Source organism: Cervus elaphus, chromosome 11, assembly GCF_910594005.1.
Source record: "Cervus elaphus chromosome 11, mCerEla1.1, whole genome shotgun sequence".
NCBI lineage: Eukaryota > Metazoa > Chordata > Mammalia > Artiodactyla > Cervidae > Cervus > Cervus elaphus.
Window position 1 is genome coordinate 89,458,059 of NC_057825.1, and position 72,089 is coordinate 89,530,147.

Consider the following 72,089-nt stretch of genomic DNA (forward strand, 5'->3'; position numbering starts at 1 on the left):
CGATACACATCTTAAACGCTGGGAAGCGTTCAGGCCCTGTATAGAATCAGCATCTCAAAAAGCTATAAACAGGCAAGTCAGCTCAGATTTTTAGAAACCTGATTGTAAGAAGGAGGCAAAGAAAGGCACTCAAAACCCATCAGCTAGGGTCCGAACTCCTGATCTTTCTACCATATAAAATAAAGCCTCTCAGGGCCTCAATGGGAGGTTCAAGGGAGGTAAACAGTAACAAACTAACCTCCACAAGAGCAGGAATGATGCCTGCTTATTACCCTCAGCAGCCCTGGTACCTAGAACAACGCCAGGTACCTAGCAGGCTCTCAGACTTGTTCAGTAGTTGCAAGGTAAATACAGAATCCCTTTAACTGTTTTCTAGAGAGGAGTAAGTTTTGCCCAGGAACAGGAGAAATAACACCTATCCCTCAAGCTCAAGGATTTCCTGTTACCACCTCTGTTCAAAGGTACTCACATTATTGCCAATATTACTACCATGTATTAAGTGCTGATCATATGCCAGGCTGTCTTTGAAATTAAATGTGGTCAAATTTTCACAACAGCCCCAGAAAGAAGGTGTTAATACCTTGACAGATAAACAGGTTCAGGCCAGAGGCACTAAGTGATGGAGATGGGATTCACTCAGGTCTGACTTGCAAAGACAATACTTTGTTAACTTTTTAGAGTGGAAAATTGTGCAACTAAAACTGATTTATATTGAGACAAAATCACACACACACACACACACACCCCTCCTCTAATATAATAACCCCACTGAAGGAAAAACAGTACCACTGCCAGCAAATGCATTTTATTCTCATTTTAATGAGATTTTCAACAGCTGCCACTTTGTATAGCAAATTTTTTAAAAAGTAACTTTTTTCCATTTTTGATATTTTTATGAAAATTATTTTCTTCAATTTTAAAGCTCTGCCCCTCCCACAAAGAAGTATTAACAATTACCATGTAATGTATACATAGGGAAAAAAGGAACAGAAACAGCTTTTAAACACCTGAGAAATAGGGAAAAGGTCCAAAGTCCAAGCCTGGGCCTGCTGGAGGTGCTGAGCTGCCCTGGCCTTGTCAGCACTTCACCATCCACACCAGCAGATGCACAGGTCATGCACAGACCGCTGGGATGTACCACAAAGTTCATTCCCTTTCTCCTCTTGACCGCTTCTGCTGGCTGTCCTCTTCTTAAATCGATCCAACAAAGGCAGCACGATCTTAACACATGTTCAGCTTTGTAATGGAAATAACATCAAATTCAGAGATTCCTCTGTCTAGCTGAGGAGATAAAAATATCCAACACAGTATTGATGGTTTCATTTCTTTCCACTCAAACACATGCTCATTAACTTGTTAATTATCAGATGCTTCAGAAGCCTGACAATAGACGGCATGAAATTTTCATACAAAAAATAAGTTGCAAAATTATAAAAATTTCTGCAGTAGTTCAGGCTCCTCATGGAGCTTCTGATGACAGAGCTGGTTCTGATAAGCAGTTCCTTTGACAGGCACAGCAGCTCCCCCATGAATCCTATGTTCTCAGGGTTCCATTTAGACCCCAAGAGGTTGAAATCCAAGTTTAGTAAGACTCCCTGCTGACAAAATGTGGTATATCCATCACTGGAATATTATTTAGCAATAAAGAACAAACTAGTAACATAAAATACATGTCATGGATTAACCTCAAAAATACACTAAATGAAGTAAGCCAGATACAAGAGACCAGATTGTATGATTCCACTGAGATTATGTCCAGAAAAGGCAAATTTATAGTAGTAGATTAGTGGTTGCCTAGCTAGGCAAGTACCATGGGTGCCATGTAAACAGACATGAAGGATCTTACTGAGGGGGATGAAAAGGCTCTGAAACAGAATTGCATGTCTGTGCCACTCAGGAAAGTTACTAAAATCACTGACTTGTACACTTGAAATGGGCGAACTTTATGATAATATGCCTCAATAAAGGTGTTAGGAAAAAAAGTCCCTGTCTTGGAAACCACCCATCAAGCATTAAACATTTCCAAAGGCCCACAATCAACAAGAGAGATTCTTAATTAGTGTTGAGTTACAGAGTGAAAACATTTTCCACAGCCTAGAATGTTCCCTTACTATTTACAATATTAAAAGGGAGCCAGTAAGAAGGTAGGGCTGGGAAAGAAAGCTCAGCAGACCTCACAAATGAGACTCCTGATAACAAAACATAAAGAGCGTCTTTCTTGAAAGATGGTGCATCTGTTCCTTTGTAGATTTCTCTTCTGTCCCCTGGGGGTAGGGTGATAAAGCTGTGACACCCTGTAGAGATCAGTGTAGTTAGCTGTCTCACTATGACACCCCCTGTCCCCCGGCAAAATCTGGGCTGTGGATCGCTATGGAGGACTGGGCAGTGAGACCAGGTAGAGCTAGTGTGGTAAAGATCCTGACTGCCAATGCAGGAGACTTAAGAGGCCTGGGTCCGATCCTAGGCTGGGAAGATCCCCTGGAGGAGGACATGGCAACCCACTCCAGTATTCTTGCCTGGTAAATCATGGACAGAGGAGCCTGGTGAGCTATAGTCCATAGGGACTGCAAAGAGTCGGACACGACTGAGGCGACTTAGCATGTACACACGAATAGTGTGAACTCAGGACGCAGTGAGCCATGTACAGAGGCCGCGTAGGAAACCTGAATATGTCCCTGGGTCAGCCTCCTATTCCCCTGTCCTTTGTCACTAGTGGCAGCTTCAAGATGGGAGAAATAGAAGATTAAAAACAGGGGAAAAAAAACCTTACTAAATTGTGACTAATCAAGCCTGTGGATGAAATGTGCAAGGCAGCAGAGCAGTGACCGCAGAGAGTAGTACACTGTCTACCACAGGGGGACGAGGAACCAACATCTGTGTGGGCAGTGAGAGGGGAAACGATCCACATGGTTCACATGGGTGACTGTGGGCAAAGGCAGGAGGAAACCAACATTGCTGATGCTCAACAGATCTCAGCCAGTCCTCCTGCTCTCTCCACCCACTTCCCAATGAATGAGCTCCGCATCTACCCCAGAAGAGAGTGGCCAGGGATATACAGTCTTTCCCAATTGCTCTCCAAATCTTGGTCAAAACTGTCAGGTCTCTGGCTGAGCTCATACATCAACATAATCCAAATCAAACAACACTATTAAAGGTAATGCCAGGACCCCTAGCGAAGAACACTTGCGCCCTCCCATCTCGGCAGTGTGGCGTCCTGGGCTCCTGTGTTTATATACTGGCTCTGCAGATGCCAGGACCCCTAGCAAAGAACACTTGCCCCCTCCCACCTCGGTAGTGTGGCGTCCTGGGCTCCCGTGTTTACATGCCGGCTCTGCAGCAGCGCTAATGCAGAAGTTTCCTTTGGTTATTTCTTCACACAACTTTCCTCCCTGACATACATGGATTTACACTCTGAGGTCAAAGTGTTTGACTGACCTTACTTCCCAGCATCTCCAAACACAAGACAGAACTTTGCCATTATAGTAATACACAATTTGAAAAATGCTGATTACCTCTAAAAACACTTTAAAGTCATAATTAGCATTGTAACTTTAATAAAAGAGACCCCAGCTGTTTTGACTTTGGAAACTAAAAGGGCTGCAAAGGTCCAGCCTTTTCTTTACAATTTTTTGGGGTTTGACCTTATGTGATACCCTAAAGTCAACTGCCGCAGTCAGAAACTGGCCCAAAGACCCAAAGCTGCAGGTGCTCAGACCTAGACTGTATCCATCAAATTCTCAGTTGCAGTTCAAAGGGCTGGAGAAACTAAAAGGCATTTCTTTTTTCTCCTTGAAGAGCAAGAGATAAAATACTTTTCATTTTGGAGGTGAAGAGTCCAATAACCACAAAATCAATCACTAATAAAATAACACTGGGACCAGTCAGAATTACCAATTGTTAAAAATACATGTTCTGTTTCTATACTTAAACTTCCAGTTGCCAATAAAAACAAAACAAAAACTAAAAGAGTAGTGACTTAAATTCAACATCATAATCATCACTTAAAATAATACCAGCCTTATCCTGAAAAGGTAAAGGTATCTAGTCTGGCTTGCATCCATAACCTCCCCTAAGAGGCAAAGTCTGAGTCCAGCCTTTCTTCACTGAAGACCCAGTAAGACCCACATGCATTTCCTGCTAAGGAGCTGGCAAACTGACTACAGCTGGACCTGTGGTCTGGGTGACAATCATGCTCCCACCTCACAACATAAACAGATGGAGAAAAGTTAGAATGCAAGAGGAACCATTAGAAGCACAAACATACACATTAAAAAGGAGGTCACATGCTAGCCGCTTCCTGATCCTGGGGTCAGCAAACTGCGTCTCAATAGGACTGGAAAGGCCAGTCCTCAGGTTCCACTGCTTATCTGGCAGGAAGCTTTCTTAGTCCTGACCAAATATGCCTTCTGAAACCACACCGACATCCAAGACGAAACCCCACAGCAGGAGGGGAAGCAAGCCACTGGGACCACACCTAACAGTTAGCCTATCCTGCTGTCAGAAGGGCACGCCTGCGTCAGGGTGAGGGAACGGCTCGATGCAGATCCCTGAAGGACTTCCCAGACCAGGGGCCACATAAGAAAATCCGTGGTCCTCTTTGTGATGGAGACACCATGGTCTAGAAAATGGCTCCTTCTGCAATCCCAACACACTTTCACCAGCCTTTAGAATTCTGAGCTTGGACAAGTTAATGCAGACTGAAGGAGGAACAGCAGTCCTGGAAGAAAGAGACCTCTGTTTCTACACTTCCAAGGTCCTCGCCTTATCAGAGGCAACAATTCCAGCTGAAAGCTGAAGCTGGAATTAAGACATTTCTTTATTTGTAGCCCTCCCTGATCACAAGTTAAAAGAGTTCCATTCTCTCAAGGTAGAGGCTTTGCAAATTCAGGAGCCCATCTGGCAATACGGGCTCATTATTTCAATCTGACATTAACCTGCGGCTGTTAGAAAAGTCAGCAAGGGACCTCATAAGAAAAAGGAGAAATTCTTAAGTTTTCCAGACCCTAGCCCTTTCCTTCCAACCTCTGTCCCATAAACACATACTGAATTTACAGACTTTATTCAAGTTCCATGATCTTTTCCTGACAGGCTTGTCATATAAGACAGTGGCGGTCATACAGAGGGGCCACTGTTCTCCTCAGGCCCCTGCCAGTCCTCGCCCATCCTGGGAGAACGGCCAGGACCAGAACGCTCTTTTTCAGACCTGACTCTGCCACCAACCTCTCCAGCACACAAAGGCATCTCCTGGTGCCCAGCTTAGTTCCTTATGAGTATCAACAACAACAACCAAAACATCTGTGACCTGTGGGCAGGAAAAGAATATACCCAGAAAGTTCAACCTAGAAAATGCAAAAAGCTGGGTGTGTGGCAACAGCAAAATTTTATAACTGCTGAAACTGTCCCGGTGCATCACACAGTCACAGGGTCAAGCGGGACTCACTCTCCTAGGCTTTTCTGGAGTCCTTTTGCATAATTCTGTAAGGTGGGGAGACGCATCAAACTGAACAGAGCTTCTTGCTAGCGTTCTGAAAAATACATGGGCTTATAAAAGTACACAAACCTTTCTAAGGAAAGTAAGATACAGGTGGACCAAGTCTTCACAGGGCCAGGAAAGAACTGTCAAAATAAATTTAAGACGATAACTATCAGGATTCAAGGATGATCTCTCCAGACTGAAGCTGATGGCCAGCACTGCATGCCTCTCACACACCTTTGGTAACAGTCTCTTCTTAAAAACAGAATAGGGTTTGGGGCAGAAAGGAGACAGGGGATTAGACACCATGAGAGTCGAGGTGGCAAATCCACCCTAGAGCTCTTTTACCTTGTAAATAATGAGTCTGATGGTAGCTGTAAACAGAGGCTTAAGAGTAGGTCAACAGTAAATCAATGACTCAAGTGACACCACCATCCCAGTCCTCTCCTTCTATACTTTCATTAACCATCAAAAGGTGGTTGATGAAAGCTGGTTTATCAACCATCTAAAGTACTGGTAAACCAGTACTTTTAAGCCTGTGTTTTCTTGAACGGGGTTCAGGCAAGGAGACATGGGTTCAGCAGGCCAGTGGTAATCCCAGCACATTGCAGGAAACCCCCAGGGGTCGGGGAGCTGTGTACTCTGGTTTACAACACCTGCTTCTTCCAACTGTCCCTCTTCCCATCCAGCTCAACAGACTGAATATGTAGTGCTCCAGGTGTTCACTGCCCTTGGTAAGTAGACAGCAGGGTGGGTAGGGCATCTTTAAACACCCAGATTTTCTTGGTCAGCTTATTCTTTTAAACACACAGCAGAACACTCCTGATGAGGGCATGGGGAAAGATTGCAATTTCCCTAAATCGAAAAGCTAATAAAAACAATAGGAAATTGCTTCAAATGAAAGTCAGTAGAACAAAAGAGAAATACTCAGAGGCTTGTAGAGAAAGACCGAGCGCATCAGTTTCTCTGCTCACAGTGCCAAGTTAAACCGCTGTTCCCTTCCCCGCTGTGCACCCCCTGCCCATCCCCCCCTCAGCTCCGCCTTCCTGTGCAGCGCTGTCCCCAGAGGCGGGACACACGAGTCCTCAGAGCTTCCCGTCAGCTCAGTACTTCACTCCTGGTATAAATTCCTTGGCATCCGGGTTCAGGTTACTTTTGCTCTGAAATAAGAACCAAGAGATAATAAATCCCAAGGCAAGCTGCACTTTAGCACTTTACAATTTATTTTCTCCTTGCTTCTGTTATTACCAGTACCTTCCTCTCAGCCCAAAGGAGAGAAACACACAGAATTCCTTGCAACTTAGGCTGTTATTACTGGACTGTTCTCAGTGGCTCCTGATGGACTCAGCCCCCTGATAACCTCATTTTCTCCTCCCTGCTTTAGACTCCTGTTCCCTTCATGATGCTTTCATTAGAGGCTTGTTAACTTGGACTCAAAAAATAATTTTTCAGTTCACAAGTACCTTAACTCAATGAAAATCAAAGTACTCCATCAAACTAGACTGGTTACCACAATCCCTATATTATTTTTGTCTATCCTCTCTTTGGTTAGCTACTCTCTTGAATCACAGGATCTTGATCTAAAACCTCAGCAAACTGCCAGGCAAAATCATTCAGACATGAATTGTGCAAGAACAATGTCACTTATGGAATTCTGACATTAAGTAAACATGGAAGGCAGGGAATTCATTTATCTGGTCTTCTAATTATAAGTGGAAAACAGTCTGTTAAAGTATATTCCTTCCAAAATGAACCAGCAGTTTTTATAAGAGAATCATTCAAAACTATAAATACAGATTTAAGGGACAGTAAAAGAAAAGGACAACAGCAAATGATAATTTGAAACCAAACCTCTTCCATGTTCAAATTTTTATCCTTAATCCCAATTCTGTTTTGAAAATCCTGCTGGAGAAAACGAAAGTTTGTGATGCCGTAGCAATCACACTTCCACAGTGCTTTCAGAGGTGCAATGCATCTTCAGTGCACCCCCTTGTTAATGCCCAGTGATGAGGGAAGAAACAGTGACTCAGAGGGCGCCAAAGCTTGCCCGAGGTTGTTGGGCCAAAAAGAGAGACTGTGACTCCAAATCCTATATTCTTTTCACTATGTCACATGTGGAACTACGTATGCTCTTACCAAAATATCTTCAGAATCATGACCATCACTGACCGACAGTCCATTCAACTGTTGTTGCAACTGTCCCATGGCCTGAGGCAGGTCTCGAGATGGAATAAACCAGTCTTGGTCTTCCTCGTCCAACATCTCCTGAAAGCAGCGGTCCAGGAATTCTTGCTCCTGCAGCTCCTCCTCCACCTGGCAAGCAAAGGGGAAGAGCTCAGACTTAACTGGCCCAGTGGGACTCACACTTTCTAGCTTTTTTTCTACCTCTTTCTTTCAGAGGTTATTACTTTGCAACTAAGAATGATCTTGTATGAGATCTACTAAGAATTATGATGCTTCTAATGAAAGGCTAGAAAAAAATATAACTTTTAGTATTTTCAATCAAATTCCATAAAAAATAAGACTGAGGAAATAATCAAAATAGCAGAAATTCCAGGTCTTCACAGATCTAATACGTGACACAGATATTTTTCACTCATATAGCACTTAACAGAAAATCATTTTAAAGCTTGACATTTTTTTTCAATCTTATTGAGAGGCAGTTCTTAAATTTCCCATTTTACAAGTATGAAAAGGGTCCAGGAACTATGTAACTAGACTACTACCTGGACAATGGAGATTAAACCAAAACCAACTCCCAGCTTCTGGTCCACATTTATAGTAATAAGGCCCCTTTGGGAGAAAAATACTTTCAGAACCTTAGAAAGATATAAAGAACACTTTCTGGCATACCAGTAGAAAATTCTTTCAAAACAAGAAGAAATAATACGAATGTTTAAACAACTTGCATATTTCTGAAAAAGAGTGTCTTAAATCTAAAGCAATATATAGTAAGGATATTTTATACTTCTTTGCAGACCTGTTAACTCTTGGTAAAGAGTATGCTTCACTCTGGAGACTAGTGTGATTTTAACAGGCCTCCCGCTTCATGTTTGGCCATCCCCTTCCTGCAGGCTGCCTGGTGACTGATTCACATTTTCATATGCCACCACCAGAGGGCTGGTCAAGCAAAAATAATCACCCAAACTAGCTAATATAGTTGAATTCAAAGGAAAAGTCACCTGTAGCAAGACTTCCAGGTATCCTACAGTTGCCAAATGCCCGGGAGTGGCAGAGCAACATGATATGATGGAGGGCATCAAGTTGTTGCAGAGTCACCTGTCTACCTGAAGTGCTTACCTGGGGCTGTTAAAACCACAGAGATATAAGACAACTGATTACTGCCGGATCTTTGTGGAAGCAGTCTAGCCTTCCCCCACCAAATACACTCTCTACCTCAGACTTGCATTCTGCCAGTCCCTGAGTTCCTACTTGGGGCATGCCAGGCTGGTCTGTCTGCACACAGCTACTGTTTCCCAGAAGCCTACACCAGAACACCATGGCATTAGATCCTCTTTTAATTAGCATGATAGAAAAATTTCAATATCATCCTCCAAGGTATCTTCAGTTTGGTCTCTTAGCAACTGAAGTTGCTTTTTGGTCAGCCCTGACCAGGCTTCTACGTATTTTCAAGTTATTCTAAAGCCAATGAACACATTTCTCTTTTGACAGACTGATGGTAAAATATAGCTGCTGAACTACATGTATCATTAGCCTTTCACTTCTTTACCTGTCTGTTGAAATCCTCTTCATTCTCCATCCACATGTACTCTGCAAATGGGTTTTCCTTCTCATCATGTCCATTTAACACCTGGTCCTCTTTGGATTTTATACTGGGTGATGTATTCGCCACACTGGATCCATTCATTATGACAGAACCTATACAGGAGCAAAAGAAAGGATAAAATGATACAAGGATCAAGGAAATGAAAAGATTCTTCCAGATGCTTCTGATGTTCTAAATCAAAGTTGTCAACTACAGATAAACAGAAAATGCTAGTCTGTAACTAGTTACCTATACCGATGTACAATTCTTTAAGAGTTAAAAGAAAAAACATCTCAGCTTAGTTAGCCTTTCTAGGCAAGTGGGATGGGTGCTGGGTGGGAGGGGACCTTTTCAAGATAAATTTCTGTAAGTTCTAGAACCTAACCAAGATCATAGCTTCCCTAACATTTAAATAGGTAGAAAAAATACATTCTTAATAAACATTGTAAACAGCTGCCCCTTATTCTGATTTTTTTCTTTTGTTTTCTTTAAAATTTTTTTTTTTTTTTTTGCTTGTGCTGGGTCTTAGCTGTGGCATGCAGGATCTTTAGTTTCAGCATGTGAACTCTTAGTTGCAGTATGTGAGATCTAGTTCCTTGACCAGGGATTGAACTCGGGCCCCCTCCACTGGAAGCACAGAATCTTCGCCACTGGACTACCAGGGAAGTCCCTATTCTGATTCTTATTAAGCTCTGTTTTTCTTTAAAACCTATTTCAAAAAATAATACATGTTTATGGAGTTGGTGATGGATGGGGAGGCCTGGCGTGCTGTGATTCATGGGGTCGCAAAGAGTCGGACATGACTGAGCGACTGAACTGATCACACTGGAAAGCAAAAAGGAAAAAAGTAAGGTCATCAGCTGTCTAACTATACAGAGCTAAAAATGATTCACAATGTAGTGGATATAAGCTTGCTGACTTCCCCTATGTACATACAGACACATATACACACACCCATTCCCCAAGCACCCATTCTTATAGTAACAGCATGATGCTCCATCATTTGCTCTTTCTCACTTCCATATTAATAGAGACATTCTGTCAGTTGGTGTGTTTCCAATGTTTCTGTATTATAAAGGTGGGATGAACTTCTTGTGTTCATTTCCTCTAATGATTTTCTTAAGATGATTCCTAAAAATAGACTGCCATATAGGAAAGAATGCTTGTTTTTTTTAAGGCTCGTGATTTACTGCCAAGCTACCGTAAGAGTTTAAATTCCCACTGGTATTATGTAAGTGCCTGTTTCTCTGCACTCATGAGTATTCTTTTGGCTTCCAAATTCATTTTGGTACGCTTGCTATCATCTGGAATGTATTTATTTTCAGTTCTTTATTTAAAATTTAACCAGTCTTCAAAAACAGTTGTAGGACTTTCCTGGTGGTCCAGTGGTTAAGAATCTGCCAGCCACTGCCGGGGACACAGGCATGACCGCTGGTTCAGGAAGATCCCGCAGGCTATGGACCAACTAAGCCCTCGCACCACAACTCCTCAGCCCAAGCGCCTAGAGCGCGTGCTCTGCAACAAGATACGCTACTGCAACGAGAGGCCCTTGTGCCGCAACGAAGAGTAGCCCCCAATCGCTGCAACCAGTGAGAGCCTGGCACAGCAAGGAAGACCCAGCACAGCCAAGAATAAATAAATAAAAACTTAAAAAAGCAAAACAAAACACTGTAGTCTTTACTCTCTATAGTACCTCCCCTAAGCACTTGTAGGTGATGAGCATGGTGTTAATACTACTTAACTATTCTGTTTCATATGTATAATTTTTCTAGATTCTCAACTCCTGAAACACAAGATGAAAGTTTTTATATTTTGTAACCTTCCTCAATATCAGGAACTCCATAAATACCCATAGATCATCGTGCTTAGGCAATTTTCCCTTTCTAGCCTGTCTCCTTTCAATCTCAGCTCAGTCCTCTACCCAGCGCTCCCGGCGGCATCTTTAAGTTTTAATACATTATTTTCTCACTTATTTCTGCCTTGGTAACATTCACGAAAAAGTTCCTCTCTGCTTCTGGGTACAGTAAAAGTTACTGCAGTTTTTTCAATTTTCAAACCTGTTATAAACATTAGAAAATATAATCTTAAAAGACAAAGTACAATAGTGAAGAGTATTAAGAATAAGGGCTTCTCTGGTGGCTCAGTGTTAAAGAATCCGCCTGCCAACGCAGGGGACACTTCCATCCCTGGTCTGGGAAGATCCAACATGCTGTGGAGTAACTAAGCCCGTACGCCTCAACTATTGAGCCTGTGGTCCAGAGCCTGGGAACCACAACTACTGAGCTCACACACAACTACTTAAGCCCATGTGCCCTAGAGCCCATGTGCCACAACAAGAGAAGAAGGAATAAGAAGCCCGAGCACCACAACCAGATAGTAGCCCCTGCTCACCCCAACTAGAGAAAAGGCCAGTGCGAAGCAACGAAGACCCAGCAAATAAAACTGTATTAAAAAAGATGGAGAAATAATTCATCGATAGTTCAAAGAGAATTTAAGACAGAACCCATGTAATTCACTGTTGGTTTAATTAGGGCACCTAGTATGAAATATATCAGTTTAATATATTTTAGAGACAAAAGAAGTCAATGATTATTTCAAATACTGCTCCAGAATAATAATCCCATAAGGCTATAAAAGGGGAGAAACCAGTTTTTATTTTTACCACTTCCATTTTCAGCATAACAATGACAGAACCAAGTATGTTCTGAATGTCAGGGTAACTGAGTAAATAGGTATTCCTAATCAGAGACTCTTCACAGGTCTTGAACCCTGATGGACAGATTACACAGTACTTTCCAAAGATTCATTTGGCAGTTGCTCACTATTCTCATAGCTCAGTTGGTAAAGAATCCGCCTGTAATGCAGGAGACCCCAGTTTGATCCCTGCGTCAGGAAGATCCCCTGGAGAAGGGACAGGCTACCCACTCCAGTATTCTTGGGCTTCCCTGGTGGCTCAGCTGGTAAAGAATCCACCTGCAATGCGGGAGACTGGGTTCAATCCCTGGATTGGGAAGATCCTCTGCAGAAGAGAAAGGCTACCCACTCCAGTATGCTGGCCTGGAGAATTCCATGGACTCATAAACAGTCGGACACGACTGAGTGACCTTCACTTCACTGTCAACACAGTGATTTCTCCCCACATTATGGAAGTCACCCACAGAGAATCAGAGCTCCATTTTCTAAAACATCTGCCTTTGCCACCAAAATAAATCCTGAGTGCCCATTACCATCATGAGAAAAGGAAAGCAGAGTTAAGAAAGAACAGAATAATCCTAATTTAAGAGGAAGGCAGAGAACAGAGAACACATTGCAGGATATACCTGGTCATGAGAAAGGGAATGGAAAATTACCACAAATTCAACATGGGGATATTACCTAATTTAACACAAACACTTTAGAAAAGTCAAAAACACTGTGACCGGGACTGTCACTACTAGGAAAGCTGTTCCCTCCACAGCAGGTTATATAGTGTTGATTTGTATTTTATACCATTCCACCTTTTCCAAACAGTTGGGAAGTTCGGTTTCTCTAAACAGTAGCAATCCAAGAGCGTAATTTGTATAGGGCTTAACAATTTATAAAGAAATTTCATATCTATGCTCTAACTAAAAGTACATATTCTGTCCAACCTCACTTAAAAAAAAACACCCAGACAGTGCTAGAGACCACAGAAGGCCCTGGTTCAGCGGTCAGGCACGCTGGGTTGCTGGGTCAGCTCAGTAACAACACTGGCTTGTGGGCCCCTTGTGTGACAGTGACAGCTGGTGCTGAACATGCCTCCTGACGTTAGTAATGGGGTGAGCGTGGGGCGGTTTTGCTGAAGAATGGTAAATCCTAGGTTTCGAACGTCATCTTCCCACCATCAAGTCCTCAGATCAGACAGCCGTTTCAGTCGACCGCTTGCACTTCATGCGATTCTGAGGTGGGGGCACCCAGCTGGGCTGCTCCCAGATTCCTGACCACAGGACTGTGACAGTAAATGTTTATTGTTTTAGCCTGCTAAACTTTGGGGTAAGTCCTTATATAATAATAAATAAATAACACAGGTATTCAGTAAACACAGACATCTAGCTCTGCCACATAAACCACCAGTTGCCACTCGTCTATTAAGAAGACAAACGTGCAGTCTGAAGTAGGTCATCGTTTGAGGAGTTCTTCAAGAACTAGACCTCAGTAGCACATAAAGGAGTTGATGTCTGGTCTGTATCTAAACTGCATTAAGAAATCTAAGAACTATTTGAAACTCATTCCCTGCCTCCATCTCACTTTCCCTCTTAAATATGTGGCAAACATGCTGAAAATGGAAAATAATGATTGACATTTGGCTGAAGATGGTAGAGCATGTAGTCAAAACAGGAATGCTAAGCTCCTGCCAAGCATATGATTTAGCACTTTACCTTGGTCAAGAGTTTGTGTTTAAGATATTTGGCTTGAAATAGAGGTCTTGGTTCCCAACCACAAAGAACTTCAAGACTTTTAATATACCTAGGATATTTCCAGAATACTTACTTCATCAGTTCAACACTTTGAAAAGCCACAACTTTCAGATCCAACAATTTCTCCAATCCAAAAATTGGCTATTTTTTTTTGAACCTAGATGAGATTTTTTTTTCAGAAGCTAAAACTAGATTATGCCCAGGATAACAACTTGACTGTCAAGAATACTTGGAACTATTGACTCAATTATTGGGAAAAAGTCTACTAAGTAATTTATATTAAAACTAGTCTCTACTATTATATTTCCTACAGTTTTGTTAAGTTCATTTCGTCTGGTTGTTGTTGTTCCGTCGTTAGGTCCTGTCCGACTCTTTGCGACCCCATAGACTGCAGCATGCCTGTCTCCTCTGTCCTCCACTATCTCCTGGAGTTTGTTCAAATTCATGTCCACTGAATCAGTGATGCTATCTAACCACATCACCCTCTGCTGCCCCCTTCTCCTCCTCCTTCAATCTTTCCCAGCATCAGGGTCTTTTCCAATGAGTCAGCTCTTTACATCAGGTGGCCAAAGTATTGGAGCTTCAGCTTCAGCATCAATCCTTCCAATGATTATTCAGGGTTGATTTCTTTTAGGATTCACTGTTTGATCCCCTTGCAGTCCAAGGGACTCTAAAAAGCCTTCTCCAGTACCACAATTGAGTCTGGCGAATACCATTTAAAAAATTAAACACTGTGGGTTAACAGTTTTACATTTTATTTTACTTCAAACACATTGCCACTAGATTCAGGCTTTGGTCTTTCCCAATTACACCTTAATAACTCAGGTAATTAGATGCACTCGCTCACTAGTTTCTGTGTGTCTACCCTCAGCCCTGTGCTTGGCAGCTATTTTCACAAGGTACACAGTTGTTTCCCTCATGGTATTCACATTCTCTCAGGAGAGAGATAAGCAAATAGTTAAGAGTGATTAGTATTAAATTAAAAGGAGAGGCAGTAGGGACTACTAGAAGACAGGAAGGCCCAATCTAGTTCAGGAGTGGGGTGTGGCTAGGGAGGGCTTCCCTGAACAAGCAACATTTAGACTGATTCCTGAAAAATTTGTTAGCTAGCAGGAGGGATGAGAGGGAAAACCATGTGCAAAGACTCAGAGGCACAGGAAGGGAACTTTCAAAAACTATAAGAAGGTACATACACATATAGTTGAAGAGTCAAAGGAGAACCAGTTGGAGAATGGCCAAGGAAGAGAGATGAGGCTGTGGAAGCAGATGGACCTGATCATCTAGGACATCAGAGGCTACATGGAGAATTTTGGATATCATCCTAAAAGCAATGAAAGCCACTGAAAGCGGTTCTCAGCAGCACAGTGACATGACTCAATTCATATTTTGAAGTCACTCAGGCTGCCATATGGAAAATGGATTGGAGAGACAGAGAGAGGATAATGGGAGACCAGTAAGGCAGCTAAAGCACTAATCCGGACGAAAAACAAAAGGTAGCTGCTTAAACTAGGACAATGGCAGTAAGAAGAGAGTAGATAGATTCCAAAACTATTTTAGGTGTTTCTGGGGAGGAACTGGATGTGGGGAGACAAGGTGAGGCAGATATCAAGGATAACTTTGGCACAAGCACCTGGGTGAGCGGTAATGTCACTCACTGAGCTAAGCAACTCTACGGGAAGGGCAGATTTTTCTAGGGTGGGGATGGGGATTCGAGGCATAAAGGGTTATGAGTTCTATTTTGGACACATTAAATGTGTAATGCCTCTGAAACATTCAAATGGTGACATAAATAGGTTGTTTGTATGCATCAGTAGGAGAGGTATGACTAAATATAGAAATTTGGAATAGACGTCTACATACATGGTAACAGAAGTCATGGGCCTAGAATATTGCCTAGGGAGAAAGGGCAAAGTCAGATAAGACAAGGAGATAGAAAAGGAGACTGAGAAGGAAACTAGAAGAGTGTGCCATCACAGAAATCAAGGGAAGACAGAACCCTTCCCTTATAGTGAGCTGAAAGGTAGCCCCCCCAAAAATATGCTCAGATTCTAATCCCGAGAATCTGTGAAGACTACATTATTTAGAATAGGGGTCTTTGTAGATGTAACTAAATTAAGAACCTTGAGATAAGTAGATCATCCTGCATTACCCCAGGAGGCCCTAAATCCAATGGTAAGTGTCTTGTAAGAGAGAAGCAGGAGATCTGACACGGAGAAAAGGAGGCAATGTGACTGGGGAGGGAGAGACGGGAGTGATGGGGCCACGAGGCGAGGAATGCCTGCAGGCACCACAAGCTGAACAGGCAAAGAACAGATCCTCCCCTCTTCTCCCCTGCAGTCTCCAGAGAGAGAGAGTCCAACCTGATTTTTTATTTCTTGACTTTTTGACTTCTAGCTTCCAGATGGCAAGAGAAAAAATTCATGTTGTTTTAAGCCTCTAGTTTGTGGTACTCTGCCACGTTAGACACAGGGGACTGATATACCCAGTAAGGCAGGTATGTTGAAGGCTAAAGTAAAAAGTGAAAGTTGCTCAGTGAAAGTGAAAGTCACTCAGTCGTGTCTAACTCTTTGTGACCCTGTGGACTATACACAGTCCATGGAATTGTCCAGGCCAGAATACTGGAGTGGGTAGCCATTCCCTTCTCCAGGCAATCTTCCCAACCCCGGGATCGAACCCAGTTCTCCCGCATTGCAGGGGGATTCTTTACCAGCTGAGCCACCAGGGACGCAAGGTCAAAAGGAAGGCTGAGAAGTGTCTACAGAATTTAGGACCATGGAGATCTCTTATGACCATGATGAAAGCAGGATCCTTAAAGAGAAATGAGGGAGAAAGCAAAATGGATGAGATATGAATTGCAGCTGACAGGAAGTAATCAAAACTCTTTCAAGGGGCCAGGTGCCAAGGAAAGGAAGAGGAATGAACAGGAACTAGAGGGATGAAAGGTCCCTAGAAACTATTTTTAAAGACTGGAGAGTCCAGACCATGTTTAAATGTTCATAGAAAGAGTCTAGTGGAGAGGGAGAGGCTAGAAATAAAGGAGAAAGAAGGAAATCTGATAGTACAGGCTAGGGGAAGGTAGGAAGAGATACTTGTTTATTCTTTTGAATAGCTAATACATTCCGATGATTCAAAATCTAAATGCCTGGGATTCTTAATTAGTAACAGATACTTAATTATAGTAAAACAGAATTACTAATTAAGAACGGATGATGAGCATAAAGTCAGAGCAAGGGAAGCACATTGGGAGAGACATTTAATCCATTACAAAGCCTTACTCCATGAAACATTCTAACTCCATGGCAGATTTTCACTTCCCTGGTGGCAGGAATATAAGTCTCCCTGTCCCAACAGCTGCTGGATAAACCTACCAAACTCTAACTCTAGAACTTGCCTTTTGTTTTCTCTTCTAATTTTTCTAATATGTGTGTGTGTACATATAACATATACACACATTTTAAAGCTACATAAGCACTATAGAAAGTAATTTTATAAATTTTAAATACATACTGTAAACCAAAAACAATGCAGGAGGCTGCAAATAAGAAATGAGTTTATTTGGGATCTTAGGAATTGAATTCAGGAAACACAGATTTCGGTAACCCCAAAAGAGGGGAAACAGAGATTTTATTTTCTTGGGCTCCAAAATCACTGCAGGTGGTGACTGCAGCCATGAAATTAAAAGACGCTTGCTTCTTGGAAGAAAAGCTATGACCAACCTAGATAGCATATTAAAAAGCAGAGACATTACTTTGCCAACAAAGGTCCGTCTACTCAAAGCTATGGTTTTTCCAGTAGTGATGTATGGATGTGAGAGTCGGACTCTAAAGAAAGCTGAGTGCTGAAGAACTGATGCTTTTGAACTGTGGTGTTGGAGAAGACTCTTGAGAGTCTCTTGGACTTCAGGGAGATTAAACCAGTCAATCCTAAAGGAAATAAACCCTGAATGTTCATTGGAAGGACTGATGCTGAAGCTGAAACTGCAATAGTTTGGCCACCTGATGTGAAGAACTGACTCATCTGAAAAGACCTTGATGCTGGGGAAGATTGAAGACAGGAGGAGATGGGGATGACAGAGGATGAGATGGTTGGATGCCATCACCGACCCGATGGACATGAATTTGAGCAAGCTCTGGGGAGTTGGTGATAGACAGGGAAGACTGGCGTGCTGCAGTCCATGGGGTCACAAAGAGGCGGACACGACTAAGCAACTGAACTGAACTGAAAAAGAGTACTCCAAGGGAAACAAAGAGTCATAAAGACAAAAGGACATAAGATTGTTAGAAGTTGCCTGACGAGTGGGGCAGAGAACATATTTGAATACATAATAGTTGAAAACTTGCCTAACCTGTAAAAGGAAACAGACAGCCAGGTCCAGGAAACACAGAGTCCCAAGCAGGATCAATTCAAAAAGGGCCACACCAAGACACACTGTAATTAAAATGGCAAAAATTAAAGATGAAGATAAAATATTAAAAGCAGCAGGGAAAAGCAATGAGTTACATACACGGTAACACCCATAACGCTGTCAGCTGAATTTTCAGCAGAAATTCTAAAGGCCAGAAGGGACTGGTACAATATAATTAAAGAGATAAAAGGGAGAACTCTGTGGGAGAAGGTGAGGGTGGGATGTTGCGAAAGAACAGCATGTATATTATCTATGGTGAAACAGGTCACCAGCCCAGGTGGGATGCATGAGACAAGTGCTCGGGCCTGGTGCACTGGGAAGACCCAGAGGAATCGGGTGGAGAGGGAGGTGGGAGGGGGGATCGGGATGGGGAATACGTGTAAATCTATTGCTGATTCATGTCAATGTATGATAAAACCCACTGAAAAAAATAAATAAATAAATAAAATTAAAAAAAAAAAAATAGAGAGATAAAAGGGAAAAACCCACAACCAAGAATACTCCACCTGGCAAGGCTTTCATTCAGATTTGATGGAGAGATTAAAACTTTTTTCAAATATATTTATTTTTGGTTGCATTGGGTCTTCATCACTGAACGTGGGCCTTCTTTAGTTGTGGCAAGCAGGGGCTACTCTTTGTTGCAGTGCATGGGGTTTCTCATTGTGGTGCATGTGTGCTAAGTCACTTCAGTTGTGTCTGACTCTTTTGGGATGCTATGGACTGTAGCCCTGCCAGGCTCCTCTGTACAAGCGATTCTCCAGGCAAGAATACTGGAGTGTGTTGCCATTTCCTCCTCCAGGGGATCTTCCCAACTCAGGGATTGAACCCGCATCTCTGAAGTCTCTTGCACTGGCCGGTGAGCTTTTTTTTTTTTTTTCCTTAATACCACTAGCACCAGCTGGGAAGCCCTCTCATTGCTGTTGTGGACCACAGGCTCTATGCACACAAGCTTCAGCAGTTGCAGTATAGGGGCTCAGTAAATGTGGCTCACGGGCCCCAGAGCACAGGCTCAACAGTTGTGGCACATGGGCTTAGCTGCTCTGTGGCATGTGGAATCTTCCTGGACCAGAGATCAAACCCATGGTCCCCTGCAATGGTAGGGAGATTCCTATGCAGCATACCACCAAGGAAGTCCTCAAAAGTTTTAAAAGAAGCAAACGCTAAAAGATTTCAGCTCTACCAAACCAGCTTTACAAGAAATGTTCAAGGGACTTCTCTAAGCAAAAAAGAAATGGTCACAACTAGAAGCCTGAAAACTACGAAAGAAAAAAGCTCACTGGTAAAGTCTACATTAAAGGTAGTAAATTTAACTACATACAAAGTTAGTAGGAAGGTTAAAGGATAAAACTAGTAAAATCATCTATATCTTCAATTAAAGGAGTCACAAAACAAAATGGTAAAATATGATGACAAAAATAGTAATCATGAGAAGAAGGGAGTAAAAATGCAGAGTTGTTAATATGCGCTTGAAATTAAGAGATCGGCAACTTAAAATAAATAAACATATTGCTATAAATAAACCTCACTGTAACCATGAACCCAAAATCTATAATAGATACACACAAAAAAAGAGAAAAAATTCAAATGCAACACTAAAACAGTCATTAAATCACAAGTGAAAGTAAAAGTTGCTCAGTTGTCTCCAACTCTTTGTGACCCCATGGACTATATACAGTCCACGGAATTCTCCAGGCCAGAATACTGGAGTGGGTAGCCTTTCCCTTGTCCAGGGAATCTTCCCAACCCAGGGATCAAACCCAGGTCTTCAGCACTGCAGGCGGATTCTTTACCAGCTGAGCCACCAGGGAAGCCCACACAAGAGAAGAGAACAAAAGCAAAATAAAAGAACAAATAGGAAATACAAATACAAAAATAAAATGGCAATAAATACATATCTGCCAATAATTACTTTAAGTGTAAAGAGACTAAAGACTCCAATCAAAAGACAAAGATAAAGTGTCTGCCCGCAATGCCAGAGACCTGGGTTCGATCCGTGGGTCGGGAAGATCCCCTGGAGAAGGAACTGGCAACCCACTCCAGTATTCTTGCCTGGAGAATCCCATGGACGGAGGAGCTTGGTGGGCTACAGTCCACAGGGTCGCAAAGAGTTGGACACGATTAAGTGACTTCACTTCACTTCTTCACTTCATACATAAATATATAGGTTTCCCTGATAGCTCAGTTGGTAAAGAATCCATCTGCAATGCAGGAAACCCAGTTTGGATTCCTGGGTCGGGAAGATCTTCTAGAGTAGGGCTGGCTACCCACTCCAGTATTCTTGGGCTTCCCTTGTGGCTCAGATGGTAAAGAATCTGCCTGCAATGTGGGAGACCCGGGTTATACATGAGGGCTTCCCTGGTGGCTCAGACGGTAATGGGCGTGCCTGCAATGGGCAAGACCCAGGTTTGATCTCTAGGTTGGGAAGATCCCCTGAAGAAAGAAATGGCAACCCACTCTAGTACTCTTGCCTGAAAAATCCCATGGACAGAGGAGCCTAGTAGGCTACAGTCCATGGGGTCGCAAAGAACCAGACATGACTGAGTGACTTCATTTTCACACGTATATATACTGCCTACAAGAGATTCACTTCATACCTATAGCACATACAGACTGAAAGTAAAGGGATGGAACAACGTACTCCATGCAAATGGAAATCAAAAGAAAGCCAGGATAACAATACCTATACTGACAAAATAGAATTTAAAACAAAGACGGTTACAAGAGACAAAGAAGGATATTACATAATGATTAAAGGATTAATCCAAAAGGAAACTGTAACAACTGTAAATGTATATGCACCCAACATAGGAGGATGTACACATATACAAAGCAAATATTAACATAACATAAATACAGACATAAAGGGAGAAATCAACAGTAATGAAATAATTGTAGAAGACTTTACCACCTCACTTACATCCATGAACAGATCACCCAGAGAGTAAATCAATAAGGAAACACTAGCCTTAAATGAGACATTAGATCAGATGGACTTAACAGATATATATAGAACATTCCATCCAAAAGCAGTAGAATACATTCTTTTCAAATACAGAGGCAGCATTCTCCAGGATACATCACAGCTAAGCCTTAGTAAAATTAAGAAAATTGAAATCCTATCAAGCATTTTTTCAACCAGAATGCTATGTGACCAAAAAATTAACTATAAGAAAAGCACTGCAAAAATATAAACATGTAGAGGATAAACAATATGCTACTAAACAACCAATGGATCACTTAAGAAATCAAAGAAGAGATAAAAAAATACCTGGAGACAAATAAAAACAAAAACACATTGATCCAAAATCTGTGGGATGCAGCCTGAGCAGGTAAGTTTACGATGATATAAGCCAATTTCAGAAAATAAAACAAATCTAAAATAAACAACCTAAACTTACACTAAACAAACTAGAAAAAGAAGAACAAAGCCCAAAGTTAGTAGAAGGAAAGACATCATAAAGAATAGAGTAGAAATAAATGAAATAGAGACTGAGAAAAGAGAAAAGGTGAATGAAACTAAGAATTGGTTTTTTGAAAAGACAAATAAATAAAATTGATAAACCATTTGCCAGACACAATAAGAAAAAAAGAGGGCCCAAATAAATGAAATCAGAAATGAAGTTATTAACAACAACATGGAAATATAAAGGATCATAAGAGATTAATATAAGCAACTATATGCAAATAAAATGGTCCAACTAAAAGAAAAGGACAAATTCCTAGAGAGATACAATATCCCAGATTGAACAGGAAGAAATGAAAAATATGAACAGATTAATAAACAGTACCGAAATTAAATCAGTAACTACAACAATGCCCAAGTAACAAAGTGTAGAACCACATGGCTTCATAGGTGAATTCTATCAAACACCTGGAGAAGAGTTAACACCACTCTTTCTCAAACCATTCCAAAAATTTGCAGAGTAAGAAATGCTTCCAAACTCATTCTATCAACCAGCATCACCCTGATACCTAAACTCAACAAAGATACAACAAAATAATAAAATTATATGCCAGTATCATGATAAACATAGAGGCAAAAATCCTCAATAAAATATTAGCAAACTGAATCCAACAATGCTTTAAAGGGATGCTTCCCTGATGACTCAGTGGGATAAGAATCTGCCTGCGATGTGGGAGACACAAGAGATGTGGGTTCAATCCCTGGGTGTGGAAGATCCCCTGGAGAAGAAAATGGCAACCCACTCCAGTATTCTTGCCTGAAAAACCCCATGGACAGAGGAGCATGGTCGGCTACTCTCCAAAGGGTTGCAAAGAGTCAGACACAACTAAGTGACTAAGCATGCATGTAAACACACCAAGATCAAGTGGGACTTATCCCAAGGATACAAGGGTTGTTCCATATCTGCAAATCAATCAATGTGGCACACCACATTAATAAACTGAAGAATAAAAATCACTGGTAAGAATTGTGCTTGACTCTGACACAAACAGGAAAATATTTGGTCCAGTAAGTAGATAGACTATTACTGTTATTTTAGGGTAAGGGTTCCATAAGTATCCTGAGTTTCCAGCAGGTGTTCTGGATGACTTCATCAGGTCAAAAGGTCCGATTCCACTCAGGTTGAGACGTCACTTCACTAATGGGCCTCTCAAGAACAACAATAACAACAAAACAAACTAATGGACTCCAAGCTCCATTTTAAAGAGCTCTCTTACCAAAACAGACTCGACTTTGATTTTCCCTTCACCATGTAGGACGTTATATTTTGCACTAATTTATCTGGCTCCTTGTTTACAAAGTTTTACTAAGTATATAAACCCATCAACTTTTCTCCATCATCTGGTGGAAGATGAAGGTGTAAAGGAGACAAATGAGTGGTTCAACTTTTTTGAGGTGGGGAGGGTAGGGAGGACACGTAACGTATATATACAGAGATTTTAAAACAAATTTTAGGTAAATCTTGAATTAGAATGACCTTGTCCCCTCTATTTCCATTTCATTTGTTCTCAAAGAAGCTGCATGGCCTATAACAGGAAACAAATAAGTAATCACACTGCTAGGCTTTCCTATACTGATCTCAATACACAAATGCTCCATCAGTTGTCTTTCACTGGATGCAAGAAAAGAACTTGCCAAGAGAATGTTAATATGCTTGCTAAGCAATATAATTTGTTGGGCCTGAGCCAAGGCCAGACATTTGTATATATCCATATATGTATTTTTTATTGGTAAATATTCATTTATTTTTGGCTGCATTGAATCTTAGCTGTGGCATGTGGGATCTTAGCTCCCTCACCAGGGATCAAACCTGTGTCCCCAGATTTGAAAGGTAGCTTCTTAACCATTGGCCCACCAGGGAAGTCCCCCAACATTGCATTTTTGTGTGCATGTGATCCTGATATACAGAAAGGCTAAAGGCTAAGACCAATTCCTCTAAGACAGTGGCAAACACTATGTGGAATAGAACAAATCTCAATTTCCCTAATTCTTACACATCAGCAGTTCTCAAATTGGTGTTTTACAAAACATCAACCTTGTGAATGCTCTTTGCAAAAAAATTTTTTAATTAAAAAAAACTCATGGTTTCCAGTGGTTACCACTCCACACTTCCACTGTGGGGGACACAGGTTTAATCCCTGTTTGGGGAACTGTGATCCTGCATGCTGCAAGGTGAAGCCAAAAAACAAATTAATGGCCAAGTATAATACATTCTTTGATCTGAGAAGTCTTAACTACCAAGTATTTCACTAATTAATTAATTGCCTTATTTACTTATCTGATTATTACATTTTAAATCTAACTAACAACTCACAAACCTTTATAAACAATGCCTAGGATGTTCTGTGATATTACAATTATTCTACTGGAAATGTACAGAACAGACAGCAAATATTCTCTATACAGCATTTAAAGCCACTTCCAAAGGCAGAATCAACACTTGATTACAGTCAATATAGCACGTTCTGCTTCCCCAGGTGAAGACCAATAATTGTCTGTCCTCCCAAAATAACATCAAGCAGTGGTTGGGGACTTTGACATCTCCATATACAGTATTAAATGCTACTAAATACAAGGTATTAAGTGCTACTAAATACAAGGTATTAAATGCTACTAACAGGGAAGATATTGCAAACTGAAGTCTTTAACAGATAACATTAACCAAAATATTCCTATAGGCAAATTATTATATATGAAATGTGTAACTTTTCTGAATAACAAAGGCTTCTAAATGTCTTAGACTGATATGATGACAGTTCACCTTGCTTTTAAAATGTATTCAGCTCAGTTCAGTCTCTCAGTCGTGTCCGACTCTGCGACCCCATGAATCATAGCACGCCAGGCCTCCTTGTCCATCACCAACTCCCAGAGTTTACTCAAACCCATGTCCATCAAGTCAGTGATGCCATCTAACCATCTCATCCTCTGTCGTCCCCTTCTCCTCCTGCCCCCAATCCCTCCCAGCATCAGGGTCTTTTCCAATGAGTCAACTCTTTGCATGAGGTGGCCAAAGGATTGGAGTTCCAGCTTCAGCATCAGTCCTTCCAATGAACACCCAGGACTGATCTCCTTTAGGATGGACTGGTTGGATCTTCTTGCAGTCCACGGGACTCTCAAGAGTCTTCTCCGACACCACAGTTCAAAAGCATCAATTTTTCGGCACTCAGCTTTCTTCACTGTCCAACTCTCACATCCATACATGACCACTGGAAAAACCATAGCCTTGACCAGACAGACCTTTGTTGGCAAAGTAATGTCTCTGCTTTTTAATATGCTATCTAGGTTGGTCATAACTCAAATGTATAATAATATTAGAACTGTCACTATAGAAGCCTAAATACAATCTCTGCCTAAGGTCTCCCCCACCTCCATCCCTATTTTACAACTGATTACACATATACTCGATTGATAATTACTTGCTATTTATTTTGGGAATGGTCTGTTTATAACCTTGGAAGTTTCCTGAGGGCAAGAATCAAGTCTTTTACACTTTCTGTATGTGTGTTAGTCACTCAGTTGTGTCTGACTCTTTGTGACTCCATGGGGCCTACCAGGCCCCTCTGTCCATGGGATTCTCTAGGCAAGGATACTGCAGCAGGTTGCCATGATGTTCTCCAGGGGATCTTCCCAACCTAGGGATCGAACCTGGGTCTCCTGCATGGCAGACAGATTCTTTACCCTCTTGAGCCACCAGAGAAGCCCCTTTACACTTTCTAGCATGCTTTTATGTGCCCACCAAGTCTTTAATAAACAATCTGTTGACAAACTACCATTTCTAGAATGCTATATTCTAAATTTCACATCTTAGGAGGGATCTCCATGCTTTCAGGGGCCTGGACATGGGCTGAGTATTCTTCACTGAGTGTTAACAATTATTCCGCATAGCCAGTGAGTGACAGTATCACTCAGGAATCTGTTTTTACAGGTTAACTTACTCCTGAGGGGGGAAAAAACCTCCTAATTCTATTCTTTGAAAATATTTTACATGTTCTTGTTTACTATTTTAGCATTTAAAAACACCAGGTGGCTATAACATTCTCTTCACTAGCTGCAGAGTCTTACCAGAGAGGATTACCTAAACTGGAAGAAATCCATAACATGAATCTCAACAAATGTCACCAAAAAGGACCACATACTCATTTTATTTGATACATTTCTAGAAAAAAAGAATTGTTTTCCACATCATAGCAGGGAAAAAGGAGCTAAGCAGTTGAAATGCACATGTAATCAGGTTAAGAAAACTGTATTCACTAGAAATCTTTTTAGGAAAGGTATCATTTAGGGTGGGAGAAACTCCTTTAAAATTAATTTGCTGTAGAAGGTGAGTCCTTGAGAGGCCAGAGTAAGAAAACTGTTTCATGGGAGAAAGTGAAAGACTTCCCTGGTTAGTGGGAACACAGTGCTGGAGTAAGGTAAAGATGAAAAAAATGAGTGGTACACTTCAGATAGTGAAAGGCCTCATACTGCATAATGTGGACTCTACCCGAAGACATTTAATTTTTTGTAAAACTACTAGGTCCATATAACGCTTAGGAGTTTGTGGGGGTTTTGGTGTGGAAATCATTGCTGAGGCAGGATTTGATGACTAAGAACAAGAATGGAACAGAAGCAGGTCATGAATTGGGAAAGTGCAGCAACCCAGAACCTCTAAGGGAAAGAGAGGGCACCACACGACAATCCAGCTACACAGAGGGAAGCACATAAGCTACCCAGATACCAGCAGGAAAAGATGAGAATAAAACAAAAGCTCTTCTACGTACTTCACTAACATTCTCTCTTAATCTCTACAGCAATCCTGTTGAGATAGATGGTCTGGTTTTTCAGATGAAATCTCCAACATTCAGAGATTTGTTTTCAAGTAAGGTGCAATCTAGTGAGTGCCAGAATTGGGGCTTAAACACGTCTTTCTGTGCCCAAAGCCCACACTCTTAGCCACTACTCTACACTCGCACACTTCTCACTTTAGTTCCAGATGGCTCAGATATAAAACTGATTTTTCTCAAAGATTGCAAATGGGAGTTGGGGGAAGCAGGTTGAAGAAAAATGCCCCTCAACAAAAGGACTAGTCTATGGAAGGAAAATGCAAATGAGGTCACATCACACACCAGTGTGTTAAATCAGAATAAATTATTCCCTACCATAAGCACACTCAGCTCCATTTAATTTGAAGCTTGCCAGCACTCTGAGGTTGAGAAAGCAGACCCCAAATACGTCCATCCTACTCCTATGCACAACTCCAAAATCCACAAAACTCTAAAAGCTAAAAAATTTCCATATGCTTCACGTCAAAACTCAGTTGACAGTAAAACTTGGCCTGAACTGATGTGAAGCTATATATAGCCTTCATTTAATTTACTGACAGTGAATACTCTTGCTTTCCTCAGAAACATTAATGTGTGTGACTACGGGTTCTACGCCAGACCCCCCTGAAGCATTACATAACATACAGAGAAAGCATCTCTAAAATATGAAAAATTCTAAATTCCAAAATTTATCTAACCAAAGATTTAGGACCCTCTATGAAGCTGTATTTCAAAGTATTTAAAAGCGACTTAAAAAAATAAAAAATAAAAAAAATTAAAAAAGCAACTTAAAAAGAATGAGTAGATAAGAGATACTCAATCTTTAGGATTTCACAGACCAATCAATTTTTACAAGTATTTCGAGGACAACATAAGATTATAACTTGTTTTAACTAAATAAGGGTGATAGAAAACATCCTTGAAAAGTGAAAGTGAAAGTCGCTCAGTTGTGTCCGACTCTTTACGACCCCATGGACTATAGAGTCCATGGAATTCTCCAGGCCAGAATACTGGAGTGGGTGGCTTTTCCCTTCTCCAGGGGATCTTCCCAACCCAGGTCTCCCACACTGTAGGTGGATTCTTCACCAGCTGAGCACAGGGAAGCCTAAGAATACTGGAGTGGGTAGCCTATCCCTTCTCCAGCAGATCTTCCCGACCCAGGAATTGAACCAGGGTCTCCTGCATTGCAGGCGGATTCTTTACCAACTGAGCTACGAGGGAAGCCCAGAAAACATCCTTATCAACATAATTGTATAAAAGGATATTTTAAACACCACAAAATATAAAAAGGTCTTAATTTAATGCAAAAACTTCTAATTCTTTGTATTGAATAAAAACACTATGTGGTCCTAACTTTATCTTACCACCTGCCTGACTGCTGAATTGCATCAGTCGTGTGTATCTCTATGCGACCCCATGGACTGTAGCCTGCCAGGCTCCTGTCCATGGGATTCTCCAGGCAAGAATATTCTAGCGGGTTGCCATGCCCTCCTTCAGGGGAGCTTCCCGACTCAGGGATAGGACCCGCTTCTCTATGTCTCCTGCATTGGGAGGTGGGTTCTTTACCACTAGCGCCAGCTGGGAAGCCCTTTATTTTATCACTGCTGGTGAAAATTCACCTAGGACCAGCACTGGTACAGCCTGAGGCATGAGTCCATCTGGCTACAAAAGATTTCTTCAGGAAGTTGTTAAATATGCAGCCCCCAGGCTCCATTCTATCAGACCAAGATTCAGGTCTCTGGGTGGGGCCCACAAACACACTGTACGTTAGAAAGCCAGTGGTTGTGCGACGAGCTTCAGAAGCAGGAGCCTGACCTCTAGGACATAGTTCTCCTCTCCTTTTCCTCCTCCTAATCCTCCTCTGTGGGGGTGGGAGGAAAACAAGCATGTTTCCCAGCAGGGAGTCTGTCCCACCCACTGTCTGCAATACCAGTTATTCCTCCAGCAGTCAATGAGGGACCAGCTGGTCAACTTGACAGCTACCGGCGTCAGCAGTGGAACAACAGAAACGAGGTAGCAGACAAGTGAGAAAAACTTGTTGAAGCAAAACTCCTTCAGGAAAAGGTGTGGCTTCCAGAGTTGATGCCTAAATTCAGAACAAGTATCTTTGTCTTTAGCTAAAATAATAACCATAATTTAAAAATATATATATTTCATATATGTACGTGTGTGTGTGTAGATGTGTGCATATATTTGTGTATTCCTTCATAGCTGTCTTCTGCACCCAGCTTCTATGCCAGGTCTATGATTTTGGCCTTCATTTTTTATCTTCAGAAGGATTATGAGAATTACTAGTATTACCTCAAACAATGTAATGCCTAACCACTTAAAAAAAAAATCCATAAGATGCCTGATGGTTTTTTTTTTTTCTGTTTTTTTTTTTTTTGCCTGATGTTTTATGAAGCAGATGATATTCTCCAACATATAAAATAATTCCAGTGAGTTTTCTTTTTCAAAAATAGTTTTTCTTATTCTCTTAAATGACTGTTTAAAAAAATTTTAAGAATAAATATAGCTAATATCTTTAAAAACACACAAAACTTTCATTTTAATAAGCACTCAAAGCACTTTCCCAGTTAAAACAAACATCAGCCCTTCTAAAGCAAGGCTAAATGTTAAGTGGAGAATACAGAAGAGACGTATAAATAAGCCCCATTCTTACAGGATTAATCACTTAATCCTATTTGACCAGAATCCCCTGGTCTCTAACCTTTGCAAATGAAATAAAATTTCTCACTTGCTATTTGGCTAGGATTTCCAATCATGAAACAAGAATTATGTCATATCCCTATATACTGCTCATTACCTGAACTCAGACACTATGCTTAGCAGCAACAGTTGAGTCTTTCATGATCTGCTCCATAACCTCCTCACTTGTTACACTCCCAGACTAAATTCAGCTTTCTTCTAGAACCAGATTTCTAGAATTTATAGAAATTAGTATACAGCAATGGTTCTGAAAATTTAGTCCCCGGTCCAGCAGCATCAGTATCACCTGGGAACTTGTTAGAAATGCAAACTACCAGGCCCCAGCCTAGACCTGTGGAATCAGAAACTCTGGGTGGGGCCCAGCAATGTGACTCTGAAGCACCACTGGTTTACAGCAAGTAGAAAAATGGGTTTCCTTCTATATGTCCAAAGCCAGGGGTACTGTATACTCTATCTTGACATGGAATAAAGACATCCAATTAAGACATACTTTCCTCACAACTCCCACCCTCAAGTTAACAAGTCAGATAACACAACAAGCTGCAAGCAGAGATTTAGTTTGAAATAGATGCTTAACAGGCATCAGTTCTCATCCAGTCTGATTTCACGCAATACATTTACATCCTCTTACATCCAAGTTCTAAAAAAAGATCTTCAGAATATGTGCCTCATATACTTATAGTGATTCTGTAACAAAACATCAACTAGGTCTGAAGATATCAAACTTACTAAAGAAGAAAAGTGGAATTATTTGCTATTAGAACTCCATTGCATTCAACAGGGAGTTCAAGTTTAGGACTTCTTTCACCTTTATACTTTCCAACTTAATAGAATTAAACCAGAATTCTCCATTCTTCAAAAGCTTCTAGCTAGGTAGAATTTTACTGCATGACCTTGCTTTCAATGGTGACTGAAAAGCCCTGGTATGCACATTTAGTATATGTAGACAGTTACATCTGGTAAACTCTCAGATGGTGAGTGCAACCTCAGCACAAGCCTAGGTAATGGACACTGAGAACGCCACTATCAAAAGCAAACTCTCAAATAATTACACTCTTTTCTGCTCCTGTTTACACTATACTAAAATCTCATACACGCGTGCTAAGTTGCTTCAGTCGTGTCCAATTCTGTGCGATCCTGTGGACTGTAGCCTGCCAGGTTCCTCTGTCCATGGGATTCTCCAGGCAAGACCACAGTGGGTTGCCCTCCTCCAGGGGATCTTTCTGATCCAGAGATAGAACCTGTGTCTTTTAAGTCTCCTGCATAAGCAGGTGTGTTCTTTACCACCAGCGCCACTTGGGAAGCCCTATTAAAACCTCACTTTCCCTGATTTTAATGCATTCTAAAGGATGGGCAAGACCAGTCTACAGTCCACAAAGTATACTTTCAAAAAGCAGGTAATCCCCTTGAACTGGTTCAGAACACAAACAAATGAAGAGAACCTTCTAATGATTACTACACAGGTTCGTGCATGCCAAGTTGCTTCAGTCATGTCTGACTTTGTGTGACCCTATGGACCACAGCCTGCCAGGCTCCTCTGTCCATGGGATTCTCCAGGCAAGAATCCTGGAGAGGGCTTCCATTTCCTTCTCCAGGGGATCTTCCCGATCCAGGGATGGAGCCTGTGTCTCTTATGTTTGCTGCATTGGCAGGCAGGTTCTTTACCACTAGAGCCGTCTGAGAAGCCCACAGTATACAGGTTGCTCAACACATTAAACAGAACAAAAATAACACAAAAGAAAATCACAGACCAATTTCCATGCTATAAGAACAAACCTAAGGATACCAAGGGCTTCCCTAGTAGCTTAGCTGGTAAAGAATCCGCCTGCAATGCAGGAGACCCCAGTTTGATTCCTGGGTTGGGAAGATCTGCTGGAGAAGGGATAGGCTACCCTTTCCATTATTCTTGGGCTTCCCTTGTGGCTTAACTGGTAAAGAATCCGCCTGCAATGCAGGAGACATGGGTTTGATCCCTGGGTTGGGAAGATCCCCTGGAGAAGGGGATGGCTTCCCACTTCAGTATTCTGGCCTGGAGAATTCTATGGACTGTATAGTCCATGGGGTCGCAAAGAGTCGGACATGACTGAGCGACTTTCACTTATGGATACCAAGGACGGAAGGAGAGTGGGATAAAATGACAGACTGGGATGGACATATATACACTACTATATATAAAGTGCACTTCCCAGGTGGTGCTATTGGTACAGAACTCGCCTGCCAATGCAGGAGACTCAAGAGATGCAGGTTTGATCCCTGAATTGGGAAGATCCCCTGGAGGAGGGCATGACAGCCCACTGCAAGCCTGGAGGATCCCATGGACAGAGGAGCCTGGCAGGCTACAGTCCATAGGGTCGCAAATAGCTGGACTCAGCCGAAGCAACTTAGCATGCACGCACATGTATAAAACAGATAACTAAGGATAACCTACTGTAAGCACAGGGAACTCTACTCAATGCTTTGTGTGACCTAAATGGGAAGGAAACCCAAATAAGAGGGGATATATGTATATGTATAGCTGATTCCCCTTATTGTACAGGAGAAACTAAAACAACATTTTAAAGCAATTGTACTCCATTAAAATTAAAAAACAAAAACAAAAACTAACTCCATAAGTATGCCAGAACTATTTTAACTAAGAAATGTCATGGGCTCTAGATTGAACAACCAGGGAACAGTGAGTTAGTATGTGAAAAACTTGTTAATTTTCAAACTAGCAGACTTCACTGAAAATTAATTTTTTTTTTGAAAATTAATTTAAATGTGTTATGAGGTTGGAGCCCTAACAATATTCACATATCTTTTGATGAACTCAGCCTTATTCATGTTATTTGGAAAATTTAATGCTATTTGTGTTCCGTAAGTTAAGAATGTCTTAAATATACTTTTAGAGACAGTATTTTTAAAACATTTTCCACGCTACAAACATATAATTTCAAATAAAACAGGATCAAATAAAGCCAAATTATTTAAAAATAAAACAAAACGAAAAAGTTATGATCAAATAGGGTTCAGCCCAGAAATGCAAGGATGGTCTAAAACTAAGAAATAGGGGAAAAAAAAAAAAAAAAACCTCTACCTCAGCATCTCAACAATTAAAGAAAAATAGCTTTTATAATTCTATTTTTGGAAAGGTTTATATGCATAAAAAGGTCTAAAATCAAAAAATAGAATGTTTTGGGTGGCAAAATTAAAGATATTTTTCCTTTTATTTTGTATTCTGAATTATTACTTTAAAAAGTGTGGTTTTTATAATCAGGGACAAATGTTCTTTTCTTATTCTTATTTTTTCTAATGTATGTATGTGCCGTATAAACTAGAGGGCTTGAATTTCCTGCCTTTTGAGGTAGCTCAGACCACTTTGGGAATGTGCACTAAACAAAACTGCCCTATCTTCCTTTTTTAAAGGTCCTTCTATAGTGACACAGGAAAAAAAAAAACAATTAGGTAAGTTTAAAAATATTAGAAATGTAAATACAATTAAAAATAATACATATGCATATGAAAAAATACAAGTGAATATAAAAAAAAAAGCAGCTATTGAAGCAATGGGGACTGCCATTTGGCAGTTTCAATATTTTTTTAAATATACAAAACTGAGTAAACAAGAAAAATAAAGCTGCGAAATCTTTCCTGGGGCCTCTCTTGCAATCTTTTCCACTATACTAATAACTATGTATTCACCTGATACTAAAGAGATGGGCAGCACCTCAGATCCTTTTTTCTCCTCTCTTTCTCTTCACTCCATTTCATCCATTCTTTCATTTATTCACTCATTTTTTTGAAAAGGTGATACAAACATATGATTCAAAAACTTTTTATTTATACATATATGGGCTTCCCAGGTGGCCCTAGTGATAAAGAACCTGCCCGCCAATGAAGGAGACATGAGAGACATGGGTTTGATCCCTGGGTCGGGAAGGTCCCCTGGAGGAGGGCATGGCAACCCACTGCAGTATTCTTGCCTGGAGAATCCCATGGACAGAGGAGCCTGGTGGGCTACAGTCCACAGGGTTGCACAGAGACACGACTGAAGCAGCTTAGCACGCATGCATATATAAAGGCATATACAGTGAAATCTGATTCCCACTTCTATTTCTTTCATTGGTTTCTTATATATCATTTCAGAATTTCTTTTTGCAAATTATAAGCAATATATATTCTTATTCTACCCTTGTTTTTCTCTTCCTCATTCTTCTTACAGCTATACAATATTCCATGGTTTTGGATGTATCAAGGTTTACTTAACTAGCTCCTGTTGATACACTGGAGTTATCCTTTTCATGCAACTACAAACAATACCAAGCATAACTATGTAAATACATTAAGCTCATTTCTGAATGTGTCTTTCATGACGCTTCTGAAGTGGTGCAGGATATTAAATTACTGCAAGGTGACTCATTTCACCAAGCAGAGAAGTCAGCTCCTATTCTCATTATACATAGCAATATGTAGCAAAAGACTTAACAATTCCTTGGACCAAGCAAATGTACTCTTAGGGGACCTAGAAAAATAAAGTGACCCCAACAAAACACCCAAGATAAACCTGTTACTATTAAATACTGCATATGTCCACACTAATATGCACAGAAAGTATACATCCATCAAAATGTTAACCATTGTCTCAGTATGATAGATCTATGAAATGCTTTGTAGCTTTTCCCTATCAATACTTTTTAATTTTACTATGGACAATAAGTACTATTTTTATAAAATAAAATTAAAAACTAAAAATGTTAATGAAAATTAAACTGGATGCATTTCTTCAGTCTGTCTTTTATTTGTATACCACTTCAGAATTCATGAAGTGTTTACATGCATCATTTAATTCTTATATTACCCCTATGTACTTTCATTTTGTCAAAATGGGAAAGGAAAAAAATGTAAAAAGAGGCTACAGATGGTGAGGCAGTTGTTTCCCAAGGTCATTCAGATAGAAAGTTGGCAGAGACAAATCTCAAACATAGATCTTCTGACTTCAAATTCATATAAAAAACATGATCATTGCTTCCTTAGTTTTAACAACACCTTGGGAGTTAATCATAATCAGAATTTGACAGATGAACTAAAATTATGCAGCAAGGTCATTAATTAATTCTCATATAACCAAATCTTATTGAAAAGAAAACACTGGCAATCATCCCCTGAAATTCCAGAGTCAGAAAAGGGTGTGGATTTTCAGTATGCTCTTAAAATGCCCTACTAGAAAAATATATGTCTAATATGGCCTAAAATGAATGCAAAATAAAAGCAGCATTCTCTCAAGGTGGAAGAGTACCATTCCAAGACGGCCACTGCCTGCCCCCACCACTGACTCTTGCTCTGGTTCTGTACCTTCCCAGGGTGTGTCTGATCACTTTATAGAATTTCAAAGTATTAACAAGCCATACTTTTCAAGGGAGGAGGTGATCATATAATAATCATTTTTAAAATTTGGGACACATTGACCAAGATGATAATAACTTGGCTAGAATGTATTCTTTCTCTCCAAATGTCTCTCCTTCTTATCTATGAGATTATAGAATTATACATTATTTTACATTATTATACATTACATACATACATATTATGTATACATACATACATGTATACATATTATACATTACATTACATAATCATACATTACAGTGGACATGGAGACTACCGATAAATCTTGGTTTGGTAAAAATACATTTTAATTCATCATTCCTCAAATTCTGTTCCAAAAGATGTTTAGGTATGCTGTGGGGGTGGGCTGAATACAATGTAGCCCTTTTGGAGAGCCATGATTCACAAAGGATGTTAATATAATAAAGACTTTAGAGATGCCCTGCATTTCAGAAAACTTTAACCCAGTTTATTTTGACACAAAATTCTACTGCGGCATAACTATTCACATTTTATGCTCACAGACACTGCCTGAACAAATCTATTAACTGAAGGCCCAAAACAGATATAGCAAAAAGGGATAATTCTTAAAGTCTTTCCTACCACTAATTGTCTTCACAAAGTCCCTAATTTTGGTCTAGTGCACTCCTAACTCTTCACCCACCAAGGCACAGCTCAAATACCACCTCACTTGAGAAATCTTCCTCCAGCATTTCATATTATGAAATACTCCTTTCTCCTGGGTCAGACAGCACTTTATTCCCATCTCTATTACCTCACTTACACAATAAATCATTTATCTGTCTCCCTGGTAGCTTGTTAGCCTCTTGAGAGTAAGTTTGATTACATTTTCAGCACCTTGAACAGTGCACACACATAATGACCTTCATGATGAATTCACTACAGTGTAATAGTTCCCAAAAGTCAGTATTTGTATTTCTAAACTGTTGACACCCTGCCAACAACCTGAAGATATTATACTTTCTCCCTAAAATTTGCATCTGTTACTGAGCAGGTATGATCATAAGTTAATTCAGTTGTGACATGCCTTCCGACCAAGCCCACTGATAGTTTTTTGGTTTTTGTTTGCTGTTTTAATCTGCTAGGAGTATATAATAAACTTCATTATCTTTTTATATCTATGTGCCTTTGTACCTGCTAGTCCCTATTTGGAATGCTGCCTCAAGGTTTTATTCATCTAGAAAACCTTCCTACTCATTCTTTTTTTTTTTTTTTTCCTACTCATTCTTTAAGAACCAGCCTAAGCAGTATTTTCTCTGGGAAGCTTTCCCATCCTTCCATCCTCTCAGGAAGAGTTAAGGAATTCCTTAAGTCAGACATTTGTGCATTTATTACCATGCCTCAGGCACAGAACTAAGAGCCCAGGATAGAGGATGAAGATGTTAACCCTCCCTCATGGAGAATAGTCGAGTAAAGAAGACAGCCATATAAACAAATAACCACGCTATAATAATGTCAAATGCAACATCAAAAGGAAGATCTATGCAATATTTGACATGTAACAATCACTTTATTAGGTGCTTTATTAAACACTGTCTATGATCATGGTAGGCAAGTATTTTAATAGGACAGAAGTCCATGAAATTCTAAGGACCACTCTACACTCAGTTGTTTTCTGAAGAAACTGTCATCAAGGGGTTCTTTCTGTATATGCTACAGTCTGTGTCATAGATAATACATGAAACCAATCCTACTTCTTCGGCTACAAACTCCTGGACTAAACTCAGAACTCTAAGGACAATCTACAGGCTGAACATGAGGAAGATCACTTAGGACATGGCTTGGTTCAAAATTTTGCTGTGTCCTCCATTTTGTAAGGTGACAAAAGAATCCAATCAGATACTCTCTCTTAGGAAACACAAATGGTGAGTGAACAAAACAAAAGAAAGCAGGTCTTCAGAGCTTAAATTCTAAACCTATCCTAAAACTGAAAGCACTAGGGCCAACAGACAATATGGTGGCAAAGATGATATTCCATTATAGTTACATTAAACCCTCATCATCAAAAGTAATATGTGTGTCTCTTCCTCTCAACTAACAAGGGCCTAGCACATCAGATCACCACTTCTGAAATCAGGAAACAGGCTCTAAAAGTTCAACAGCCCCTCAGATTGGGAGAAAATAATAGCAAACGAAGCAACAGACAAAGGATTAATCTCAAAAATATACAAGCAACTCCTGCAGCTCAATTCCAGAAAAGTAAATGACCCAATCAAAAAATAGGCCAAAGAACTAAACAGACATTTCTCCAAAGAAGACATACAGATGGCTAACAAACACATGAAAAGATGCTCAACATCACTCATCAGAGAAATGCAAATCAAAACCTCAATGAGGTACCATTACATGCTTAGTCAGGATGGCTGCTATCCAAAAGTCTACAAGCAATAAATGCTGGAGAGGGTGTGGAGATTTTTACACTGTTGGTGGGAATGCAAACTAGTACAGCCGCTATGGAGAACAGTGTGGAGATTTCTTAAAAAACTGGAAATAGAACTGCCATATGACCCAGCAATCCCACTTCTGGGCATACACACTGAGGAAACCAGATCTGAAAGAGACACGTGCACCCCAATGTTCATCGCAGCACTGTTTATAATAGCCAGGACATGGAAGCAACCTAGATGCCCATCAGCAGACGAATGGATAAGGAAGCTGTGGTACATATACACAATGGAATATTACTCAGCCATTAAAAAGAATTCATTTGAATCAGTTCTAATGAGATGGATGAAACTGGAGCCCATTATACAGAGTAAAGTAAGCCAGAAAGATAAAGACCAATATAGTATACTAACGCATATATATGGAATTTAGAAAGATGGTAACGATAACCCTATATGCAAAACAGAAAAAGAGACACAGATGTACAGAACAGAATTTTGGACTCTGTGGGAGAAGGCGAGGGTGGGATGTTTCAAGAGAACAGCATCGAAACATGTATATTATCTAGGGTGAAACAGATCACCAGCCCAGGCTGGATGCATGAGCCAAGTGCTCGGGGCTGGTGCACTGGGAAGACCCAGAGGGATCGGGTGGAGAGGGAGGTGGGAGTGGGGATCGGGACGGGGAATACATGTAAATCCATGGCTGATTCATGTCAATGTATGACAAAAACCACTACAATACTGTAAAGTAATTAGCCTCCAACTAATAAAAATAAATGGGAAAAAATAAAAAAGTTCAACAGCTTGACCAAAGTCACTCAGGTGGTAGGTGGCAAACACAGAAATTAAAGACCAGATCAATCTGATCCTTCTATAATATCCTACCAACTATATGAGTAAACAGCCTCAAAATCAACCAATGACAAGTAGAAAGGCTCAAAAGGCAGAGTATATGCATGGAGTAGAAGAGAAATGTACTGGAAATCAGTATGTTAAGAGGATGTGAAGTGGGAGGGGCCGCACAGGACTTTATCTTGGTCAAACTAATCTCTAATTCCAAACTAGACCTCTCTCCAGACTGTTAGCCGTCTGTCTCTGTTATTCAAACGGAGCATCTACAAGGGAGCACCTTAGTCTCTAGTTTGTACACCACAGTCTAAAACAGAGCTTGGCTTACAGTAAGTGCTCAATAAATATTTGCTGAATAAATGAATAAGAGAATGAATTCTCAAAAATAATTCTACAGTGAGTTGCAGGGACAGTTGCCCTGAAATAGATTCCAGGGCTCATTCGCAAGTACACTGGATCCTCATTATTTGTGGATCCTCTATTTGCGAACTTGCCTACTTGCTAAAATTTACTTGTAACCTCTACATCAACACTGATGGTGCTTTTGCAGTCATTCACAGACATGCATAGAGGGGCAAAAATTCTGCCTCATTCCTGAGTACGTTCCCAGATAAGGTCAAACAAGGCAGTGCTCTGCCTTTTAGTTTCAGCTTTTGTGGGGATAACAAAGGACGCAGGTCAGTAGAGGGCAGTGCAGTGCAGGAAGCTCTGGCTTGAGGGGGGTGGGGTGGGGGGCAGCCAGCAGAGCAGGGTTTCAATCTGAACTCTGGCACTATTAGGGGTTGGCCTCACGCAAGTCACTTAACACTTCTGTACCTCATTTTCTCTTCTGTAAAATAAAGAAATAGAATCTACCAGAATGAGTTGTATTTAGGAAAAGATTCAAATCTATGTGAGATATGAACATACTTTCCCTAGGAGCAATTGTTCAGTATTCACTAATTTAGTGCTCTGTGTGATTTTATATATTCTCATGAATAGTGAGAATCAACGTAATTATTTATAATGAGGTAACAAAAAATACAGATAATAATTATTTGAATGGAGGGGAGGCAGTGTGAGGCTTCAGTAAGATTTTTCAAGTAGGACCTCACCAGGCACAGAAGGTATGGAAAAGTCTTTTAAGAGAGAACAGTACCTACAGAGAAAAGCCCAGATACGTGAAAGAAGCAGGTAGTCTGGGAAAAGGCACTTCAGAAGGTCTACAGCAGTAGGACGTGAGGCGAGAACACCGTGCCACATTGCTTCTCTATGCCCCGTACACATCTTACACTATGGAACCTCTCCCTCCACATCTAATTCTTGGTTTACAGATCTCTCTTCCATCAAAGTATGAGTTCCTTAAAGGCAAGGTCTCTAGAAGAAGTCGTAGTTATGGTTCTAAATTTGCGAAGGAGTAATTACCAAGCACAAATACATCTGAAAAGATGGTACAAAAAGAAATTTGGTTTTCAACTGCACCTTATACCAACTCACAATTGTGTAATAACCAATTCATAGGTTTATAATTTGTCTAGGACTTTTATTTGATGATTGCTAATAATTCTGTCATAATTTTGTTGCTGTGTTCTAGACATCTAGGCATTTATTAGAGCAGTTTTAAGATTTTCCTCTTTTCAGTGTGATTTTCCATATTAACAGGGCTCAAACATATGGTCCACTAGACCATGCTGCCTCTTCAGATTAGACTCCTTTTAATTCTATTAGACTTCTCTACATACAAAATACAGTTTTACCATAGTAAAATACAAGGCAGTATTGATATGTGTCACAAATAAGATAAGGAAAACAACAAGAATTTTTCACAAAGGCTTGTAAAATTCTGGCTAAAACACAGCAGACGTTGTCGTTAAACTCACTGTTTACATTTCCCCACTAAGAACTAGGAAGAATAACTTGAATTTATGTAAAGTCGTGAAACTAAGCACAGTTTGAATCTACAAGGCTTTGGACACCTGTATTTTCTTTCTTCCTCCCTTCCCCCATGCATAGAGGATAAAAAACCCATCTGGCTCATCCCCATACTTCAATTTCCTCCATCCCCTCAAACAAAATCCTCACTGTCCAACATCTAAATTAATATTTTCAAAACCCTAAAGTCTCAATCAAAACTGAGTATGATAGGTTACTTTTTCCTCACAAAAACTCTTGGCATATTTTATTTAGGCACAACATAGTTTGTACCATCTAGAAACATATGGCTAGAACCACCACTAATGAAACCCAAACTGATATATTATGAAAGTGAATCCAAATTCTCTGTGAAAGGGGAATACAAAATGCTGTTTTTAAAGAGATTAATGCTATATAATACAAATTACAGTGCTATACAGCCAAAATATGTCCTATATTTTATGACTAAGTAGGGTAGTCAAGCCATTACTTACACTGCAAACTCTCCCACACCCCAGTTAAGCTGTTTCAAGTATAACCCAGTTCTATTTGAATAAAAATAGTAATAATACATTTAAAACTTTCTTGCTGCCAGTAAACCCTTCTCATTTGCGTTTTCAAAAATGATCACCAAACAACTATAATGGGACAAATTTCATAAAGGATATAATGATCAAGTGCCATTTTCAGGAGGGCAAGAAGCGGCTACCATTAACAAACTGATTAAAAGTCCCCAACCTTCAAAAGCTCCCCGTACTGTATATTCTGCGTCTCTTGGGTTCACCTTCCAGCTGCCTGGTAGGGGCAAGTGGAAAATGTTAGTTTCTATGAGAGATGAGGACGAAATTTAGGGGATGGGAGGGAGCAAAGGGCCGACTCGCTGAAGGGAAGGATGAAGAGAAGTGACCAAGGTCCCTAACTCACAAGAGGTATCAACAATGAAGGCTAGAATAACGCGGGAAGCAGAGAGTGTTTAAGAAACGCAAATAAGGCGGCGGGGGCGGTGGTTGGGGTGGGGGTCCCGCGAATGGGGGAGGGGCGAAGTGCGCAACTCCTCCACCCTCCCGCCTCCGGGAGAAGGACCGCAGGAGGCAGCCCTGGTCATTTTGCCAGCAGTGTGGCACCCACTCGGGCAGTAAAAGGACACGCAAGCCTGAGACTTCAGTCCGAGTATTAGAAGGGGGCTGGGGGGTGGGGCAGGGGTCAGGAAAGTTGAGGGCGGGGTTAGAATACCGCGCGGGTGCGGGGAGAAAGGGACCACTGACCGCCCCGCGCCCCCGAGGGGCAGGGGCTGACCCCAGCGGTCGCCCCTTCTCGTCGAGGGCCGCGACGTGGGACCTGCCGGCTTACCCTCCCCACAGGAGCTCGGGCAGACAGGCGCCGCCCCTCACAGCCCCGAGGGCAGCGCAGAGGGAGGCGCAGGGCCCCCCAGAGCCGGGAGAGCGGCGCTTCCCGTGGGTTCTCTCTCCGGCAGCCCGGCGCGCGAGCCCACCTGCGTTCACTAGAAGCCCCTCCTCCGGACCGTCCTCCGCTACTCTTCGGAGAACCTCAGCCGTCGCCGCAGAGGTAGCCGTCGCCAGAACAGTCTCGGTCCCTAGTACCAAAGCGCGAGCCACAGAACCGGGGGAGCGCCTCTACCACTCGTCAGGTTACCTCTTACTGCACACTGGCTTCTCACCCCGCCCCCGAACCCAAGCCATTGGTTGCTGGGCACCGCCCCATTTGTCTATTGGACCAAAGAGGATGCCGCTCAGTCACCTAGAAGGGCACGTGCGCTGGTTATTGGCCTAAATGAGAAGCAGTTCCCGCCCACTCCCTCAGAGATATCAGCTTCTGATTGGTACTAATGCCTGTCTTTTCGCTCCCTTCGTTCTTTCCCTCCGGGTGGAGCGTCTCCTTGCGAGAGGCACCAGCTCTGATAGGCTGAAAGGACGCTATGCTTTTCCCGGATAAGGCACTGGGCCAAGGATCCGTCCGGCCCCACGTCGGGGAGGAGCCCAAGGCCCAGCTTCTCTGGGTTTGTTTACACAGGCTCCTGCTTCTGTTTCCTTCCATTGGCTGAAACAGCAGCAGCCGCTCCCACCGGGTTGCGCCACTCAGTCTAGCGTGGTGCGGGAGGGGCGGGACGGGGCATGGAGGCGGGCTTCCCTGGGATTTCCCCAGCTGTCAATTACCAAGGGAGGTGCTTTGAGCAAGACTGGCTGGAACCTGATGCAGCCCTCTGTTGAAAAAATTTGGGAACTTGGGCTTTTTGGAGGGACTGGAGGGAAGGAGAGGGGCTCTTCTATATGTCCAGAGACAAATCTAGCTTCTTGAATATTTAAAAAATAAATAAAACCTTACTATCCCCTTGGATTTATGATGTCCAACCTTTGCTTGCCAAGACTTTGAACTTTATCCTTTCAGGGAGTGGGATTTCTTTATGGAAGTTTTTATACATCTTTGTTCCTCCCTACCTCTCATGTTAACTGTATACATAACATAAAATAGAGGCTAAGTAAGTGATTGATGATGATCCAAGCTCCAATCCAAGCTCTGATTGTATGATATGGACAAGACACTGAAGCTGCACCCGGGGTGCTTATTCTGTAGCTGAGGAAACTGACAATAAACAAGTAACCAATAAATAATAAAACAGCTCAGTCAGAATCAGTTCAGTTCAGTCGCTCAGTCGTGTCCGACTCTTTGCAACCCCATGAACCGCAGGATGCCACGGCTCCCTGTCCATCACCAACTCCTGGAGTCCACCCAAACCCATGTCCATTGAGTCAGTGATGCCATCCAACTATCTCATCCTCTGTCATCACCTTCTCCTCCCGCCCTCAATCTTTCCCAGGATCAGGATCTTTTCTAAGGAGTTAGCTCTTCACATCAGGTGGCCAAAGTATTGGAGTTTCAGCTTCAACATCAGTCCTTCCAATGAACACCCAGGACTGATCTCCTTTAGGATGGACTGGTTGGATCTCCTTGCAGTTCAAGGGGCTCTCAAGAGTGTTCTCCAACACCACAGTTCAAAAGCATCAATTCTTCAGCTCAGCTTTCTTTACAGTCCAACTCATCCATACATGACTACTGGAAAAGTCATAGCCTTGATTAGATGGACCTTTGTTGGCAAAGTAATGTCTCTGCTTTTTAATATGCTGTCTAGGTTGGTCATAACTTTCCTTCCAAGGAGTAAGTGTCTTTTAATTTCATGGCTGAAATCACCATCTGCAGTGATTTTGGAGCCCAAAGAAATAAAGTCAGCCACTGGTTCCACTGTTTCCCCATCTATTTGCCATGAAGTGATGGGACCGGGTGCCATGATCTTAGTTTTCTGAATGTTGAGCTTTAAGCCCACTTTTTCACTTTCCTCTTTCACTTTCATCAAGAGGCTCTTTAGTTATTCTTCACTTTCTGCCATAAGGGTGGTGTAATCTGCATACCTGAGGTTATTGATATTTCTCCCGGAAATCTTGATTCCAGCCTGTGCTTCCTCCAGCCCAGCGTTTCTCATGATGCACTCTGCATATAAGTTAAATAAGCAGGGTGACAATATACAGCCTTGACATACTCCTTTTCCTATTTGGAACCAGTCTGTTGTTCCATCCAGTTCTAACTGTTGCTTCCTGACCTGCATACAGGTTTCTCAAGAGACAGGTCAGGTGGTCTGGTATTCCCATCTCTTTCAGAATTTTCCACAGTTTATTGTGATCCACACAGTCAAAGGCTTTGGCATAGTCAATGAAGCAGAAATAGATGTTTTTCTGGAACTCTCTTGCTTTTTCGATGATTCAGCGGATGTTGGCAATTTGATCTCTGGTTCCTCTGCCTTTTCTAAAACCAGCTTGAACATCCAGAAGTTCACAGTTCACATATTGCTGAAGCCTGGCTTGGAAAATTTTGAACATTACTTTACTAGCGTGTGAGATGAGTGCAATTGTGTGGTAGCTTGAGCATTCTTTGGCATTGCCTTTCTTTGGGATTGGAATGAAAACTGACCTTTTCCAGGCCTGTGGCCACTGTTGAGTTTTCCAAATTTGTTGACATATTGAGTGCAGCACTTTCACAGCACCATCTTTCAGGATTTGAAATAGCTCAACTGGAATTCCATCACCTCATGGCCATCATCAAAAAGTTTACAAACAAATATGCTGGAGAAGGTGTGAAGAAAAACAAATCCTCCTACACTGTTGGTGGGAATGTAGATTGGTACAGCCACTGTAAAGAACAATATGGAAGTTCCTTAAAAAACTAAAACTAGAGCTACCAGGTGAACCAGCAATCCCACTCTGGTGTATATATCTGGAGAAAACAGTAATTAAAAAAGATATATGCATCTTAATGTTCATTGCAGCACTCTTTGCAATAGCCAGGACATGGAATCAACCTAAATATATATCAACAAATGAAAGGATAAAGAAAATGTGGTACATGTATACAATGGAATGTAATTCGGTCATTAAAAGGAGTGAAATAATGCCATTTGCATCAACATGGATGGATCTAGAGATTATACTGAATGAAGTAAGTCAGAGAAAGACAAATCATATGATATCACATATATGTGGAATCTAAAAAAAGGGTAAAAAATAAACTTAATTACAAAACAGAAACAGACTCACAGACTAAATAAACAGACTAACAGTTACCAAAGGGGAAAGGTGAGTGGAGGGATAAATTAGGAGTTTGGGATTTATATGTACACAATACTATATATAAAACAGATAATCAACAATGACCTACTTTAATTTGCGGATGGGTGGGGCTGTGCTCTCTCCCTGTAGGTTGGCCTGAGGCAGCCCAGTCCTAGAGTTTGCAGTCTCTATGGTAGGCTATAGCTTTGTGGTAGGGGTAATGGCCACCTCCTCCAAGAGGACTTAGGCCAGCACCTTGAGCCTCCCAGGACTGGCTGTGGCCAGAACCCCTGACCCTGTGGTAGCCACTGTTGACCCATGCCTCTGTGGGAGACTGCCAAACACTCACAGGCAAGTCTGGCTCAATCTCTTGTGGGGTCACTGCTCCTTTCTCCTGGGTCCTATTGTGCACAAGGTTTTGTCTGTGCCCTCAAAGTTTCTGTTTCCCCAGTCCTATGGAAGTTCTATAATCAAATCTCACTGACCTTCAAAGTCAGATTCCCTGAGGGTTCCCAGTCCCTTTGCCAAAGATCCCCAGGTTGGGAAGGCTGTTTTGGGGCCTAGAACTTTCATAACAGTGCAAGAACTTCTTTGGTATAATTGTTCTCCAGTTTGTGGATCACCCACCAGCAGCTCTCAGTTCAGTTCAGTTCAGTCACTCAGTTGTGTCCAACTCTCTGTGACCCCATGGACTGCAGCACTCCAGGCTTCCCCGTCCATCACCAACTCCTGAAGCTTGCTCAAACTCATGTCCATAGAGTTGGTGATGCCATCCAACCATCTCATCCTCTGTTATCCCCTTCTCCTCCTGCCTTCCATCTTTCCCAGCATCAGGGTCTTTTCTAAGGAGTCAGCTCTTTGCATCAGGTGGCCAAAGTATTGCAGTTTCAGCTTTAGCATCAGTCCTTCCAGTGAATATTCAGGACTGATTTCCTTAAGGATTGACTGTTTTGATCTCCTTGAAGTTCAAGGGACTCTCAAGAGTCCTCTCCAAAACCACAGTTCAAAAGCATCAATTCTTCAGTGCTCAGCTTTCTTTATAGTCCAACTCTCACATCCATACATGACTACTGTAAAAAACAGCTTTGGCTAGACGGACCTTTGTTGGCAGAGTAACAAAGACGGATGGGTCATGGTGGAGAGTTCTGACAAAATGTGGTCCACTGGAGAAGGGAATGGCAAACAACTTCAGTATTCTTGCCTTGGGAATCCCACAAACAGTATGAAAAGGCAAAAAGATTAACTCCCCAGGTCGGTAGGTGCCCAATATGCTACTGGAAAAGTGTGGAGAAAAAACTCGAGAAGAATGAAGAGACAGAGACAAAGGAAAAATAACGTCCAGTTGTGGACATGACTGGTGATGGAAGTAAAGTCTGATGCTGTAAAGAGCAATATTGCATAGCAACCTGGAATGTTAGGTCCATGAATCAGGGTAAGTTGGAAGTGGTCCAGCAGGAGATGGCAAGAGTGAATATCAACATTTTAGGAATCAGTGAACTAAAATGGACTGGAATGGGCGAATTTAACTCAGATGAGAGGCAGCTGTATGGTGGGGCTAATGGTGACCTCCTTCAAGAGGACCCATGCCACACGCCGCACCTCCCAGGACTGTTGCTGCCAGTGTCCATGTGCTGCAGTGCTGACCCAGGCCTCTGCAGGAGCCCCTCAAACACTCACAGGCAGGTCTGGCTCAGTCTTTTGTGGGCTGCAATGCTCCTTTCCCTGCGTCTTAGTGCACACAAGCTTTCTCTTTGTGCCCTCCAAGAGTCTCTGGTGGGTATGGGGCTTGATTTAGATGTGATTGCACCCTTCCTACCATCTTATTGTGGCTTCTCCTTTGTCCTTGGACATGGGGTATCTTTTTTGTCATGGGTTACAACAATGGTTGTTTAGTGGTGTTCTCACAGGGGAAGATAAGCGTACATCCTTCTACTCTGCACTCTTTCAGACAAGGTATTGTGCAGGGAATTCTACTCAATATTCTGTAATAACCTAAATGGGAAAATAATTTGAAAAGTTTTAAGAAAAATTTGAAAAAGAATAGATATATTATACATGAATCACTTTGCTGTACACCTGAAACTAATACAACATTGTAAATCAATTATACTCCAATATGAAAAAAAAATTTTTTTAATAATAAAATGTTATGCTTTGACTAAGCACTACAAAGAAAAATAAAGCAAGATTAAGAGAATGACTGTTTTAGGTTTAACAGTTTAAGAGCCGTTTGAAGAAAGAACATTGAATAGGGACATGAATAATGGGAACAGTAGGAAGTGGGTACCATCCCCAGGGTCATTATGCTGCACAACTAGAATCACTAGTCATAATCCTTCATGTATTTCCAACTTGGGTTATAAGGTATATGTCCTTTCAGGACTGTCTACTCTTGTTTTAAGCTTTTTTTTTTTTAAGTTTTATCTGATTAAATAAATAGATCTTATCAAAAACACATTTATTTTTTAGTTTATTTAAAATTTTCTTATGTCTTTATTGAATTTGTTACAATATTGCTTCTGTCTTATGTTTTGTTTTTTTGTCCACAAGGCATGTGGACTCTTAGCTTCCCAACAGTGATTGAATCCAAACCTCCTGCATTGGAAGGCAAAGTCTTAACCACTGGACACAATTGTGTCTCAGTAAAAGTAGAGAAAAAGAAAGAGGAAGACATAGAACCAAGGAAAATGGGAGACAGAACAGAAGAATGAAAGGAAAACCCAGAAGAACAATGAAGGGGCAGTAGCTGGGCAGCATGCATAGACAGCAACCTGCTCACAGTGGAGAAGAAAACTCAGGACTCCAGAAGTGATGTATCCCAGAAAATAATTGAATGGATATGTCAGCTATATGTATGGCTGTATTCACAGGCAGTTTTATACCTTCAGATGAGTTTGTGATAAATTCATAGAAGACTAAGGGGGTCTTCTATGAATATGAACACTAATAAGTGCAAGAAAAAGATAAAAGAAAAGGCACAAAATCATACTACTTTTGGTGGCTTAGCTACAAACAATAATAGCAAACACACACATAGCACTTACTATGTGTTAGGCACTGTTTCAACTGTTTTACATTTATTAACTTTAATCCTCACAGTGGCTTTGCAGTTGTCTAGTGGTAAAGAACCCACCTGCAATGCAGGAGACAGGAGACTCAGGTTCAATCACTGGGTCGGGAAGATATCCTAGAAGAGGGCATGGCAAGCCACTCCAGTATTCTTGCCTGGAGAGTCCCATGGACAGGGAAGCCTGGAGGGCTGCAGTCCATGGGGTCGCAAAGAGTTGGACACCACTGAAGTGACTTAGCATGCATGCACAATCCTCTTAGTAGCTCATTTTTTTTTAATTGAAATTTATCTCTTTAAAAATTATTTTATTTATTTATCACTGCACTGCATCTTTGTTGCTATGTGCAGGCTTTCTCTAGTTGTGGTGAGCAAGAGCTACTCTCCAGTTGCAGTGTGCGGGCTTCTCACTGAGATGGCTTCTCTTGTGGAGGATGAGCTCAGTTGTCCAGTGGCATGTGGAATCTTCCTGTACAAAGGAATGAACCTCAGCCACCTGCAATGGTAGGTGGATTCTTAACCACTGGTCCATCAGGGAAGTCATTTTGCAGATAAGAAATCTTTGGCAAAAGGACCTTGTTGAAGGTCACACAGTGTATTCATTTCCTCTTGTTACTCTAACAAAGTACCACAAACTTAATTGTTTAAAGCGATATACATTTATTATCTTGAAGTTCTGGAGCCTTGAGGTCCAAAATAGGTTTCAATGAGCTAAAATCAAGGTGTCTGCAGGCCTGCATTCTATTTGGAAGCTCTAAGGGAGAGTTCATTTCCTTGCTTTTTCCATCTTCTGGAGGCCACCTACATTCCATGGCCCATGGCCCCTTCCTCCATCTTTAAAGTAAGCAGTGAGGCATCTTCTCTCCCTCTGACTTCTGCTTCCATCCTTACATCTTCTCTCTCTGACTCTTCTGCCTTCCTCTTAATAAGACATATGATTACACTGGGTGCACCTGGTAACCCAGGATAATTAGTGAAAATATATAATAAGTCAAAATCCTTGACTTAATCACATCTACAAATTCCTTTTTACATTGTAGAGTAAACTAGCCACATGTTCTGGAAATTAGGGCACTGGCACCTTTGAGAAGATATTATTTAGTCTAACACACACAGCTAGTGGTGGAGGCAGGATTCAAATTCAGATAATCTGCCTCCAGAGTTCTTACTCTTGTGCTGTTGCCTCTGTGACATTATTTACATAGTCAGCCTCGTGTTGACACTGAATATGGATTAACACTGGAAGGCAGGGAGTGGGAAAGTAGATATGTGCGTATGAGAGCTAATTTCCCTTATTTCACAGCAGAAAGGCACTAGCTAGACTAAACAGATAGTTTAAAACAAAAAATTCAAGACTATATAACCAAATTATTAACATCTGAAGACACATGTATCAAAAGAAAAGCCTAAAAAGTTGAAAAAGTTTGCCTCAATGGCAGAGAATGGAACTGGAGATTTTCATTGAAAGGCTTGGACTACCAACTGATTCTGTAAAACGTGTGCAGGTATTACTTTGATTAAAGAGATTTAATTAGAAAACCCTAAAGTGTGAATATGGGGCCTTGTTTACGGAGTTTCTATTTGCAGCATCTGCCCTGCTGGTTTTCACTCTCATGTTCCCCGGCTCCCTGACCTTGTCTCAGGATCCTGTTTCTTGCCTCTGGCTCCTTGCATGGTGATTAGATTTGGCTGAGTTCCTCAGTCTTGGCACCCTTCCTTGGACACAGCTTTGGTATTTGTCCTCCAGCTGCAAGTCTGGGCCTCTGAGTATCTAAACCTCCACTGTCAGAAAGGTGAGGGAAGACAAGGACTAACCTAGCTTTGGTGGGTTCCAGCTATGACATGTGGGTACAGAAATTCTTTCTGATTTCTTTGTGGGTTGAAGCCAAAAGGCAGAGACCAGAATCAGAGGTAAAAGTAGGGATCCTACAGCTGGGAGTTCATCTTAGGGGCAATGCAGAGAGCAGGAGCCAATATGGGATGAGTGAATAGGGGTGAAAGAATGGAAGTTTCTTCCAAGATCAAAGAGAGAAAGAGGGGACTGGGGCACTCGGGTGGGCCTTGGCTAGGGGTGACAAACAAATGGGCCATAGCCCAATGGGCCTCTCATTAAGATCATTAAAAATACTCCAATAATTTATTTTTCTAGGTTCATGGTAGATTAGACTTTTCCTTCCCTTTAAAGTTAGACACAGACATCTGACTTGCTTTGTCCAGTGAAATGTGAGTAGAAGCCGTATGTGTTATTTCTGGTCAGGTGTCTAAAGATCAAGCACATTATATGCCACACTTTCTTCCTACCACAATTGTGTAGGAAGAGAGCTGAGGTACTGAGATGGAGCCTCCATCAGCTTGGGTCATTTGAGTACTTACAATGAGCACAGCCCCCTGCCTCCTCACACCAGACATAGAGAATAAGTGACAAATTTTGTTGTATTAAGGCTCTGAGACATTGGGATTGTTTGTTACCACAGTCTGACCTGACCAATCATGGCTGATGTACCAGAGCAGTGAGTACAAGGTGGAGTTTCCATAAAATCGATGGATGAAGCCAGAAAACCAAATTCATTCAGCGGATACAAAAGGTAGGAATAGTGATGGCAAAGTTAAGAATCAAGAGCTGAGGAGAGCTGGGATGAAAACAGGTTGGAAGTAAAATTGAGGATGCCAGCTAATTTCTAGGGAAGGAGCTGAATTAAAGTGAGAAATTCTGTCTTTATTATTCTCTCACTTCTGAACCACAGGCTCATCTGATGGGTTTGAAGACTCCAGGTCAAGTGGACGTGAGAGGAGTTGAAGCATCATGATTATGCAGGTTGGTAGTGGAGGGGAACATGGAAAACACGTTGGGGGTGTTCTGACTAGAGAGCTGAACAGAAACCCTGCAGGGACAAGGAGCTTTACAGAGACACAGTGATGGTGATGGTAGGTTTCCTTTGAGCTTTTGAATGAGATGTTCTCTTTGGTCATCACTCTATGTGGTGAGCAGGGTTCAGGTGGACAAAGACACACCCCTCTAAACTGAGAGGTGACCTGGGGGCTAGGTCAGAAGTCAAATGATTCTGAAGGAAGATTAACAGATTGGCCTTGGAGGCAAAGACAGGGGCTAATATAGAAAATGTCCATGCTAGGAGGTTGGGTCAGAAACATGCAAGGAAGCACTGGGAGTTAGAAGGCAACAATTCCTCATGCTTCCCACGCATCCCTTGACTTCAGGATGGGAGTCTCACGTAACAGTAATGCACAGGATGTCATTTTTGATTCTGTACTTCACAGACTATATTCAGGGCTAGTGAGATCTAGTCAAGAAGCATGGCGACAGAACATCAACCAGAACACATGCTCCCTGGCAGTTTTGGTTGTCTAGAGTGTATAGGTTTGAAAATGCAGAAGAGGTGGCCTGCCTGGTGTGAACAGAACACCCTGAATGTGGCAGCTGCAGCAGGCTGTGATGGGATACGTGTCTTAGCCTCAGATGCGGGGCCCTTAGGAAACCATGACTAAAATCTGATTTTAGGCTAGAATTCCATTGCCTGGGATAACATTTGGCCTTCACTGGGGTTCTCTTCCATGAGAAATGGGTACAGAGTTGAGGTTAACAGACCTGACAGCCCCCTGAGATACAGTTGCCCTCATAACTTTATAATAAAGAGACTATAAAATACCAGACTGGCTGAGATAAGGTCAGGGCAGAGATGAAGTCTGCAGCCTGTGGATTACAGAGCAACTTTCTGGGACCTAACAAATCACCTTGTCTTCTGAATGAGTCAATTTTGGTACTTTCAGAGTAGGAACGGAGTGAATGAGTATTAGTAATATCAATGCCCCCCAGAAAGGATAAGCCTTGGTGGTCTTGGTGAGAGGTCTGTACAAAGATCACTGGTGTCTTGCCTGGAAATGAGTGTAATGGTATGTGAGTAGAGCTTCAGCTTCAGAGGGAATGCAGCTGCTTGGCAAAAAGTCAGGCTGGGCACATGTTCAACTGGACAGTTTATTAGGGAGGGTGGTGATCATGGGGCAGCTCCTCAGCTTTCCCGTCAACTGTGTACATCTGGAATCTCTGACACTGAATCACAGGGAAGCTGGGTTTCCACGGGCCCAGGCAATGCTGGCAGAGAGCAGGCATGCTTCCTTCAGGAGAGGCTCTGGTTGTTGGTCTTGTCTAGAGAGGCCAAAGAACTCAGATAGTGTGGCAGCATGGGACTAATTGTTGGCTTTGGATACACTGCCTCAAAGAACAGCTGGAATGAAGTGATCTGGGTTACTGTCCTCTCTCTCTCTCTGGCCTTCCCTCCATTTCAAGTTCAGCAATATTGCCTCCTCTCATCTCTCCAATTATTTTCTAAGAAGGGTGGGGCCAGTTAACCGCAAACTTTTATTTTGTTGAGTCAAATGTTCAGGTGGTATATGACACTTGTACCTATAGTCCTCCATGCCTCTCCACACAGCATGTAACTCTTTCTCTAAAGAAACACTGAACAAATATTCCTTAAGCATTGACTTAATGAAGCATCAAATCATTAACTTCCCTGGACACCTGTGTGTCCTGATCTGGCCCTTCTCTACCTACCCTAAGAAGGAAGACTCTGCCCAAGTACAACTGGAATACGGAAAAACCCTTTTTTTAGTTGAGCCTGGAGCACAGCACCAAACATAAGGTTCAACTGTAGCATCAATCTGAAGATGCCAGATGGAGAGATGGGAGCAGGAATGAGGCCATGGAAGACAGGGCAAAGATAGGGTATCGTTCAACCCATGCCCATAGTTCAATTGGCATGGGCCGAACTAAGATCATCAGCTCCTCCTTGGAGCCTGAAATCTCCCTCCACACCACTCAGGTGAGCTAAATGCAAAAGGGTTCCATCCCGCTCGATAGGGACCCCAGTAGACCCTCAAAGGCATAGTTGGCTGATGTTGGCACTGATTTGGTCAAATAAATTAGAAGAGCTGAGAGAAAGAGATCCAGAAGCAGGGTCCAAAAACATCCCAGAAGAGAGCCAAAGTCAAGACTGAAGAGGGCAATGGTGTCGGGGCTGAGAGATGAAAAAAATCAGACAAAATTTAAAAGATGGAAGCCAGGTGAAAGGAAGATGAGGACCAAAAGCCAAAAATGGGGGAAAGAGTGTAGCCAGGACTTGTAAAGAGGGCTGAGACGCTCTAAATTCTTTTGTGTTAGGTGTCAACCTAACACGAGATAGGAGAGGATATAATGTAATTAAAAATCCAAGTGATACTAGCAGTAGTAATTTAATGGTAATGATGATTTCAGCGATCATTTAAAAAACAAGCTAAAACAGCCATGGAATATATTTGGAATAGTTGGGAAAGTACAACTATGTACTAGATGCTAGCATTAAGAAATGATTGTTCATTTTGTTGGCGTAATGGTGGTATTGTGGTTAATAGGGAGAATATTCTTAATTTTTTAGAGCTGCAAGATGAAATATTTAAGGATAAACTATCATGATAACTGAAAATAACTTTGAAATGGTTTAGCAATACAGGCACATATACTCATTGATATAGTCAATACAACAAAATGTTAACTATTTTTGGACTTAAGTGATGAGAATATGACTGTTCTGTGTACTAGTCTTTCTACTTTTCTGTTTAAATATTTTTCTTAAAAAAGTTAAAAATAAGGCTAAAACATTAGCTTTTATAAGTGGGTCAATCAGAAACTAAAACACAACTATGTAATAAGTGATTATCCTGATGAGAAATCAAGACTATGTGTATGAAAGTATGTTATCAATTATTAGTGTTGACATCCATTTGGCAAAAGGTCTTTAGCATAGAGACTTTGCAAACTAAATGAAGTTAGAGTTGGATAAGATAATTTCTGAATTTCTACAGCAGTTTCTTAGGTCTATCTTGATTTCAATGATCTAAATATTCATTTACAAATTCATCTATTTTAAGGACATTGAGAGTGATGACTTTTTTTTTCTCTTGAGTGCTTGCATCTATTTAGTGAACCTTATCATTTTTGTCTAGCATTTTTAATTATGTGTGTGACTGCCTAATTTATTCCTCAATAATATTGCCACCTTTTTAATGATCATGTTTTAGAATTCTTGATTTCTCTACCTCCAGGAACATGTCCAACAAGTATCTATTTATGGGTGAACTTTAAAGATTCATGTTGTGAATATGTTTGCAGAGCCCACGAACACCACTACTATCCAATTTATCTTTTGCAAACCATTATGTTTGTATAGGAGCTTGCATTCTGAATGCAAATCTCATCCACATTCCCAATGATCGAAGGGTTTCACTATATTTTAAAGCCAAAATTCCAAGAATGCTTCCAGGTTCCAAATTTACCCCTCCTGTAATGGAAAATCTAGGGTTGACCTCTCCTGCTGAGGTGGTAGTTTCTGATTGCACAATATCATGTTCCCTTCCCTGTGTTGCAGGAGCCCAAATACTCTTTTGAGAATCTCTCCCCTCACTAGAAACACAGACTGTTCATTTAGCAATTAGAGCTGTCAGCATAGCAAGCTGGCAAGACAGCAAGCAGCTTCTGGCCCTGGGCAGGGAGCCCTTGGCAGAGACAGGACTTCAGGGCCTAGGGAACTAGGTAGGACAGTGACTCTAATTTGTTACTTCCCCAGCACTTATTTGCATCTTGTATCCTGGCAAACGACATGTGTATTAAGCATACTTACATGGTAGAGAGGAAAGTTAGAAAGGAAGTATAGCAAGAATGTAAGAACATGAATGGTCTGTAGGTCTCCAAGAGCTCAGATCTAGGTGATGCTGCCTCATCCATTCATCCCTCCATTCAACACCCACCTACTGACCATTTATTCTATTTTTCAAGCTTGGTGCTGAGGACTCACTGGTGAACGCAACCTGGTTCTTGTCTTTGAAGAACACACAGTGAGTGGAAAAGACTGAAATATAAATAATAGCAACAACAGGTTTCAGACTTTATGGGCATAAAGAAGATATACAAATAGGACCAGAATAAACTGTGGGTCTCCACAGTTTCTACCTGCCCCTTTGTCCAGAGGACCCAAATTTCCTAACTGTTTCAGTATGCTAATACTTTCTAAGATTCCTCTTTGAGGTTTTCTGTCACCTGAACAGGAAATCCTAAAATTCCTCAATTTTTTATGGTACATGCTATCTGTGTATTTTATTTTGGCCTGTAAATGGTATTAGCCTGGGATGGCTATTTAGGTATCACATATATATAAGTCTTGTCACCAAGATTTGATGGCAGTGATTATCTTGTACTCTTACATAATGGCAAGCACAGTGCTAATTATATAATAGCTACTCAGTAGGTATTTTGAATTGAATAGTTACTGAATTACAGAAGTCCCTTCATCTCTCTTTCTCAGATAGTTAGTGTTAGTTGCTCAGTTGTGTCCGACTCTTCATGACCCTATGGACTGGAACCCATCAGACTCCTCTGTCCATGGGGTTTTCCAGGCAAGAATATTGGAGTGGGTTGCCATTTCCTTCTCCACTTTCCCAGATATACAATATGAAATATTAAGAGAATTGCCTGACCTGCCTTACCTTCTAACACTGATGATCAAGACCTCTGAAGAATGAATATAATTTGTCTGGATAACAGTGAATAATTAGTGTTCTCCATTTCATGGAATTCAGGATATAGTCATCAGGGAAGGATCAAGGTAGTGCTCTTTGCTAGTTAAGACTCTTTAGACACAACTGACAGAAACCCAACTTGGAATTCCCTGAAGCAAAAAAGGAATTTGTTGGTTTATTAAAGCCTCAGGATTATTATTAGAATCAAGTATCACTGGATCCAGTTATTCAGGCAATGTCATCAGGCCCTGTTTTTCTTTTTCTCTTTCTTCACTCTGTTCTGCTCTGTGGTAGCTCCATTGTTAAGCAGGTTCTCTAACTCTCATAGGAAAGATGGACCCATGCAGCTTTTGGCTTTATGATTCTCATAACATTAATTCCAGAGAAGGACAGAGCCTTGCTCCCCAACCACGATCCTAGCACATTTCATGCAGTGACTCCAAGTGGCTATAGTTGTGTCGCATGCCTACTCTTTTGACTGACTACTGCAGACAGTAGGAGGAAGCATCAGAATCATCTAGGCCTAGGTCACCTTCCCACCCTTGCACTGGGGTAATGTTATCAGAACCACCTAAGGATGGGGAAGGGAAAGTTCTCCAATAGAAAAAGGGATATTGGGCAGACAAAAAACAGATATCCACAAACTTCTTGATAATATTTACCTAATCTAGAAGCTAGGAGAATTCAAGTGCATGTAGGGCAATGGAGTGTACTGAGGGACCATTATTTATCCTTTGGAGGAGTACTGCATCTTGATTTCCTTTTAAACACTAGCGGCATCTAACTGGTAGAAAGTGGGCTAACTGCTCCAACTTGTTCTTTACTAGTTGTCCTCTCGTATGCACAGTAGATGAGGTAAGTGGGCTTCAAGCAGGTTGTACTCCTTTTCCCAACTTACGGGAAGTTGTGGTTTATTTCATAAGTGGGTCAAAGTCCCACCTAACCAGGTCAGCCCAGAGTAAAGAACGAGGTGAGAGAATGAAACCGCTATCAGGCCTCAGTCTACATGGAGCCGTAGTGCATGGTGCTCATCTCAAAGCCCAGTCACAGACTGGGCCCATCAAGGATGCCATTTGATGAGCACATGGGTTTAACTCAGGGGTTTATCAGAGACCAAGCATATGAGCAAAATAAATTTCCCACCTCAACAACTGATAGACTGGGGTTACTAATAGTTTCTGGCCTTCCCAACTCTCCTCCCTAGGAAAGAGACAGTAATGATCTGGTTAATCATATTGTAGGACGGTAATTGGGCCCAGTTCATCACTGATCAAAATCATCATGGGCTGGAAGATGCTCACTCACATAGCTGGTAATTGATGCAGCCTCAGTTGGAGCTAGCAGCTGAAGTGTCTTGGCTCTATTCCACAAGACTTCTCCATGTGGCCTGGGTTTCTTTCAGCATAGTAACTGAGTTCTAAGGAAGTATTTCCCGAAAAGGAAGTAGAAGTTACTCATTCTTTCAGGCTTTTGTTTAGAACATCATCTCCATCTCATTCGATTGACAAAAACAGTCACAGTCCAGCCTAGATTCAATAGGAGAGAAAATAAACTTCACCTCTTGATGTGAGAAACACTATGCATAGAGAGAAAGGAGGAATTTTGCTGTTGCTGGAGGCCATCTGTGGACAGTAGCTACCACATACAGTTTGGGCTTTCCCCTATCATAATAACATGATGTATTTTTAATCTTTAAAAAATTTCCCATTTGATAGTCAAACAATATTATCTTGTTTAAATGTATATATCCTTATTCATTAACGAGGATATAAAATACATACATACATATAAATGTTTTTAGTCCATTTATGTTTTTTATAGGAATTGTCTTTATAGTTTTGCTCATTTTTTCTCTTATGATATCTTACTGACTTATAGGAGCTGTTTGTATGTCATGGATAGTAATCCTTTGATGCTTGTTTCAAATATTTTCTCCCCGTTTGTCTTTTTTTTTTTTAATTATTTATTTATTTATTCATTTGGCTGCACTGTGTCTTAGTTGCAGCATACCAGATCTTCAGTTGGGGTATGCAAACTCTTAGTTGTGGCATGTGGGATCTAGTTCCCAGACCAGAGATCAAACTCTTGCCCCCGGCACTGGGAGCACAGAGTCTTAGCCATTGCACCACCAGGGAGGTCCCCCCATTTGTCTTTTAATTTTATTCTTTTTGCTATTTCAAAAAGTAGTCAAATCTACCAGTGTTTTCCTTTAGGTATTCTAGGGTTCATGTGTTCCTTGGGAAGGTCTTCCCTATGTTAACATCATAAAAACACTTTTCAGAATCGAGGTGCTGGTGCCACTGTTTCCCACTTGAATGCCAGTCTTAAGTGTTGGGGGCAAGGCCTCTGCATGGAGATTATAGTCAAAAACATCTCTAACATGGAAAAGGAAATAGTCACCCAAATCCAGGAATCACAGAGTCCCAGACAGAATAAACGCAAGAAGGAACATGCTGAGACACATATTAATCAAACTAACAAAAATTAAATAGAGAAAAAATATTGAAAGCAACAAATAACATACAAGGGAATACCCATAAGGTTATCAGCTGCATTTGCAGCAGAAATTCTGCAGGTCAGAAGGAGTAACACAATATATTCAAAGTGATGAAAGGAAAAAACCTACAACCAAGACAATACTCTACCCAGCAAAGCTCTCATTCACATTTGATGCAGAAATCAAAAGCTTTACAGATAAGCAAAAGCTAAGAGAATTCAGCACCACCAAACCAGCTTCAAATCAAAACCTAAAGAAACTTCTTTTGGGAAGTGGGGGCAGGGTGAGGCCACAACTAGAAAGAGGAAAATCACAAATGGGAAAGTTCACTGGTGAAGGCAAACATAACAGTAGAAGTATGAAACTATCCAGGTACAAATATGATACCAAAACCAGCAACTCTGAGGAGAGCACAAATACAAGAAATACGAACTGTGATTGAAATTAAGAGATAAGCAACTCAGGACAACCTTATATATACATAGACTGTTATATCAAAACCTCATGGAAAATACAAACCAAAACATTACAATATATACAAAAAAAAAAAAAGAGAGAAAGCAACCCAGACATAACACTAAAGATGTCATCAAACCACAAGAGAAAAGAACAAAGGAGGAAGGAAAGAAAAAAGACATACAAAAATAAACCCAAAACAATTAAGAAAATGGCAATAGGAACATATATATCAATAATTACCTTAAATGTAAATGGATTAAATGCTCTAACCAAAAGACACTGACTGGCTGAATGGATACAAAAACAAGATCCATACATATGCTGTCTACAAGAGACCCACTTCATACCTAGGGACACAAAAGACTGAAAGTGAGAGAATAGAAAAAGATATTCCATGCAATGGAAATCAAAAGAAAGCTGGAGTAGCAATACTCATATCGGACAAAATAGGCTTTTAAATAAAGACAGTTATAAGAGACTAGGAAGGACACTGCTTAATGATCAAGGGATCAATCCAAGAAGAAGACATAACAATTATATATACATATGCCCAAATTATAGAGGCACCTCAATATGTAAGGTAAATCCTAAAATCCATTAAAGAGGAAATTGACACCACAGTAATAGTGGGACTTTAACACCCCATTTACACCAATGAATAGATCATCCAGACAGAAGATCATCAAGCAAAAACAAACCTTAAAGGACACACTAGACCAGATAGAATTAATTCATATTTATAGGACATTCCATCTGAATGCAGCAGAATATACTTTCTTCTCAAGTGCATATGGAACATTCTCCAGAATAGATCACATCTTGGACCACAAATCAAGCCTTGGTAATTTAAGAAGACTGAAATCATATCAAGCATCTTTTCTGATCACAACACTATGAGATTAGAAATCAGGACTTCACTGGTGGTCCAGTTATTGAGAGTTTACCCGCCAAAGCAGGGGACATGGGTTCAATCCCTGGTCCTAGAAGATTTCACATGTTGTAGGGAAAATGAGCCCTTATGCCACAACTACTGAAGTCCATGTACTCTAGAGCCTGTGTGCTGCAACTACTGAAGCCTGCATGCCCTAGAGCCCATGCTCTGCAATAACAGAAGCCATCACAATGAGAAGCCCATGCACTGCAACTAGAGAGCAATCCCCGCTCACCACAACTAGAGAAAGCCCGCAAACAGCAACAAAGACCCAATGTAGCCAAAAATAAATAAATAGGCTGCCATGCTCACTCTCTGTGATGGTCTACACTCAGTGTGTGGAGTGCGTTTCTCTCTGAATAAATCCACTTCTTACCTAAAAAGTAATAAATAAATGAATTTAAAACAATTTTTAGAAGAAATCAGTTACAAGAAAAAACTGTAAAAAACACAAACGTACAGAGGCTAAATAATAAGTTGTGAAAGTTGCTCAGTCATGTCTGACTCTTTGCAACCCCCTGGACTATATGTATATACAGTCCATGAAATTCTCCAGGCCAGAATACTGGAGTGGGTAGCTTTCCCCTTCTCCAGGGGATCTTTCCAACCCAGGGATCGAACCCAGGTCTACTGCATTGCAGGTGGATTCTTTACCTGCTGGGCCACAATGTAAACCCAAGAATACTGGAGTGGGTAGCCTGTCCCTTCTCCAGGGGATCTTCCTGACCCAGGGATCAAACTGGAGTCTCCGGTATTGCAGGCAGATTCTTTACCACCTGAGCTATGAGGATAGTAAACAACTGGCAAATGAATCTGGAAAGTGCTGTGTAATCTGCTATCCAGCAAGGTGCAAGACCTGTAAGAGTCTCTGATTAGGAATACCTACTATGATCAAGTGGGGTTTATCCCAGGAATGCATAAAATTCTTCAGTATATGCAAATCAATCAATGTGATATACCACATTAAAAACTGAAGACTAAAAACCATATGATCATCTCAATAGATGCAGAAATAGTTTTTGATAAAATTAAACACACATTTATCAGGAAAACTCCCCAGAAAGTGGGCATAAAAGGAACCTACCTCAACATAACAAAGGCCAAATATGGCAAACCCATAGCAAACATCATTCTCAACTGTGAAAAACTAAACTCTTTTCCTCAAAGATCAGGAACAGGACAAAGATGTGCACTCTTACCACTTTTTGTTTTTTATTTTGGAAGTCCTAGCCATAGCAATCAGAGAAGAAAGAGAAATAATAAGGAATCCAAATTGGAAAAGAAGTAAAACTGTCACTGTTTGCAGATGACATGATACTATACATAGAAAATCCTAAAGATGTTACCAGAAAATTACTATAGTGCATCAATTAATTCAGTAGAATTACAGGATACAAAATTAATACACAGAAATCTCTAGCATTCCTATATACTATTAATGAAAGATCAGAAAGAGAAATAAATGAAATAAACTAATTTACCATTACATCAAAAAGAATAAAATACCTAGGAATAAACCTACCTAAGGAGGTGAAAACAATAAGATTCCAGGTGGCTCAGTGATAAAGAATCTGTCTCCAACACAGGAGATGCAGGAGATGCCAGTTCAACCCGGTCAGAAAGATCCTCTGGAGGAGGAAATGGCAACCCACTCCAGCATTCTTACCAGGAAAATCCCATGAACAGAGGAGCCTGGCAAGCTACAGTCCATGGGGTTGCAAAGAATCAGATATGACTGAGTACACACACACACAACTGGTGAAAGAAATCAAAGATGACACAAACAGATGGAGAGATACACCATGTTCTTGGATGGAAGGAATCAATATTACCAAAATGACTATACTACGAAAAGCAGTCTACAGATTCAATGCAATCCCTATCAAATTATCAATGGCATTTTTCACAGAACTAGGACAAAAATTTTTACAATTTGTATGGAAACAGAAAAGATCACAAATAGCCAGAGCAATCTTAAGAAAGAAAAATGGAGCTGGAGGAACCAGGCTCCCTGACTTCAGACTTCTATAAAGGCACAGTCATCAAAGCAGTATGGTATTGGCATAAAAACAGAAATGCAGATCAATGGAATAGGATAGAAAGTCCAGAAATAAATCCATGTACCTACAGTCATGATAAAAGAGGCAAGAATATACAATGGAGAAAAGACAGTCTCTTCAATAAGTAGTGCTGGAAAACTGGACATCTGAAAGAATGGAATTAGAATACTCCCTAACACCATACACAAAAATAAACTAAAAATGGATTAGACTTACATGTAAGGCTGGTTACTATAAAACTCTTAGAGGAAAACATAGAACACTGTCCAACATAAATTGCAGCAATATCATTTTTGATCCACCTCCTAGAGTAATGAGAATAAAAACAAAGATAAACAAATGGTACTTAATTAAACTTAAAAGCTTTGCACAGCAAAGGAAACTATAAAGCAAACAGGAAGACAATCCTCAGAATGGGAGAAAATATTTGCAAATGATGTGACTGGCAAGGGATTAGTCTTCAAAAAATACAGACAACTCATGCAGCTCAATATCAAAAGACAAAAAAAAAAAAAAAATAATAAAATGGGTGAAATATCTAAACAGATATTTCTCCAAAGAAGACATAAAGATGGCCAAAAAGCACGCAAAAAGATGCTCAACATCACTAACTACTAGAAAAATGTAAATCAAAACTACACTGACATCAGTCAGGATCCTGTGCTGTACTTAGTCACTCAGTTATGTCTGAGTCTTTGTGACCCCATGGACTGTAGCCCTCCAGGCTCCTCTGTCCATGGGGATTCTCCAGGCAAGAATTCTGGAGTGGGTTTCCATGACCTCCTCCAGGAATCTTCCCAACCCAGATATTGAACCCAAGTCTCCCACATTGCAGGTGGATTCTTTACCATCTGAGCCACCAGGGAAACTCATGAATACTGATAAAGGTAGCCTATCCCTTCTCTGGGGATCTTCCCAACCCAGGAGTCAAACTGGGGCTTCCTGCATTGCAGGTGGATTCTTGACCATCTGAGCTACCAGGGAAGCCCTTTAGTCAGGATGGCCATCATCAAAACATCTATAAATAATAAATGGTGGACAAGATGTGGAGAAAGGAGAACACTTCTACACCACTGGTAGGAATGTAAACTGGTAAGCCACTGTGGAGAACAGCTGGAGGTTCCTTAAAAAACTAAATATAGATCCAGCAATCCTACTACTGGGCATATATTCAGAGAAAAACATAATTTGAAAAGATACATGCCTCCCAGTGTTCATTGTAGCACTATTTACAACAGTCAGGACATGGAAGCAACCTAAATGTCCATTGACTGAGGAATGGATAAAGATGTGGTACATATATACAGTGGAATATTATTCAACCATAAAAAGAATGAAATAATGCCATTTGTAGCAACATGGATGAACCTAGAGATTGTCATACTGAACGAAGAAGTCAGACAGAGAAAATCAAATATCATATGATATTGCTTATATGTGTAATCTTAAAAAATGGTACAAATGGACCTATACAAAATAGAAATAGTATCATAGATATGGAAAACTAATTTATGGTTACCAAGGGGGTAAAGAAGGGAGAATAATTTGGGAGACTGGGATTGACATATACATGCAACTATACATAAAATAGATGACTAATAAGGACCTACTGCAGAACACAGAGAATTCTACTCAATACTTTGTAATGGCCTATTTGGGAAAGACACCTAAAAAAATGGATATATGTATATGTATAACTGATTCACTTTGCTGTACCCCTGAAACTAACACAACATCGTAAATCAACTATAGTCCAGTAAAAATTAAAAAATACTTTCTTCTGTCTTTTCACTATGTATAGTTTTAAAATATTTATCTATAGAGTTATTGAGGTTTTGACATGATATTTAATATTATATACCCAACAATATGATTGATATATATATTAACTTCTTATTAGTCATATTTGATACGCATATATTTCAAATACAGCAGTTTAGTAATATCATTTCAGATTGAGTGATAATGTTAAAATTTCATAGAATTGATTGGTTGGCCAGATTTATTCTGTTACATCAATGCTTAGAAGGATTTTCCTTCCAGGGTCTAGTACTAATTTCTGTTTTATTTCACTATTTTTTAAATATATTTTACTACTTTTTTATATTTCACTCTTTCATTCATCTGGTACTTACTTTGGGCTATAAACCATTTACCGGGGTAACATTTATTAAGTAATCCTCATTCAGTTATTTTGGTGGTGTCTCTTTTTGATTTTAGCTGCTCTACTGTACATTTTAACATTTAGTAGAGTTAGACTCCCTTCTGTGCTATTCTCTATGTTTTAGTATAATCTGTTTCTTTTACCCAGTTATTCTTTCTGATGAAAAAATTGGGCAATAGTTCAGCCAACCAGGGTTTTCAGAGTGACTCTAGTTATGGGGCAGAAAACTAGGCAGTCGTACCAGAAAAAATAAAATACAACACAGTGGTCCAAACTTACATGTGTGTGTTTTGGTTTGGAATCAAGGTAGGCAGCATGGGATCATGGTAGAGAATGAGAAATATGAAAGGAGTGCTATAATTCTCAGGCTGTATGGAAAGCCTGAGTGGAGAGGAATGAGATATATTTAATTATTTGTTAATTAATGAAAGTATTGATATTTTGTTCACATTTTAAAAACTTTTATTGAGAAAATTTTATGTTGTGTCAATAAACATCTGATAATTCAGAAAACTAAGAGAATAAAGGCAAACGTGTCCAGGAATACCACTATCCAAAGAAAGCTGCTATTAATAGCTCCTTCTACACACCTTTCTCTTTAACTACAGAACACCGCCCCCCCCCCCGCCCCGCACCCCCTCCCCAAACACAGATGGCACTCCTGGACACGTGATGTTCTCTAACCTCCTTTTCTCCTCTGGAAAAATATTGTGGGCATCTTTTCATATTAATATATCTAGACTAACATCATCTTTAATATATGTGTTTGTGTTGATGTTTGGCAGAAACCAACACAATACTATAAAGCAATTATCCTTCAATTAAAAAAGAAAAAAAAAGTGTAAATGTATGTCATAATATATTTAATCAGTTCCCTATTAATGAACTTCTGTGTGTTATTTCCAATATAAAAATACTGGTATTAACACTCTTGCAAATGTATCTTTAGAAATGTGTATTGTCCATGCCATAGGATAATTTATAAAAACAAAATCACTGGTTAACTTTCTCCCCAAAGGTAACCATTATATATAGAATTTTGTGTTAGTCATTCTCTCACTTTTTAAATAATCTACCCTATCTGTATTTATCCCTAAATGCCCCCACATAGAAGCTTTTAAAATTCCAGTGTAGGTCAAACTTACTTATTTTCCTTTAGGATTTATGACTTTTGCTGTATACTTAGAAACGTCTCTTCCATCTATATATTCATTAAATTTTTTTGTACTAGTTTCTTTCAATTTTTTACACTTAAGTGCAAAAAATAACCTGGAGTTTATCCATTTGATTTAGGAATAGAGGTAGGAAATCCAACAATTCTTTTTTCCAGACGGCTAACCAGTTGATCCAATAGCATGGTTTAGAACATCTGTTTCTTAGGAAGGATAATACAACTCCTTTTCCTATTCCCTGGCATAAAACCAGGAAGATGTGGTTTTGAGCTAAGAATATAATCCAGTCATTAAGAGCATTAGAGTAATCTCCACAGCCTTATCCAGGGCTTTGTGCAACTGAGGAAGGGCCATAAAGAACCACTCGGCTTCTTTCTCTCAGCAACCCAGAATGAGCATGATCTGTAAGCCTGGTGGCTCAGATGGTAAAGAACCTGCCTGCAATGCGGGAGACTTGGGTTTCATCCCTGGGTTGGGAAGATCCCCTGGAGGAAGGTGTGGGTAACCCCCTCCAGTATTCTTGCCTGGAGAATCCCCGTGCACAGAGGAGCTCGGCGGCAACAGTCCATGAAGTTGCAAAGAGTCAGACACGGCTGAGCGACTAAGCATAGCACAGTAATCCAAAGAAGGGGACAGGAACCAACAGAGCTCTGCATAATAAGAGGCCCTGACACCACGTGAGCGTGCTCTAGGTGAAGTTAAGAAATGTCCTTTCCTCTTTAAAGATATATATTGAATTAGGAGTCATGTGTGTCTGATTTAATAGTTGGTTCTTTTGTTCATTCAGCCGTTTATTCAACAAATATTTATTGAGTGTCTCCTGTGTGTCAGGTACTGAGGCTGGATTTTTGGACCCATTTGTCCCTCGGGCCAGTGTCAACTACACACAGTGGCCCTGGGCAGGGAGAATATCACTTGAAAGTTAACACTAGCAAATACCTGAAGGAAGTGAAGGATAACTGTGGGCAGGGCATTCGAAGTAGGAGGAACAGAAAGCACAAAGGTCCTGAGATGGGCAAATGCCTGGCACATTTGAGGAAGGCCAGAAAGGCCCACATGGCTGGAAAGCAGTAAGGGAGGGAGGGCAGTAATCGAGGCGGTGAGAGCGGTTAAGCGGAAATGTAGATCCTGCAGCGCCTTGTAGGCCACTCTAAGAATGTTGATAAGATGACTTGGCCTCATTTTTAAAGGATTTCTTCAGTTGCTAGATGGGAAATAAATCACAGGGGGAACAAGTGGCATGCAAGGGAGACCAGTAAGACCAGGGACGATGGTGGCCTAACCAAGGCAGCAGCAGTGAAGATGTGAGGAGTAACTGGACACTGGATGTGCTTTTAGGGCAGAACTGGCAGGATCCGCTGCTGAATGGGATGTGTGAGGGGAATGAGGTGTCAGTGAACTGCCTGGGCTTGGGAGCAGGATTTGTATAGTTTGTGTGGTAGAGTGTATTTTCCACAAACGGCCACATCTCCCATCTGACATACTCATCTACACTGAAACCTGATGTTCTTCCAATTGAGCAGTGGCATCTAGGTCTTCTCCCTTTGAATCTGGACTAGCTTGCTTATAACCAACAGAATGTAGTAGAAGTGACACTGTGTGAATTCAGAGGCTGCCCTAAAACGGTTGTGTACCTTCCAACTTGTGGAAGCACTTGCTCTTGGAACTCTGAAATGTCTTGTAAAAATTCATTCTACTCTGAGGCTATCAAGCTCAAAGGAAACCAAAGCACAAGGCAAGACTATGCATAGGTGCTCTGGTCATCAGTCCTAATCTTCTCCCCCAGCCCAGGCACCAGACGAGTGAATGAATGAACCTTCGGAAAGTCCCAGTTACTGTGCATAGAGATACTCCCAGGTAAGGTCCTAGACAACATGGAGCAGAGACAAACTGTTCCTCCTTTCCAAAACCTCTGACAGAATCCACAGATCTAATAGAATTGTCATTGTTTTACACCAGTAAGTTTAATAATTGGACACTGTCGGGGCTTGGTCTTTAATCCGAAGGCAACAAGGAGTCATGGAAGTGGTTTCAGGCTATGGAATAATGTGCTCACACCTGGGACCAGGCACATGCCAACAGTGTGGCATACAAAGCCTCAGTACTGCCCGGCTCTAGCCAGCACGGATAAGACAGCGTGTGATGTGGGGATGTGATGGAACCTAGAGGTGTGCAGCGACTCTGGCTGCTGTGGATGAACTGCCCACAGCACAACTAGAAGAAAGTGAACAACTAATGCTGCTGCTGCTAAGTCGCTTCAGTCGTGTCCGACTCTGTGCAACCCCATAGACAGCAGCCCACCAGGCTCCTCCGTCCATGGGATCCTCCAGGCAAGAGTACTGGAGTGGGGTGCCATTGCCTTCTCCAGAACAACTAATGAAGCCAGGATAATTATCCAGGGGGGAGAAGAGGAGGGTCTGAGCTAGTCAGGAACATTTCAGAAATGTTTCAGAGGTGGATCCTACTGGCCCATGAGGCAAATCCTAATAGGGTGAGGTAGGAGAAGATTTTCAAAATACAAAAGAATGCCACTCTTCTCACTTATTTAGTTGTTGTGAAAAATAAAGTTAATTTTCATAAAAATATGCTATCTATGTTAACACATTTTTATTATTTTGTTCTTTTATTTATTTCTTTTCTTTTGGCCACACCACTCAGTTTGGAATCTTAGTTTCCCGATCAGGGACTGAACTGGTACCCCCTGCATTGGAAGGGCAGAGTCTTAACCACTGGACAGCAAGTGAAGTCCCTATTTTTATTTTAGATCATTTGGCTCCCAAGCATTTGGCTCACAGAAGATGTTGGTATAATTCCCCACACTGGAAAGCACAGGAGAAACAACCAGTTAGAAGGGAGTGATAATGGTTAAGATTTGGATGGGTTAAGTTTGAGGCATCTAAGAAATGTTTAGGCCTCATTTGGCCATATGACAGACATCGGGGCTGTAAATAATGTCTTTGAGTGTCAACAGTATATATTTAATAATTAAAGCCACGGAGGTGAATGATGTGGCAGTTGGAGAAGTTATACAATAAGAAGAAAGAAGAGCCTAGGGCTGAAACTGAGGACTGAAGATATTTACAGGCCAAGGAAGAGAACCTTGTAAAGCATTTTTTTTTTTTTTAATTCTTTATTGGATAGGTGGTAAAAGAAATAGAAGTGTCTGGCGTCGGAATAACAAATAGAGCATTTTAATATAAAAGAAAATATCAGTAATAATCCCATATTTCAAAGAGCAAGGAAGATGAGGACTGAAAACTGGCCATGGAATCTAGTAATAAGGTCACTGGTGCCTCAGGAAAGAGCAGTGTCTGTAGAGTGGTGGGAATAATGAACAACAGGCAATGGACAAGGACTTAATGCAGAATGAAAAGAAAGGAGTTCCCTAAACCAGCTGGGAAAGAGAAAAGAGCATTGAAATTGAAAATGGCAGGGAGAGGAGGGGGAAGGGGTGGTTGAGTGGATGACTCAACCTTTTGTCGTTTTACTGCAGCCTTTGTCCGTTAGAGAGGCAGGATGGTGCAGTAGTTAGGGCAGGCTTTGGAGCCAGGATGCTGGGATTTGTATTCCAGCCTTACCACCACTTACTAACTGTGAAAACTTGAGCCATTTACTTAACTTCTTTGCCCTTAGTTTCCGTATTTGGCAAGTGTCATTGTAACTACATCTTAGGCTTTGTGAATGCTTAGAATACAGCATATAGTAAGCACCCAAAAAGTGTTATTTTTCAGTAATATTACTATAATCATCATCATTACTAAATTTGTAAATTCTGTCTTCTTCTCTTAGAGAAAACTCTTGGGTAGTGATTTTCAAAGTGTGGTCCAGGGACATCTGTGGGTCCCTGAAACTCTTTCAAAGGATCTGAGAGATCAAAACTATTTTCATATTACAAATACATGATTTGCCTTTTCACTCTCATTCTCACAGTTTCCAGAGGCAACGTGATGTGTGACATTGCAACAGATTGATGCAGAAACAAATATGAAGGCCCAGCTGTCTTCTATTAAGCCAGACATTATAAAAGGTTTTAAAAAAGAATGCTACTCTTCTCACTTATTTTTGTTGTGTTGTGGGAAATATACTTAATTTTCATAAAATATGCTATTTACCTTAATATGTTTTTATTGTTATTTTAGAGCATTTCAAATATTTTAAAATTTATCTGTTTAAATTTCAAATACAGTAAACAGTCAAAAGATGTTATCCACATACACAAAAACTCTTTGAAGTTACCAATTTTATTTTTTTTTTGGCTGCACTTTCACTTTCATGCAGTTTGTGGGATTTAATTTCCCGACTAGGGATCAAAGCTGCATCCCCTCAATGGAAGTGCTAACTTCCCCTCAAAGGAGTCCTAACACTGGACCACCAGGGAAGTCCCCAAGGTCATCAATAATTTTTGAATGTAAAAGGAAACTGAAGTCACAAATTTGAGAATCATTGCTCTAGGGACTAAATCAGAATCGGAGTAGGAGGTGTTAAGTAGTTAGTACTCTTGTCTGGTCACACAAGACTACTTGCTTTCCCCTAAAGAAATGATTTATATTCACAGCTCTGAATTTTTCCTTGTGCTGTTCTTTCAGTTTAAAACATCTGTTTACCTTTCTTTGCTTATCAGAACTCTGCACATCTTCCCAGATTTCACTGGCTTAAGGTAATGTAGGTCCTCAACTGCTCTTCTCAGAAGGTGCCCAGAATCAACTGTTGCTTATTCTCCTTTCCCAAGTCTCTTTGTTATTGTTCACCAACCATATAGGAATAGCTATGCACCAATCTCAGCAGAGGCTGGGGGGCTTGTCACCTCCACTGTGGCCAATGTCTCCCACGAGAACCCTTCTGTCTGCTAGGAGTACTGCTCCCCTTGCTCCCAAGGCCAAAAACCCTTGACTTGAACAACTGCACTATCCTTTCAGGTTTCACTTTACAGCTGGAGCCACACTTCAATCTAAGCAGAAGTGGGAGAATGACCCTCTCCCCAACTCATCACTAAACTTTGTAACCTGGGCCTCCAAGCATCATTTCTTGTTTGCCAACTCTCACAAACCTGCCACTTTAGTTTTTTCACAAGCCCCTTTCTATCACAGTCAGACATAGTCTGGGTCTAAACGAGAAACATGAAACCCTGTTCTCCATACCTTCATCTTTCTTGAACTCCTCAGGGGCTCAAGCACCAAAAATATCTTCACATTAGTAGCATTTCTGCCAGGTTCTGAATCTTAATTTAAGCTCAGCTTGGATTTCCTTTTGCTGTCATCATCACCATCCTCATATATATTCTTATCCTTGCAATAATTCTGCAAGGAAGATATTATTCCATTGCATTAGTTATCTGTTGCTATGTAACAAATGACCACCAAACTTAGCAGCTTTAAACATTTAATGTCTCAGTTTCTGTGGATTAGAGGAGTCTGGGCTGATTTAGCTGAGCCCCTTGGTTCACAGGCTCCAATCAAGGTATTGAATAGGGCTATAGCCATCACCAGCTTCCCTGGTGGCTCAGATGGTAAAGAATTTGCCTGTGATGTGGGAGACTCGGGTTCAATCCCTGGACTGGGAAGATCCCCTGGAGGAGAACATGGCAACCCACTCCAGTACTTTTGCCTGGAGAACCCGCATGGACAGAGGAGCCTGGCGGGCTACAGTTCATGGGGTCTCAAAGAGCCGGACACAGCTGAGAGACTAAGCACAGCACACAGTCGTCACCAGCCATAGGCCTCAAGGGGAGAGAATTGCTTCCCGGCCAACTCACGTGGTGGTTGTTCTTCAGTCACCCAGTCGCGTCCGACTCTCTGCGATCTCATGGACTGCAGCATGCCAGGCCTCTCTGTCTCTCAAATAAGTTTGCCCAAGTTCATGTCCTTGCAACAACACATGGTTGTTGGCTGGACTGACTTTCTTACTGGCTTTTGGCTAGAGGCCTCCCTCAGTTTTCTTCCATATGGGGCTCTCTGACATGGAAGCTTGCTTCATTAAAGCATGTAAGCTAGAAGGCAATAGAGAAAAATCCAGTAAGATGAACATCAGTTTTTTGAACGCTCATCAGAGAAAAAACTTGCAGCATTCTATTTGTTAGAAGCTAGGTCCAGCCTCCATTCGAGAAGCAGACACTCAAGGGCATGAGTAGCAGGATCATTGGAGGGCCAACTTCAAAGATAGCTGCGTACTCATTTTCCCAGATAGTGCAACTGAAACTCAGTGAGGATCAAAACTATATTCAAGGTCACTCAGGAAATGGTAGAGCTGGATGTGAACTTAAGTCCTTCTGACTCCACAACTTACCTCTAGTACTTATTGCACATATTCTTTTTTTTTTTTTTTTTTTCAGGCAAGGCTTTATTGGGCACCTGTGCTGCAGCAAGTGGGAGCAATAATGAACAACATGTTCCTTTGCCTGCTGGATCACTCCCTGTGGTGGGGGGTGGGGGTGGGCGTTAGGGGAGAACAGCTTGTTCCTTATATGCGGTGAGGGTAGGGGTGCATCCATGGGTGAGATTGGAGGTGTGGCTCAAGCGGTTTGCCACCCCTTAGGTGGTGTTGTATGCAAGAGGCATGCCCAGTACCCTGCTTTTGCTTCCCATTCAGTGCTTTTGTTCCTGGCTCTTCAAAAGTGTCAGTTGGGTTTCCTGGTCTCTTTGTATCTTTTGTCCAGAATTTGCTCCAACTGTGCATGCACAGAGTTATTTTTAGTCCCATATTGTTTCTTTGTATTTTGTTACTGGAGGAGAGGTGTGTCCAGATGCAAGCATTGCAGCAAAGGGTCCCAGGTCCCAGCCTGTCTCAGTCCCCTCTGAGAGACTCCACACTTATTCTTAAGGGGTAAGTGGCGGAAGATCTCTTCTTCTGAAACTTTTTCCTGCTGGACAGGTGCCACAGACCCTAGCCTACCCTAGAGGTGTAGAAGTCCCTTGCTGAATGTTCTTAGGACCTGAAGGCACCTAGGCCACTCTGCTGGAATGAGTTGAATTCCTTGAGCCATCATGAGCCTTCCTTCAAACTGTTGGAGTCTAAGAGACACAAAATTAATCAAAAGGCTAAACAAACAAGGGCCAAAAAGGAGAACAAAAATAGCTATTAAAGGGCCTGGAAAAGGAAGGAACCAGGTTACCTTTGGGAGGCCTTCCTTATCTGTTGACCAAATAGGGAGTGATGTCGCCTCTGCCAAGAAGCCATTATGCTCGGGTGTATATTTTTGGTTAACCTCAGCATTAAAATTTAACATGTTGTTCTATTTTTAGAATGGAAGGTCGAGACCTGTTGGTCCCAGGTCTCCTTCTTGGACGGAAAAGTGCCACAAGTTTATAACAGTATGGAAGACAATAGAATACTAAACAAAATACAGCATAAATCAGTATGATCGAAAAGAAAGAGGTCATAAGAAATTAAACATCTCCTGTCGGAAAGTTTTTCACATCTTGTGGGATCCGAGAGAACAAACTAGAAAACCAGTTTTTAATCTCCCCCTCCATATTGAATAGCAAGGATTGGTAGTTAATTGTCTGCTGAAGCCAAGGGGCTTGTTGAATTTTCTTAATGTTAGTTTCTACCTGATGTGGGAATCAGGATTTCTTTCTTTGCCTCCTGATCTGCCCTATTGTTTTCTTGGTTAATTGAGAATTTTCCTTTTGATGGCAGTAAATGATTATTGCTAGTTTTAGTTTTTGAGCTGCTTCTTTGAGATGTAAAATCTTAGCCCCATATTTTACAGGGGAATTTTTTGCTTTTAAAAGTCTTCTTTCTTTCCAGATAGCTACATGGGCATATAAAACAAGGAAGGCTGTATATATTTCCAGTCTGTATATATTCCTTACTTTAAGATTAAACCTTGAATTAGGGCTGTTAGCTCAGTCCTCTGGGCTGAAGTACTAGGTGGCAAAGGTTTTGCTTCTATAACACTATCACAATAGCATAATCTGCCCTCCCAATTCCATCTTCAACAAAACTACTGCCATCAATAAGCTATTCTTCCTCAGGGTTTTCTATGGCCTG

At 41.0% G+C, this 72,089-nt stretch overlaps 1 protein-coding gene across 3 annotated transcripts; it reads right to left on the reverse strand.

Annotated features, from left to right (window-relative positions):
- Positions 1 to 799: 799 nt before the first annotated feature.
- Positions 800 to 41,249, reverse strand: PAIP2B (poly(A) binding protein interacting protein 2B). Of its 3 annotated transcripts, none has more exons than XR_006343623.1 (5): positions 41,061 to 41,248; positions 9,204 to 9,352; positions 7,610 to 7,786; positions 5,561 to 6,633; positions 800 to 1,236 (listed from the first exon to the last, which is right to left on the reverse strand). XR_006343623.1 is itself a non-coding variant. In XM_043918333.1 (5 exons), the coding sequence occupies exons 3-5, from the start codon at positions 9,339 to 9,341 to the stop codon at positions 6,577 to 6,579; spliced, it is 372 nt and encodes a 123-aa protein (XP_043774268.1). In that variant the 5' UTR covers positions 9,342 to 9,352; positions 18,021 to 18,103; positions 41,061 to 41,249; the 3' UTR covers positions 800 to 6,576. The 3 variants fall into 3 exon arrangements, 2 of the variants coding, with proteins under 2 accessions (XP_043774268.1, XP_043774267.1); XM_043918333.1 differs by adding an exon at positions 18,021 to 18,103 and having other exon boundaries at positions 800 to 6,633; positions 41,061 to 41,249; XM_043918332.1 differs by having other exon boundaries at positions 800 to 6,633.
- Between the last annotated feature and the right edge of the window lie 30,840 nt (positions 41,250 to 72,089).

Bases quoted from the DNA above. Each gene is read 5' to 3' on its own strand.
- PAIP2B (XM_043918333.1), bottom strand. From the start codon at position 9,341: ATGAATGGATCCAGTGTGGCGAATACATCACCCAGTATAAAATCCAAA. The intron at 7,787-9,203 runs GTAAAGAAGTGA...TTTGCTTGCCAG, and splicing joins AAGAGGATTTCAACAGACAG to GTGGAGGAGGAGCTGCAGGA. The intron at 6,634-7,609 runs GTAAGAGCATAC...TTCTTATTTCAG, and splicing joins ATGATTCTGAAGATATTTTG to AGCAAAAGTAACCTGAACCC.